Below are 72089 nucleotides of genomic sequence, written 5' to 3'. Positions count from 1 at the left end.
TAACATAAAAATATGACAAATCAATGTTTACTTGAAATGATATAGTTTTATGTACATTTTGTTTCTTTTTTGTTACATAAATGCTCTAAATGCTCTTGATTAATCAACAGAATGATATGATATGACTAGTTAACAGCAGCAAATAGTAATTAAAAAGATTGATTAAGCAAATGATATGTGTGAGAAAAATATAGCAATATTTTTTAATGTTTGTGTCCTCTGATATCATTTATTTTAACTTATTTTTTCTATTGGATATTCAAATTTTGTAGGTTATAGTATTATGTAATAGCCATTTTATAGGCACATATCTAAGGATCCTATCTCCTTCCATTTTAATTCTTTTTTTTTAAATTTTTATTTATTTATGATAGTCAGAGAGAGAGAGAGAGAGAGGCAGAGACACAGGCAGAGGGAGAAGCAGGCTCCATGCACCGGGAGCCCGACGTGGGATTTGATCCCGGATCTCCAGGATTGCGCCCTGGGCCAAAGGCAGGCGCCAAACCGCTGCGCCACCCAGGGATCCCTCCTTCCATTTTAATAAAATAAAAAATCTAATTATAAAAAAGAGTTTTAAGGGAGAATAAAAATTAGTTAAATGTTTTATATGTTTAATAGAAATAACAATGATGTGTTTTTCATCCCGTTTATTTCTCTTATCCCATATTTATACTATTTTTATTTCCTCATCCAATAATACTGCTTTGAACTGCCCAAAGCCTTTAAAAAAATCCTTCTTTTTTGTGTAATGATAAGATTGAATATAAGTCAATTATAAGCTTTATTCTAATATGGAGCTTTGCTTTTATCAAGTCTGCATTATTCTGCTTTCTGGTATGAGTCCAGTATGACAAAATCAAACTAAATATTCTCTTGAAAAAATACTGTAGTATGGGACAGTTAATATTTTACTTACCGTAACAAGTTTTTTTTAGACACTTAGAAATTAGTTTCCAGTTCTCAAGAAAAAAAAAAAATGGCCCACTTACTTTGCATCTACAAGCTTGTCTTGGTAGACACACTGCTTTTCAGTAGCTGTCCATGTCTAAAATGTCTAATATTTTTAAGTACTCTGAAGCACAGTGGATATCATCATAAGGTAAACTTCTCCTCAGGAGAATGTTTTTAAAATACAAGGGTCATCTGAACACGTGGAAGTTGAATTCCAAAAAGTCACAATTTTGGTAAAGGATTGATGAGAAAGTTGTGCTTAAATTAATTGCCTTTATCTGGTTACATATTTGTGAATTCTGAAGTGGTTTTAGTTCCAAAAAAGTTGTCTTTTTCTTTGTGAGTTGTAGCAACCTACTCATAACATCAGATAACAGGTGCAGTAAATTAATCCTTTTCTGGGCCCCCTATCGTCTCCTTATGATCATCAAACAGTTTTGGATAAATACAATACAAATTTTGGTTTAGGTATAATTATTTTCTCAATTTTTATTTCCAGTATTTTTCCAAACTAGAGGGCATTATCCTTGCCCCATACTTTTAAAATGTGATTTAATGACAGAGCACTATTTTAACATGTTTTCACTTTATAGACACATGTCTAAGGAGATGATCCTTTTTATCTCATTAAAGTAAAATAAATCACATTAAGTTCCTCTGTACATTTTGAGAAAACCAAAAAACAAATAAAAACTTTCATGAAAACCTCAAAATTACAAGCAAATTACCCCCCCAACAGTGATGTGTACAAGGTCTGTAGAACACTTAATAGACAAAACTTTTTAAGTTTTCCTTCATAAGAAGTTTACAGAACAGGTTAAATTGGTCAAAATTTCATTTTTTACTGTCTGCCAAATATGTGGATAAACATGCAAAGTCTATATTGCCTTTGGACAAAATATCAAGAATCTTTAGCTTCATGCTTTCTTACATTTCATTTAAATCTTCATAGAAATAAAAAAAAAGTGATTGGAAACTACATTTTCAAACCAAAGTTTCTAAGAGCTGGGAGGGAGATTTTTGTTGTTGCTGTGACTCAACAAATCATCTTATATACTCTAGAACCATGATCATTGTTAAGATGATCAACTCTACATTCTAAGGATCAGCAAGGCTGTTCTTGAAATTTCTTCTTTTGTTCTTCCACTGGACATTTTAGCTGCATCCTCTGAACCAGAAACATGTCTTTACTGTATTTCATAGAACAAAGGAACAGTATGATAATATGTATTTGTTCATGTGCTATGCCCAAACAAATTCAGTGACAACTATCTTCAAGTGAGCATTGGTGTCTTCATGGGATTTTTGCTTTGTTTAGAAATACTTATCTCTCTCATCCTGGACTCATAAGATTAAATTGTCATGTGTGCTCTCTCTTCCCCTTCCCTATCACATGTCCGAATCAAATTTTCTTTTGCAGTATGCTGTTTTGCTTATTTACCTCTCTAACGCAGTTGTATGTTCCTTCCATCTGTTATTCAAGTAACAATTTTTTCCCTCCTTTGGTAAAGTCTGCCTCATGTTGGTTTTGGTATTGCAATTCTTTCATATTCTTCACTCTTTAGAAACATGGTCACGATATCCACAATATCAAAAACTAAAGTAGCATTGTCTTTGTACTAAATATAACAGTTAATCAACAGGTGAAGTCAAAGACAAACTGTTATCACATGTGATTATTAAATTGTACACTTAGGCCACATCAGTCAGAGAGATGTAATAATGGCCCGGTGCAAGAGGCAAAACATAAGGACAGCAGCTACAGAAAGTATGCTATCTTGTACTATTTGATGCTAAAAACAGGATTTGTTTTGGCCACTATTTTAAGGCCTGCAACTATGAGTTTTGTACATTTCCCTCAGCTTTCTGGCCCCATCATCAATAAACCAGGACTTTCTGCATCCTGGGGAAGGGTTCCTATGAATTAGGATTGCCAAAACTGAGATAGTCCTGGACAAGCTGGACCAGTGAGGACTCTGTCACCTGTGCAGGGACTGCTGAAAATTGAGAATGGAGTGGAATACTGAGAAAATATCTAAAGTTAAATTAATAGCATTCTTGGCATACATCATCCTTGTACATGGTATAGGCTTTTTATATACTAATGGATTGCTTTGCTAACATTTTGTTAAAGATCTTGGAATTCATCTTGGTAAGAGATATTGGTCTGTAATTTTATTTTCTGATGATGTTTTTGTCTAGTCTTTATATATCTAGTTAATACTGGCTTTCTAGTATGAGTTGGGAAATGAATGGTTTTCAGGATCCACTCCATCTTCCAGATATCTTCTTTCTTTTCATTTATATGCTGTCATCCCATTCCAGCTTCAATTTCACTACAATGTCCTTTTTCTACTGTTCTAACTCATTACTAAATTTCTAGTCTTCTCACATCATCCAGTTCCTAGTATCTAACACTAACATGTCGATCTTTAAGATGCACAATTTTATAATGTTATTTTTATATTTTATAGATTCCAGATGTCCTATATAATAGAATATAAATTGCTCAAACTCACATATAAAGTCATCCCACAACTCTGTAATTTTCCTTCAGATCTTCAAATTCTGTATTCCAGCAATTCTCAAACCCAATGTGAATGGAAAGCACTTGAGGGATATTTAAAAAAACTGGTTATGTTGAAAAGGAAATTAGGTTGTTGTATGGTGGCTTCCAAGTAGCCTACCAAGCAAGCTGTTTCAGAGGTCACAGAACAGAAGGTCACAGGCAAAATGAAAATACTCAAATGGCATTGTTATTAAATCAGTTTTAAAGTATACAGTGAGAAGTAAGAGGAAAGGTATAGTCGAGTTAATACATTTAGGATAGCATACAAGCAGGAAGGACTCATTTTCTGAATCCTGAAGTATTCAGGGTTTGTATGTGCTTTATCTCTCTCTGCCACATCAACTTGTCCTACTAATGGTGTGGTTATGAGGACTAGAAATAGATTTTGAATGCTTGAATTCACAGATGGAAGGGGCTTTGGTCTTATTCTTTTGTATAGACACAAGGCCAATTATTCCTGGCCACAGCTGTTGCTTGCCAATTAGCCTGCAAACTGCTATGGGTTTGCTTTGTGCTTTTTGGGCAAAGACATACAAGGCAGAATGAGTGCCAGCAATGTGTGGTCACACTGAGACCTCATAACTAACCAATTCCTCTTGTATGTTTAGTCTCATATATATTTCGTACCTATGTGTCTCAAGGATATAAGGTCATTCTTGGTACTTATTATTTGTATTTAAATGCATCTCTCTCTCTCTCTCTCTCTCTCTCTCTCTCTCTCTCTCTCTGTCTTTAAGCAGGCTCCACACGGGATCCCTGGGTGGTGCAGCGGTTTAGCACCTGCCTTTGGCCCAGGGCGTGATCCTGGAGACCCGAGATCGAATCCCACGTCGGGCTTCCGGTGCATGGAGCCTGCTTCTCCCTCTGCCTGTGTCTCTGCCTCTTTCTCTCTCTCTCTCTGTGACTATCATAAATAAATAAAAAAAAATTAAAAAAAAATATTTAAAAGCAGGCTCCACACTCAACATGGAGCCCAACATGGGACTTGAACTCATGACCCTAAAATCAATACTTAAGCTGAAATCAAGAGTCGGATGCTTAACCAACTGACCCACCCAGAGGCTTCTCTGCTTATCCTACTCTTAACACATACCATGAAATCTGGCTATGTCTAGAAAATATTTCTGTTCACTAGCCAGTTATCTATATTGAAACATCTTGAAAAGTTTTCCCTATGCTTTCTAAACTATGTACTTATTTATCCGATAGGTTTGGAAAATACTAAAAGAAATACATGCTATAGATTGGATGCCTGAAATTCACTCTAGCCCTGCAGAATTAGAATCTATGAGAGGATATAGATGCTGCATTTGTAAAGCTCTCTAGATGATTCTACTGTGCAACTGTGGCTAAGATTTCTCTGTTCTATCCTACCTAGGCTGGATAACAAAACATTCCCCATATGCACTGAGTCCCTACCTCTGTTTTGTTGATTTATTTTATTTCATCTCATCCACCTGGGTTCTCCCTTTCTAGCTAAATCTTATATAAGGCCCATTTTACCGTAAAGCTCTATCTAATCATTCAGCTATGTTACAAATTCAGCTTATCAAAGGTTAATTTTCAATCAGTTGAAAACATCGGCCACATCAGTTCAAAATATTTTCTGACTATCTACTACCATTTGCTACTTAATCTCATGCATACTGGACTATTACTTTTACAGTTTTAAAATTGTTTACTGGGATCCCTGGGTGGCGCAGCGGTTTGGCGCCTGCCTTTGGCCCAGGGCGCGATCCTGGAGACCCCGGATCGAATCCCACGTCAGGCTCCCGGTGCATGGAGCCTGCTTCTCCCTCTGCCTGTGTCTCTGCCTCTCTCTCTCTCTCTCTCTCTCACTGTGTGCCTATCATAAATAAATAAAAAATTAAAAAAAAAAAATTAAAAAAAATAAAATTGTTTACTTATTTTATTAGTACTTAACTCTTCATCTGTATATATTGGTGGTGTGCAGTTAGAAGAGTTTGGGCAGCATCTAAGGAAGGCGTAAAAATAAGCTCAGGAAAGTGAAACTCCTGGAAATAATTATGATACAAACAAGGACACTTGTCTGTTTGCCAGGAGAGGGGGAGTGGGAGAGGGAGGATGAAGACTAAGGAAGGTTTCTAACTTAAAAAAAATGAAAATGCTTCTAAGTAAAAAACAGAATTTTCTTTCACCATGTCGGTGGGTCCAGAGAGGTAACCATCTGTAGTGAACTGTCTGCTGTTTGTCATATAGACATTATCATCTAATGAAAAATGTATTATTTGCATTACTCTTCAAATTACCCTACATATGTAGTTCAGAGATCATAGTTTTTGCTAAAAAAATATCTGAAGGCATATTTGTATTAAATTGATTGTGGCATATACAATCTTCGTTCAAATTCTAAGCGGCCCATAGCCCCAAATTCATATAGACAATGTCACACACTAGGGCAGAAAAGGAAAATCTTAATCAATAAAACACTATTTTAGCTACCTCACGGTAACTAGGATAGCATTCAGAAAACCTGTGATTCTGATTTAATTTTTTATTTTGCTTGTTTTGCTTATAATTTGTGAGACTATTTAATAAGTGGTCTATTCTTGATACTAAAGGAACATTTTCTTATATTACACAGTTTTGATTGTTCATTTGACTTAATGATACACCGTTTTAATTAATTAGTAAAAATGTCATCTTAAAACTTGATTTTGAAGATACATTTGACTGAGAGGATCCTATGTACTTAAATAAAGTGAAATAAAACTTCACTTTAATGTCAGGGTTATTATCTGTAAAAAGAAAAAGACAGCCCCAATAGTATTCTTGAGAAATAAAATTTTCTATTAGGTTTATGGAATATTTTATCATAACTACTGCTATTACATTCCACATGACAGGAAGTATTAAGGAATGGCTGCTCATAAAGTGTTACTAAACACTGGCTCCTACTCTATCAATGAGCAACAGGGAAATACCTGAAGTTGTGCCTCACTTCAGTTAGACATTGGGTATTATTAACACTTTGTCAAGATTTGGTGTATATTGTAGCTGGATAGAATAAAAAGTACTTCTTTCATTTTCTAAGCAGTTAACCTCATTAGATTGTTTTAGTGTCCTAGATATCTGCAGGAGGTGGAATACTTCAAATTTCCCTTCTCTGATTGAATTAGTATTATCATTAGGTTATGAAATGTTAATGTATAGATCTGAAACTTCATCAGGATTATAACAAATATATATTTATCTCATTTTGTTTGAGAAAGACTGAATTCCAGTATAAGTGAGAGTTGTTAAGTTTTAATGCCAAAATGAAGCCAAATTATTTGGGCCTTTAGATAAATGAGGTAATTAGGTAAGGGAAAGTACCTGGTTTCTCACTGGTGGAAATCTGAATCCATAGCAAAGACACAACATTCCAAATTTTGTGAATTCTCAAATTAATAGTAATTCATAGTAATACAAATTATATTTATTAATTTATTTTTATGAACCAACATATATTAAAAATTTGTCTTTTATGGAATGTCTAATTTCTTTATCTGAATGCCGTCTCTCGATAAGGGAAACTCCTTTAAATGGTCAGAACCTGCTTAGCTCACATCTTTTGTGGTAAAAAGAAGACTGAGGAGAATAACTAAAGCATTTACCCTTTTCTGCTCAGGCTGGGACCCTTTAATCTAAAATGTTTTCTCAAGTCTTCTTTTATAAAGTAATATTTTACAGTGGATTATTATGAAATCACATAGCAATTTATCATCCACTAGGGGAAATATATTTACCCCAAATTCTCATCATTGCACTTTTTCAGAAGATAAAAAGGCAAAGGCTTTAGTAATTTATTTACCTCTGTAATTTACCAAGTTTAGATGTAGTTTTAGTAGGGATGTAATTTTACCTTTTTGACAACAGATAAAGGAAATTGTCCCCTTCTGAAGAAGCTGTTCAGAATCAGAACTTTTGTGAATCTATTTATCTGACCACATGACCTACTGAATGCTTCAAAGGACACCATCAAGAAAGTGAAAAGACAATTCATACAATGGGAAAAAATATTCGCAAATCATATATCTTGATAGGAAATTTGTATCCAGAATATCCTAAGAACTCTTACAACTCCATAATAAAAAGGTAAGTAGCCTAGTTAAAAAATGGGCATATTAAATAGATATTTCTCTAAAAAAAGATACACAGATTGTCAATAAGCATATGAAAAGATGCTTATTTCATTAGTCATTAGAGAAATGTAATTCAAAACCACAATGGCCTGCTATTTAACACCCACTCAGATAGCAAAAATAAGACAGATAAACACCAGCATTAGCAAGGATGTTACCAAATTGAAACTCATAGACATTACTGGTGGAATTGCAAAATTGGGAAGCTACTTTGGGAAATATTTTGACAGTTCCTCAAAATGCTAAATGTAGAGTTACCATATGACAGTGCAGTTTCCCTCATGGGTATAAGTCCAAGAGAATCGAAAACATGGATCGATGTAAAACCTTATTCATAATAACCAAAAAGTGAAACAACCAGAATGCTCATGAACTAATGATTGAATAAACAAGATGTGGTATATTCATGCAATGGAATATTATTCAGCAATATAAAGGTATTAAATACTGATACATGTTACAACATGGATGAATCTTGAGAACCTCATTCTAAGTGAAAGAAGCCAGACACAAAAAGACGTATACAGTATGATTCCATTTACATTACATTTTCAGAATAGGCAAATCCATAGAGTAGAATTGGAATAGGGAATGGGGAGTGACTGCTAGTCGTATAGAGTTTCTCTTGGGGTGATTACGTGTTCTAAAATTAGAGAGAGGAGATAGTTGCACAACTCTGGGAGTATATTAAAACTTCCTGAATTATCCACTGTAAAGAATGAATTTTATGGTGTGTGAATTACACTTAATGAAGCTATTAATGAAGTTATTAAATTAGGTTATTAAATGAAGTTTTAACAAACCTTTAAAGGTTTAAAAATTTTTTTCAAGTTCACTGAATCTAGGGGTCATGACTTCGGGCCAGGCTTTGTGAGGAATGATTTGCTTTTGTTTTTTGATGTCTGGGGCTTCAGCTAGAAGGACTCAGTGGGCTGAGTATAACTATGTCTGAGGACTAGAATTATCTAGAGCTATCTTCACTTAAAAGTTGGTTAGCAGTTGCTGATTTTTTCCTGAGACTTAAGCTAGCTACGTTAATTGCACTAACCATCACTTCTCGATATTACTTTATGCATGGTGGCCATAAGGTCACCAGAGTTTTTACATGGCAACTCAGGACTTCTCAAGGAAGTGTCCTGAGACATAAGGCAGAATTTGTATTGCCTTCTCTGACATAGCATCACAATTCATGCATCATTCTTCTGCCTCATTCTGGCTTCAAGAGTCAAAAGCCCATCAAGATTCAAGGGGAAGGGATAGAGAGCCTACCCCTCAATGGGTGTCTAGGAATTTGTGGCTGTGTGTTTTTTAAATTATGATAAATACAAAAAAACATAAAATTTACCATTTTGACCATCCTAAGGGTATAGTTCGGTAGTGTTAAGTAAATTCAAATTGTTGCATAGCCAAATTCCAGAACTCTTTTTATCTTGCAAAACTCAAAATACTCTATACTTATTAAACAATAATTCTCTGTTATAGTCCCTGGTAAACACCATTATACCTTTTGTATCCATGAATTTAACTGCTATAAGTAACTCATGCAAATGGAATCAAACAATATTTTTATTTATATGATGGGCTTATTTCACTTAGCATAATGTCCTCAAGGTACATTCATGTTGTAATGTGTGTTTGAATTTCCTTCCCATCAATACTTGGGTTGCTTCCACCTATTTGCTATTGGGAATAATGTTGCTATGAACATCTATGAATGACTATTTCTTCAAATTCCTACTTTCAGGGATCCCTGGGTGGCGCAGCAGTTTGGCGCCTGCCTTTGGCCCAGGGCGCGATCCTGAAGACCCGGGATCGAATCCCATGTTGGGCTCCCGGTGCATGGAGCCTGCTTCTCCCTCTGCCTGTGTCTCTGCCTCTCTCTCTCTGTGTGACTATCATAAATAAATAAAAATTAAAAAAAAATTCCTACTTTCAATTTTTGGGGGTATATACTCAAAAGTGGATTTTTGGATAATTCTGTAGTTCTGTTTAATTTTTTGAGGAACTGTCATGCTGCTTTCCATAGCAGCTGAATCATTTTACATTCCCACCAACAGTATGCAAGAGGTCCAATTTCTTTACATCCTTATCACTACTTGTTATTCTCTGATTTGTTTGTTCATTTTTAATTTATAGTAATCTTCTTAATTGTGTGGCTATTTTTTCAAATATCAATTGGGCTCATAAATGCAAAGGAAAAAGGTTAGCAGTTAAACTGCTTTCTTGTCTAATCAAAATGGTTTATTGTATTGAATTTGAGATGGCCTATGACTTGTTTTTGCTGACTAATACAATGCAAGTAGGGGAAAAATATGGGACTTCATGGCAAAGACTTAATGAGCACTGAAGTTATTCTTCTATCATCTCCTTGAAAATCTGTCCTAGAATCACCAGGTAAAGACCCACACTAGCTCACTGTAGTATGAAAATAATATGGGAGAAGACTCAAGGTATCCAAGCTTAAAGTGAACATCAACTGTTAGACATGGGAGTGAGGCCATCTTAGTCCACCTAGTCCCTGTTGAGATGTCAATTGACTCCAATGGCACAGAGGAACACAACAAAGGAACCACACAGTGATCCCAGATAAATTTGCTGTCCAGAATTGTAAGCGAAGAAGGAGTTTTTGTCTTACACTGTTAAGTTTGGATGGTTTGTTTTGCCATAGTAGATAACTGACACTGTCAAGTCAGTGGTGTATTGGAGACTGTTTTCACCAGATTACAAAGCCAAGTGGGTTCAGCTTTTCTCAGCTCCACATATTCCACATCAGTAGTGTCACATTGCTGGCATGAAATTGGCCATGCTGTGAGTATTTACATATTTACATGTGGAAATCAGCAAACAAACAGGAGCTTTTTTTTTTTTTTTTTTTTTTTTTTTTTTTTTTTTTTGAGAGAGAGATAGTTAAGTATGTTTAACGCATCACTGGATACAGTCATTTAGATGCTGAGAGGATAACAGTTATCTGGTGACAAAGGAACAGACTTGAAAAACTCTGGGAAAGCTGCCGAGAGAAGCAACTATTGGGAACTGCTGGAGCTGCTGGTCCTGGCTGGTGAATGTCTAGAGCTGCTACTGCTGTTTGGAGTTGTACCACTATCAGGTACTGGCGTGGATTCCTAGTACCATAGCTCATTGTGTGCTAGTGGGATTTACTGCAGCTTGAGAGGGCATGACAATATTCATCGGATCTGAAAGTTGCTGAGGGTATCTGCCATGGGACTGATTTCCTGCATAAAGGACAGGTATATCATCTGGAATATAGGTAGTAGAAGGGATTATATAGGGTAAGTTTCTATAACAAAGCAATTCCAATAGTTATGTCTCAAACAGTATTGATATTTATTTCTCTCTCTCATCACAGTGCAAGAGGAAGTAGGCAGTACACCATGGGAAGGTGGCTTTGCTTCATGAAGTCTTCTAGGTATCCAGTTTATTCCAAAAGTGTTGCACCGTCTTCTTCAGGTGTGGTCCTTGTCTACATGCCAAAGTGGCCCAATTGGCACCATGTCTGATACCTAGTCTGTGGATAAGGTAATGAAAATAAGTAGAAAATATGTAATTTCTTTTTAGGAAAAGGCACAGAAGTTGCACACATCACTTATGCATGAATATCATTGGTAAAAACATCACATGAATAATCCACAGGTAAGGGGAAATTTTTTCTCACTGTACAACCATATGCTCAACTAAAACTCAGGGTTTGGTGTCTATTACTAAAGGCAAAAGGCAAGATATTGAGGAATGATTACCAGTCTTTGCTACAATAAAAATGAGTGTTTATAGAATCATCCATTCATCTAACCAACATGAATCCTATCTTGTGGCTAACACTATTTTAGGTATTTGGATCATAGAGAACAAAGACTCAGTAATTACCCTCAAAGTTCTTACAGTATAAGAGACATCTAAATTGATGGAATATAATAACATGTGAAGTTATAAAAGTATTGTGAACAAAATATCATGGGATCACAGAAGAAATATCAAGTAACTGCCTGAGGGGGTTATGAAAGTTTTTATTGAGTTGGAATGTAAATAGAGTCATGAAGAATAACTAGGCATTCAACAGACAGAAAAAGAAAAGCATTATAAGCAGAGCTAGTCCCTTGACATCCATGTCATGTCCAAGATTGGTTGAATTTATGATACAACCTAAGGAAACTGGAGGTTCAGAACCCAGCACTCAGAATTATGAAGGAAAGTGTCACTTGAAGAAAAAGTAAGGGCATCATAACTTTTTAAAAAAATTGCTTAGTGTAAAAGGTATAAATCATGCATGTATTTATGAAGTTAACTTAAAGTGTCATTTAAAATTATAGACACAAAATGTGACTGTTTAAATTTTAAATGTGGGCAGTGCGAAAATCAACAGAGTATTGTCTCCTGAAGCCTTCCACTTACTGTTCCATTAATATTACTCTGTTAAGATTCACTCATAAGACATTTTCTGAAATAACACTCTATAGCTCTAAAGCAAGCCTTTGCTTACGTTTTAACCTTTTCTATAAATTTAAGGGCATTATGCCCTTTAATTTAATGATAAATTTATACCCTGCATGTTTTGGAATAATATCGCTATGGTACTTTATTTCTACACTTACTTCCAGGGTATAGTTACATCATTTTCTTTCTAATCAGATGACTTTAACAAAATAACATTTCTTAGACCTACTGAGACGAAAGAATTCTTTGTGATCAGATATATTAGAGAAAATGAATATTGATGTTGAAATAGAAATTTTTGTATTTTTATTGCAGTACTAAAAGCTCTAACATAAAATGAGGGAGAAGCATATTGGAATTAATTCCCTTTGATAAACTGATTATTTCTGTTTCTAATCAGCTTTTTTATTGAATTCACTACCTTTTCCACCCACTTTTGATGAAATAGTTTTTGTAGAAAAAACTACTGTGCAGCACATTCTTGAATTCTCGACAAAATTTTTTAAAAAGAAATTAAATGTCAATTGTATTGTGAACCATATTTAATAAAGCAGCATTTCCCGCTATTTTACTGAAGACAATGGAATAATAAAACGATTAGGAAATTCTTGCTTTTAATGCCTTAACTAACTTTGTGCCATAATACCCTGGGAGCTAAGACTCGTGGGCAATGCACTTTGTCCACATGGTTGTGGAATAATCATTTCTGTACTTCTGGTACAAAGGAGGAGTAAGGTAATTGACAGACTTCTACTGAGTGGGTATGTGCTTGGAAATGGGGAATAGGATTGGATTAGTCCTCCAATTACACAGTAGAGTAAAGATTCAATGTGCCTAATGAGGTAAAAAAGAACGAGTAAAAAATTGTGTTAATGTTCTAAAATTATTTTCAATAATGATTATTAACGCATTATGCAATTTGTGGGACTTGAAAGTCAGATTCTATATTGCTGCAAGTTTCTGTATTCTTTAAAAATGTTGACAAAAATGTTTACAATTCAGTAATCAGAAAAAATCCTGAAAAGAAATTAGAGTGAAAGTAATTGAAAAATATGAATGAAAATGTAGTTTTTATTTATAGCCTCTTTTTTTATGCCATGAAAACCATGGATTGTTTAATTAGAAAATGTTCAGTGGTTTGGAATATTGATATTTACTTCTTAACCATGCTACATGCCCTCTGTGGGCTGGCAAGGTTGATAGAGGCAACATGTTGATGCGAGGTTCCATGATAACAGAATTACGTGCATGAGAATATGGCATCCATGTTCTGAGATTTAATACTTCTTCCTGGAAGTAACACACAACAATTCCATTCATGTTTTATTGGCCAAAGCAAGCCACAAGGAATATCTGACTTCAAGGGGTAGATAAGTCCAACCTACAACATTACTGGAATAAAAGCACCCAATATCTGTGACTTGCCATAATAAGTAACAGAACTTACTCGGGTTGTAAATATTCAGGTCACCATCCATTCTACATGCAACATATACTTACTTCCCCAAGGAGGAAGAAAACCCAAAAGCTCCATCTTATTTTTAACCAGCTCAAAGTCCAGCGCTTTGAAATAATTTGTATTAAGTCCAATGAGTTTTTTTTTCTTGATTTGTAAATCAGAAAAAAGAAAAATTATCTGTCCCTAATAAACACTATATAAGTGATGAATGAGGGAAAACAATAGTAACAAAACAACTCCATTCTGAGAGAATGGAGAGTTAGCAATTCTGAAATCTCGCTGAGCAAGCATTGGAAAGAATCCCTACCCTTTACCGTGGGTTGGGGAAAGAGGTCCTTCATTAGGCTCCTAGTCTACTCCCTAGGGGTATCATCTTCAGGTGGCTGACAGTCTTATTCCTTGACTCCATGACGACATCTTTGGGTCTGGGCAGATTTCTCAGTTGGCTTTCTGTCTCTAGAAGATTTAGGTCCCAAAGTCCATTTTAAGTACTTAATAGTCAAACTCTTTTTAATTTTTTTTTTTTAGTTCAAACTGATGATATTTATTTTAGTCAGTATATTAAGTCTTTAACACTTTTAAAAACTTAATTATATTCTGGGATGCCTGGGTGGCTCAGTCGTTTAGGCCTCCAACCCTTGATCTCAAGGTATTGATTAGATCAAGCCCCACGTGGGGCTCTGTTCTCAGCATGTGTCTGCTTGAGATTCTCTCTCTCCTCCTTCTGGCCCTCCCCACCCTCAAATAAATAAATAAAGTCTTTAAAGAAAACTTAGTTGTCTTCTTACCTATTTAATAATAGTCAACTCATAACTCTTTTAGATACATGCCTCTCTCTCTAGATTTAGTCATAGGTATCTTGGACCTATACAGTATTCATGACATGAATAAAACGTTTACCTTTTCTCCCTGAGCTGTTAATGAGCATCTAAACTTAAAGAATTTAACAATATTAAGACTTAATACCCTTTTTTTATCCATTCTGTAGAACCCAAGTTTTATTCAGCTGTGTTAAGAAGGTTCCTTTCCAAATTGACAAGTACTAGATTTCTGAACTCTCTGTATCCTTTTTACTCCTGTTAAAAAATTTGCTACTTCTTTCTGAGTATATTTCTTTTGAAATTTCATTCCTATAACTAACATTTACTCCATGCTATTAGTATTTTGTTGTCCAACCTGTTCACTTCAAGTCTCAAACTAGAGACATTGTCTTCCTTTTATCTCCAATAGCATTTTATTAAATATTTTGCAAATATAAAACCTATTAATATTCTTTGCATATAGTAATAACGTAGTATGTATCTACTGATAAAAGATATCCATTCATTTATTTATACATTTATTCAACTAATTTATGCACAAATATGTATTAGGTGCTTATCCAATATTACAAGTATCTCAGAAATACTAACCATATATATGACAAACAGCAAGACACAATATTCTTCACAAGAGTATACAGGGATGCCTGGTGGCTTAGTGTTTGAGCATCTGTCTTTGGCTCAGGGCGTGATCCCCAGGCCCTGGGATAGAGTTCTGCATCAGGCTCCCTACAGGAAGCCTGCTTCTCCCTCTGCCTATGTCTCTGCCTCTCTCTGTGTGTCTCTCATGAATGAATGAATGAATGAATGAATGAATGAAAGAATAAATAAATAAATAATATTTCTAAAAAAGAGTATATAAAAACATGTTCAGTGGAAGTTTGAGTGTTTTCAAGCTCTTAAGTATGAATTATTGTGTACCAGACAGGATTTAAGGAGTTTGATTGAATTGAATCATTTAATCAACACTGAAGACATATCTATCTGAATGCCTAATTAAAAAAAATTTCTTATTGATTCATGGAATTAAAATTTTTTTCTTAAAGTACTCCCATGAAACATACAATGAAATTACATTTAATAGTGTTGCTTTTATCAAAACACAGTCTTGAATTAGTAAAATCAGAATTATGCATACATTTCAGCTTCTTACTCATTTTCCCTTTCTTGTTAATGTTAATATTTTTATGGATTTTTAAAATTTGTTATACCTAATTAATTATACCGTGACAGTGGTTCTCAATCTGGGACAATTCTATTCCCCATTGGACATTTGGAAATATCTAGAGGCATTTTGGTTATCATTATTTGAGAGATTGGTGGAGAAAAATACTGGCATTTTATGGATTGAGGCCAGGGAATACTGTTAAATATCCCATGATGACCCCCAAACAAAGAATTATCCAGCCCAAAATGTCAATAATTCCAAGACTGAAAAATGCTGTACTAGAAGATTCTACTGACTTTGACCTTTATTGTAGCTCTCCAGCTTTTGGAAGTGAAAGCTGGTTCTCGGAAGCCTCACAGGCTGTAGTTTAAGGTACAAGATAGGTACCTCATATGGTGAGCACTGAGAAAGATGGATCTGGCAAAAGGAGTTCTCAGGAATTTATATATTGTTTTATGATTCTAAGTCCTATGCAGATTCTTTCCTAAAAAGCCATTCAGTCTGAAGGTTGGAAGAAATGTAGCTAATGTGACCAATGCAGCAGGATGATCTGCATCACCATCACCCATGCCCCCAAATCAGGTGATCTTCCACCTTGAACATTTCCAGTGATACTGTTGATCAACTCTGAAGAATTTAAATGAATGTTAAGCTTAAACTTTCTTCCTGTTATTCTTGCCCTTCAATTTCAGAGTGTGGACAAGTTTATTCCATATGTTATAGGCATTCACATATTTAAAAATAACTATCACATCAGCACCTTATCCCTACTAGTCTTTTTGCCCTCATTTTCCACATTCATATATTTTCAGGGTAAGTTACCATTTTTTCTAGGGAGCTACACTACAGTATATGCCTCAGGATCTAACACAATATAGGTGCATATAATGGGTGCTTAAATAACCATCTTAGTCTGAATCCAGTTAAGTATATCATTCACTATTTTAGCACAGAATTCCAGTTGTGGTCTTCTACTAACAGGACCCAGCTGAGCTAGTGATTACTGTTATGTGGACACTATGTAAGTAGCCTAAGATTAAAAAGGTACTTTTCAGCACCTATACTATACATTTAGTTCACATTGAACTGGAACCTGAAGCCATTTTTTCTCCAATTTTTCATGCTCTACTGTGGGCTCCAGAGCTAATAAAGACACTTAGAATCTTTTTTTCCCCTTTTCCCTTTTGACTCAGTTTTTAAAAATGTTGTTACTCTTTTATTCATTTCAATTTTTAATTTTTTTTATTTGAGTGTGGTTGAAATGCAATGTTACATTAATTTCAGATATACAACTAATGACTAGACAAGTTTAAACATTATGCTATGCTCACCAGTAAGCATAGCTACCATCTGTCCCATTACATCACTATAACAGTATCATTGACGATATTACTTGTGCTGGGACTTTTATTCCTGTGACTTAGTCATTCTCTAATTGGAAGCCTGTATGTATCTCCTACTTCCTTTCATGTATTTTGCCCATTCCACACCCCTAATCAGCAACCATCAGGTTTTTCTCTGTATGTATCAGTCTGATTACGCTTTTTGTTTATTAATTTGTTTTGTTTTGTTTTAGATTCCCCACATGAGTGAAATCATATGGTGTTTGTCTTTCTCAATCTGACTTATTTCAATTAGCATAATACCCTCTAGGTTATTATCCAAGATACTTCGAATCTTTGAATATCACAATAACTGAAGAAATAAAAGGACAAGGGGATGTAATGTTGTGATAATGAATACATACTGCAGTATGGATCCTTGCAGATTCCATTTGCAGCTCACAGGCTCTCTCAATGAGGGAAGTTCCTCAAGCTCTCAAGGCTTCAGTTTCCCCAAGTATAAAATGGAAGTAATTTTACCTGACTTATAAAACGGCAGTAAGGATTAAGTGAGTGAAGATTTGTTAAAACACATAGAATGGTTCGACCTATAGTAAGTGCTCAGTAAGTACGTGTTAAACAAACAAATATATTTCCAATGAAATCATGAACAGAATCCCACATAAAACCAGTCCTTCACAGGTGCCAGTAAAATACATATTTCCTCTCTATACATAGAGAACGAAACTGAATTTTGACAGAGAAAATATGTTGAGTCCATGATATATTACTCTAATTCTTCATGATTAATACGTATCTTTCTCCAATCTGACAACCACAGTAATCCCCATCAGCCATGAAAGCAGCGTGAATCTTCCAATGCTTTAAGAAATTGAAATGTGTGTGTTTTTAAAAGATGGTGTAATTTTACTACTGGGCTGCATTAGAATGGATTGCTCATGGGTATATTCACTGTTGAAATAGTACATTCATCAGATAAGATGGACCTTGGATTTTTTTCTAGCCCCTTATTCAACCAATATTTTCAGACATATTTGTTGACAAATTTTTCTACACCAACACCTTCTGACTTAATTCAGTGGGATAATAGAATTGAAGGAAATTCATTATATAAATTGTGTAACATTATTAGGACTTAGATGACTCAGCAGTATCTATATAACTCACATGTGTGAAACACTTCCTTCCTCTGCAAATCGGAAGACAACTGCCTAACTCCATTAAGGCTCAAAAAAGAATGGTGCTTAGCATCAGGGCGGAGAACGGATGTTCCCTATGTGCCTTGGCAACAATAGCCATAAGCTGAGATGCAATTTTTAGCCTTTCCCTTGCCAGACTCTCCCTGTTCTCTTGATTCCAGTTTGAAGCTTCGTCCACATCCCCACTTACACATTCTATTGTTACATTTCCTTGTCCCTGACACTGCTGATATATTGGGGTACCACTCATACATCTGCCATCCTAACTCTTTTACATATATGACAAACTTGATACCATGACTAGCAAAAATAAATAACAAAGAAGGGTCTAATGGTTCTTCACTTTGAAAGTAGATGTCTGCGTGTGGATACAAGGTCTACCCACACCCTACTTGCCCCCATTTTAGTAACAGTGGACATTTTTGAGTCTTGGTATAACTTGAAGGAATTCAAACTCTTACTGGCTGGAAGGATTTTAAGAGATTTTATTAGACACATGTGAATCCAAATTATTGACTCAGATTTATAAGCAGGAATATTAGAATTTCTCTACTTCTCCAAAAATTCCTTCCCTTTTCTATCACTATGGTAGTGAGGGTAATCAAAGGGACAATAGCCTAGTTCTCTGATGTTATCTTGTCCAGGGGCCCTGATTCACCCTGTGACTTGCCAAGATTTTTTTTTTTTAAGATTTTTTTATCAAAATGAGTAAGTTATACTTTACGCTTTAGGAAAGCAAATTAAATTTTTTTTTAACCACTAGCATTGGTTTCCTGAGAAAGTTTGAGTAAGAATTTTGGGAATAACAGTGGTATTTGAAGCATTAAATTAATTAATTGAGGGACACCTGAATGACTTAGTCGCTGAGCATCTGCATTTGTTTTTTTTTTTTAATTTTTATTTATTTATGATAGTCACAGAGAGAGAGAGAGAGAGAGGCAGAGACACAGGCAGAGGGAGAAGCAGGCTCCATGCACCAGGAGCCCGATGTGGGATTCGATCCCGGATCTCCAGGATCGTGCCCTGGGCCAAAGGCAGGCGCCAAACCGCTGCGCCACCCAGGGATCCCAGCATCTGCATTTGGCTCAGGTCCTAATCACTGGGTGCTGGGAGCGAGTCCTGCATCAGGCTCCCTGCAGGAAGCTTGCTTCTCCCTCAACCTATGTCTCTGCCTCTCACTCTGTGTCTCTCATGAATAAATAAATAAAATCTTTTTAAAAATACATTAATTGATTCAAATAAAAGTCATAAGACAATTCTATGCAAAGTTATATCTACTTAGTATCATTCTGAAGTGAGGAGTCTTGGTAAATAGAGGAAAGATTATACATTTGGGAGTGTTATATCATTTAGCAGATTATTTAATATCTGTCATCTGTATTCTTTTTAGTCTAGTTCTCAATAGATGTGAGCCAGTTCCTAAATGGGAAAAATTAGGATGAAATTGGGATCTAAGAGATAAATCCTGTAACCAAGAACTGAATGGAAGATTTGGAACAAATTTCAGGCAGGGGTATAAATAAATATGGGAATCCAGACAGGCTGAAGTGGAAAAAGAAAACTTGTGGAAGCATGACAAAAATGAAAGTTTAGGCCACAAGTACAAATTGAGTTGAACCAGGAATTAAATGACACAGAAATAAGGGCAACTTTAAATTCAGGGGCCCAGAAATCAGACTATATATGAAGTTGTAAATAGGTAGAGAAAGAGATACATTAAATTAACTTAAATTGAATTAAATTAAGTTAAATTCAATTGTATTACATTAAATTTAAAAAAGCACGTATAGGGCCTATACAGAGTTCTTCTGGATTCTTATAGCTGCCATGTATTTCTACTATTTCATTTGAAGCACTGTTGCTATCCTTCGTATCTGATAATATCCTCCCACTGCCATACAGGTACACATATATACACGATACAAAACTTACGTGGAGCCACCAAGTAGCTCTTGATACCAATCTGTGCTCATTTGGTCTTTCCTGCTAGAATGCCAGCTGTTTGAAGGTAGGGATTTGTCTGTTTTGCACCCAACTAAATCCTCAACGCCTAGTGCAATGTCTTGCATAAAACCAAATGAATAAGCCTACACAGAAACATTTCTACTTCCTGCCTGTAAAATGTCATGTCTTCAGCTGATGTCTACCAACTACAAATATCATTATATGAACAACCTTCAAGAAGTCACCTTTTTATAAGCTTTCACAATCTTGGCATAGTTGATGGACAACAGTTCAAAGCCCACTTATCACTCATCTGCCACCATGTCTGACAGCACGGTTTACCTCAGTCATCTCCAAAAGTTCATTTCTTACTGGTCAGTGATTACCACTCAGACTTTGTTTTCTGTTTAATGTTGCCTTTTTATGCCTTCTAATTCCATACTTCTGCTCTCTGAAATTCAAGTTATATATTCAGCAAAATGGAAATGTTCTTGCTTTCAATTATTTTCTCTTAAGGACGCTACTTTCCTTGCTGGTCTCTCAAAGATGGGCTGTCTTATTCTATCACACGCCAGGTCTCTTAAGGCCAGGAAGTGGGTATTCTTGCTAAATGTTGCCCCTCATTCTTGCTAAATGAAGTCCCACCTTCTGCCAAACTTTTCTTGGTGGCATGCTGCTTTCAGGAAAATTCTGTCCAGACAGCTTAGTTTTTGGAACACACTTGAGGTGTTTGTGAATCTTTCCCTACTGAGAATATATCTCCTGGTTTGGGACCAGGAGATTTACATTCTATTGGGGCATCCTTTAAATGTTTAATCACCAGCCTTGTTCCAACTTGACATCAATCCTTCTACAACTCTGTGATTTCACTTGTGTTCCTTTGCTTTTGCTTTTCACTTTCTGACCTTTTCCCCAGCAAGACAGCTTCAGTTCTGACAATTAATTACTGCGATTGGTAGCCTTGGTTAATTGTTGCAATTGCTTTTTCCATAGTAACAACCCATTCGTTTGCCATGGTCAGCATGTGTAATGATTGTTTCATTTAGAAGCAATTTCCTAGTTTGGATAAAAGAGTTGACAATTACATTTACTGAAATACATTTCTCATGTGCTATCCAAGCCAATTAAACCACCCAAAGTCTTATTGCTTTTATTGTAACAATGTCCATTTACTTGAGATAGTATTAAGTGGACACTATTGACTCAAAGAATGATGATCCAAACGACAGTTTTCAAAGTAATTTTTTTAAAAGATTTTTAATTTATTTATTCATGAGAGACACAGAGAGAGAGAAGCAGAGACACAGGCAGAGGGAGAAGCAGGCTCCATGCAGGGAGCCCGATGTGGGACGCGATCCTGGGTATCCAGGATCACATCCTGGGCTGAAGGCAGCGCTAAACTGCTGAGCCACCCGGGTTGCCCTTCAAAGTAATTTTTTTTTCCTTCAAAGTAATTTTGATGCAAAACAGTACATTCATTAATCGAACATTATCAGACCTTAAAAAGTGTAGATGTTAGGCTAAATCAATGTTGATTTTTTAAGCTATATAAGAATTCTTTTGCCTTTTGGCTTAAATATTAACCATAAAACACAGTAGTCCTAGAGAAAGATTCAATGCCTTGAAGAAACTAGTTACTCAATAATTACTGTATTTTGAATGTTATAGAGTATAAGCGTACCAAAAAATAATGAATGATAGAGATATCCTCTCTCCATTTATTTCCTGCAACCAATTTTATCTATTCTGTGTTGCTAAGTGTTTCTTGTTATTTACTTTATTTTTTAACAAACTTTTTAAAATTTTTTATTTTGAGATTATTATAGATTGTCATACTGTTGTAAGCAATGATACCCCACCAAAATCCTATGTACATTTAATCCAGTTGCCACAATGGTAACAACTTACAAAACAATAGTAATGTATCACAACCAGGATATTGACTTTAATACAATTATGGATTATATCACCTTATGTATTACTCATTTTTTTTGAGTATGGATTACTTTTTTTTATAGCCACACAGATCTCTCCCTCCTCCTTCCCATCCAACTTACTTAAATATTAGAAACCAATAGTTATCTATTATATAATTTTTCATTTCAAAATGTATAAATCATATAAATAAATATGAATATATAATACGTAATGTTTGGATATTGGCTCTTATTTAATTCAGCATAATTACTTAGAGACTCATCCAAATTGTTGTATGTATCAATACTTTGCTCCTCCTTATTACTGATTAGTAAGTATTCCATGATTTCCATGTTTTATAGTTTGTCTAATTGTTCGCCAACTAAAGATGTTTGGATTGTTTCCAGTTTATCATGAATAAAGCTGCTCTCAACATTTACTTATTTACAGGTTTTTGTGTCATTATAAATTGTTTTTTCTTCATTGTATGTTTAGTTGTTTGTTTGTTTTTTTATAAACTGCCCAGAATTGTATAGAATTTTTACACATTCCACCAGTTTCACATCTTCTTCAGTGAAATATCTTTTCATGTTTTTGCTTAATTTCTAAAGGTTGGTTTTTAAATGTTTTGTTTTGTTTTTCTTTTTTACTGTTCAGTTTTAGTAGTTATGTATATGTTCTAGATACTAGATCATTGTTGGATATATATTTTGTAAATATTTTCTTCTAGTCAGTAGCTTGTTTCTTCATCCTTTTAACAGGGTCTTTCACAGAGCAAAAGTATTTTGATGAAGTCCAATTTATAAAATTTTTATATGGGTTTTGCCTGTAGTGTCAAGGTCTCTTTGCTTAACCATAAATTCTGAAGATTTTCTCCTGCTTAATGTTAAAAGCTTTATAATTTTATATTCCACATTTAAGTCTGTTATCCAGTTGAGTGAATTTTCTATAAAGTGTGAGGTATAAGTCAAGGTTCTTTTTTTTTTTTTTTTTTACCCCTAGTGCAAACCTATTGCTCCAGTACCACTGTTGAAAAGCTATCCATTCTCCAATGATTGCTTTTGTGTGTTTGTCAAAAATTAGCAGGCTATACTTAATATAGAGTGATTACAGGGCTCTCTGTTCTGTTTAATTGATCTGTGCGTCTATCCCTCTGCCAATACAACCAGAATCTTGGTTACTGTAAATATATAAAAAGTCTTGAAATTGGTTAGGCTATTTTTTCCACTTTATTTATTTATTTTTCAGAAATGTTTTAGCTATTTGAATTCCCTTATTCTTCTATTAGATTTTAAAATAATCTTATCTACTATGCACAAAAAATCTTGCTGGGATTTTTACAGGAATTATATTAAACTTATTTATCAATTAAAGGAGAATCAACATCTTTACTATGTTAAGTCTTTCAACTGATGAACATGATATGTCTTTCCACTTATTTACATACTCGTTGATTTTTTCATAGAGTATTATAATTTTCAGTATGCAAAAACTCTACGTATTTTGCTAGGATTATTCTTGAGTATTTCATTCAGTTTTGAGTGACTTTAAATGGTATTGTGTCTTTAATTTCAATGTCAATGTGTTCATATATAGTATATAGAAATTCAATTGATTTTTTTCTGTCTACCGTATGTTCTGTATATCTGCAGTGTTGGGTCTCAGACTACTGGTAATGATGCTATGGGCTAGAAATGCCCGAGGTATTCATTGGGCCCATATCACTCATGGTAAGCTCCTATAGACATTTCTCCAGCAGGAGTCAATGTTGAGGTTGCACCAGTCCTTGGTTTTGTTGTTGTTGTTGTTGTTGCTGCTGCTGCTGCAATATGCATATCAGCAAAAACTACTGGGACATTTGGATGAATAAGATTTATTATTCACAGGTCCTGGAGGATATATGGAAGGACCTCAGAGTGAAATTGTGGGTAGAGAAAGAGGAAACATGAATCCAGGGCTCTGCTTTTAATAGGGTGAAGGGTAGGTGCCTAGGGTTTAATGAGTTTACTCTTTATTGGCAAATTTAAAACTAAAGAGTGAGAATGAGCACAAAAAGGGAAAAAGCAGGGTCACTCAAGTGGTCAGTTATCTAGGTTACCCAGGGCTTTCTAAAAGAAATTCCGGGTGGAGATAGCCTGGCTTTTTATTTAATTGTTTTGCTAGTAGCTCTGTCTTATAGCAAGCAATATGTGTATCTTTGAAATGGGTGCCTTGGTAATCAAAAGCTTAATATCAAAAGCTTAATTACCATAAAAAAATCTTAATATCAGGTACTTACATTATACAATAGTACCTTAATAATTTTAGTGAATGTACTTATTAGGCCTAGGTGTTTTTTGGTTTGTTTTAAAGTTTATTTATTTATTTATTTATTTATTTGAGAGAGAGAGAGAGATAGCATGGTGAGAGAGAGCATGGAGAGGGGGTAGTCAGGGAGAGGGGAGCAGAGGAAGAAAGAGAAACAGGCTATTTGCTGAGCAGGGGGCTCAATGCAGTGAACAGGATCCCAGGACCCTGGGATCATGACTGGAGCCCAGGGCAGACCCTTAACTGACTGAACTGTCCAGGTCCCCCTTGGTCTAGTGTTTTTTACAGCATTCTTGCAATCTATAAAATATATGCCTTCATTGACAAACATGCTATCTAAAAATAGAAGCAGTTAATTGCTTTTTGGCCTTTTGACTAAGTTAAGTGTAAAAATAAAATCTTTTTTCTATTCAGCCTTGGTATGGTTTTGTTTCTTCCTTTTTTAAAAGAAAAATCTGATTATATTGGCTACTCTTTCAATAAAATATTAAGTATGAGTATATATTGTTGCCTTGTTTTCAATCTTAGGAAAGGCAAGTTATCCATTTTTTTTCTTTTGTTGCTTGAACTTTTGGTCTTGTATCTTAAAAACGATTATGAAGCTAAGGTTGCAAAGATTTACTCCAGTGTGTTTTCTAAGAGTTTTATGTTCTTAGCAATTTACATGTGAGTCTTTAATCTATGTTGGTTCATTTTTGTATGTGGTATGAGATAGTGGTCAAACTTTTTTCTTTTCAATATGTGTATCCATTTGACATGCCATCATAATTTTTTGAAAAAAAATATTTCTCCAATTGTGTTGTCTTGACATCTTTGCTGAAAATCACTTGACTGTAACTCTAAAGGTTTAGTCTTGATTTCTCAATACTATAGCTTCATAGAGCTTTATGCTAGTACATACTCTTGATTACTGCAGATTTGTAGTAAGCTTTGAAATCAGAAAATGTGAAGTCTCTAACTTATTCTGGCTATTCTGAGTCCCTTGGATTTCCATATAAATTTTAGGAAAGCTTACCAATTTCTTTAAAAAAAATTAAACAAACAAACAAACCAAAAAAAAAAAAAACACTTGGAATTTTGACAGGATTTCCACTGAAGTGTAGGTCAATTCGGTGAGTTTTTCATTCTGAGCGACGTAAGTCTTTCAATTCATGGGCTTGATGTTTTTCAATTTATTTAGATATCCTTTCATTTCTTTCAGTGATGTTCTGTGGTTTTTACATGTGCAAGTCTTGTACTCCTTTTGTCAAATTTTTTCCTAAGCATATCATTTTGATGGCTTGTAAATGGAATTATTTTCTTAGTTTAATTTTCTAATTGTTTATGGCTAGTATGTAAAAGTAAAATTGACTTGTTTATATTGATCTTGGACCTGCGGACTTGCTAAATTATTTATTAATTCTAATAGTTCTTTTATGGATTCTTTAGGATTTTCCACTGTCATATATAGATTAAAAACATACTTCTTCCCTTTCAATCTGAATGCCTGGGTTGTTTTGTTTTTGTTTTTGTTTTTCCTTGACTAATTGGCCTAGCAAGAACTCCCAGTACAATGTTGAATAGAAGTGGTGAGAATATATAAATTTGTCTTGTTCCTTATCCAAAGGGGGAAGTATTCTGTTCTTATCATTAAGTATGATGTTAGATGTGACTTTTCCATAGATACACACAACAGGATAAGGATATGTTCTTCTATTTTTCAGTTTGTTGAGTATTTTTATCATGAAAGGGTAATGGATTTCATCAAATGATTTTTTTTTCAATCTATTCAGATGATTGTCTGCTTTTGCCCTTTATTCTGTTAATATGCTATATTGCATTGATTTGTTTTCATTTTTAAACCAACTTTAGATTCCTTTTTTAAATCCAACCAGGTCATATATATAGTCTGTTTCTATTTATATGTTTTCACTCTTTTTCTGTTTTTTTTCAGAGTGGATAGTCTCAATTGACCTCACTTCTAGTACACTGTGTGTTTCTTTTTTTAGTTCAAATCCATTGTTGAGCCCCTCTGGTGATTTTTAGATTTTAGTTATTGTACTTTTCAGCTCCTCAATTTCTATTTGGTTCTTTTAAAAATAACTTATATCTTATTGATATTTGGTAGTACATCATTCTCACACTTCTGTTTAATTACTTAGATATGGTTTCCATTATGGTTTTCAATATATTTACAATGGCTTACTTAAAGTCCATTTTGAGCAAATCCAACATCTGGGTTACTTCAGGCCCAAATTCTATTGACCTTTTTTTTATTTTCGTGTAAAGGCTATACCAATTTTTTGTTTCTTTGCATGCCTCATAATTCTGTGTTGGAAACTAAACAATAATGTGTCAACTCTGGAACTCAGAATCCTTCTCCCCCAAACCAAGATTTGTTACTGCTGTTCATTGTTATTGGTGCTGTTTATTTGTGCAGCAAATTTCTCGACTAATTTTGTAAAGTCTGTATTCTTTTAGGTATGTAGGCATTGATGCTTTGTTGGTTACTATAGTAGTCAGCTAATGGTTGAACAGGTTTCCTTAAAATACCTTGAATCAATGTCTCCTGGCCTTTGTGTACTGGAGCAGCCTTTCAATGCTCCAGCAAGCAGTTTACAAGTCTATTTCTGCCTTTGCTTTTCACTTGCACCAAGCCTGAAGGTCAGCTAGACATGAGAGACTGGGGCCTTCTCAGGTCTTTCCTTGGCATGTTCATAGCTTGATTATATATGTAATGTTCTAGGTTCCTGATAAAATTTCAGAGTTTTTCAAATATCTTTGTGACATATATTTTTTAAAGATTTTATTTATTTATTCACAAGAGATACAGAAAGAGAGAGAAGCAGGCTCCATGAAGGGAGCCCAATGTGGGACTCGATCCCGGAATTCCAGTATCACGCCCTGGGCCAAAGGCAGGCTCTAAACCTCTGAGCCACCCAGGGATCCCTCTTTGTGACATATCTTAACCAAATTTTCATCTTTAAGGTTTTTTTTTTTTTAAGCATCTTGTTAGTCCACCTGGAATCTTCATTTTTAAAAAAGATTTTATTTATCTATTCATGAGAGACAGACAGAGAGAGAGAGAGAGAGGCAGAGATGCAAGCAGAGGGAGAAGCAGGCTCCATTCAGGGAGCCCAATGTGGGACTGGATCCCAGGTCTCCAGGATCACACCCTGGGCTGAAGGCGGTGCTAAACCGCTGAGCCCCAAGTTGGGCTGCCCCAACTGGAATCTTCATTGAAGGCAGTTGTAAAATTAAGTGATTATCACTGATCATTTTTTATAAAAGCCATAGAGTTTTACAATGTGTACAAAGCAATCTCTGAATTAGCTTAGATAAAGAAAAACCTTGAGATTGGACCTTTTTATGGGGCTTCCAAACAGATTAAATAATAACAATATTCTGAACCTGAGGCTTTAGGGGATCTACAAATTCATTCTGCTACGGCTGCTAGACTGCTGCTTTTCACAACTACTGTATTTTCAAAGGTATTGGTCTTCAAAGCTATCTGGAGTTGGGAAAAAGGGGCTAGGACTAGGGCAAGTTAAAATACCATAATATTTACTATTCTTACCAAGATACAACCATTGTTTCTTTTTTTTTTAGGGTTTTATTTATTTATTCATGAGAGACACAAAAAGAGGGGCAGAAGCATAGGCAGAGGGAGAGCCTGATGTGGGACTCCATCCCAGGACCCCGGGAATACAACCTGAGCCAAAGGTAGATGCTCAACCACTGAGCCACCCAGGTGCCCCACAAACATTGTTTCTTGAAAAAAATGTTCCTCAGATTTTTGTAACCCTTGGGTTAATTTCCAGAATTCTTAATTTTGGAATTGAATTCTAAAAGGTTGTGACAATTTTTAATAGCTTTCTTACTGCTTTTATGGAGAGGTAAACTTTTAGGGTTTCCTATTCTGGTATTTCAGATATGTTTCTCATCCAGATTACTTTTAATAATAGCCTCAAATGTATTGTCAAAATTGTCTTAATGAAATCCACTTGGATTAAGTCAATGAACCATTGTTGTTTGCCTATAGAATAAAAGAAAATGCTCTATGTAGTTCAGTGTTCAAAATTCTCAATATCTTCAAAGCTTATTTTAAAATATCCTTTTTCTATATCTTTCATATATATGTATATATGTATCCTATTTATATATCCTTTTTATATCCTATTTCATATGTATATAAATAGAATTCATGCCTGAAATAGTCCAGATGTTGGATTTACACAAAATGAATTTTCACCCTCTCAATCAATTGATAATTCACTTGCTCACTTCAGACTTCTCACATCAATTTCTTTGCAAAATGAAAGGTACATATATCTGGAGTGCCCTTTGATTCTTTCATCTCTGCATGGCCAAGCAAAAATGCCACCTACTCCCCATGAAATTACTGATAATATAAACTTGGAATTTATTGGAATGTACTTGTAACTAGAGTTTAAACTAAAGCAATATAGCTCCTTCTTTGTCAGATAATCTTTCTTCTAAAATTTTCCCTTTCACTAACAATCTGTAAGGTGGTTACACTGTAGCTTTTCTATATTTATCCTAACAATTGACATTTCCTTGAAAGCATTTTATGAAAAGCAGCCTCATACTAGTATTCATTTTGATACCCAGCCTTTACAATGAGAATACATGCATTAAGTTCTCACCTTCCTCCCTCATTTGAAGATTTTAGAAATGAATATATGCTCCCAAGAGGAGGTACTGGAGATTTGTTTTTGTGGTCACTCTGTCTGTATTTCTTATTTCCAATTTCATCATAGAAATGGTTGTCTTTTAAGAAAGACAAGAAATAGAAAATATTGCTCAGGGAGAAGATCCAGTTCCATGAGGTATCCAAAGAAAGATGGGAACTTCCATCTGATGAGCCACAATTAAAACTGTGAGCCACAGCACAAAGACAATAAAGCACCCTCTATCTTTAAATAACATTATGACTGTGTTTCCTAATAAATTACTTCATGCTCAAACTCTCACCAATAAAGGGTTAATTAAAGTGTATTTGAGAAAGAATATACACAGCAATAATAAAAACAAGAATTTGGTCTGAGCATCTGAGCCTCACAAGGTTCCAGGAACACCACACAGTTGGGCTCATAAAACCAGAAATGGCGTTTGGGAAGTGACCTGGGTATTGAGTTTCCAGCTCAGCAGAGGGTCTGGAGCCCTCTCTTTTTGCATCTATTAGGTTGGCTTTGGTAAAGCGTGCCTCTGCTTCTATTGCTCTTGCCTCTGACAAACACCTTCTCTTGATTCGCCTTTTCTTTGCTTCTCTGCTTCCATTTCCTCAGTCTCTGCTTCCTCCTAGTTGCTGCTTATTAATTACTCTTCCTCAGGTCTTCTGCTTATTGCCTCTTTTCTCTGCATTTTGGCTTTTACTTCTTGCCACCAGCTAGTCACTCTGTATGTCTTCAATTCAGATTCTCAGAATCCAAATGCAGGTCTACAGGATCAAGGTCACAGGAGGAGCCTTGAGATTTGAATTGCATGAGGAAAAACCTCATCCTTTGAGACTGAAGGGGGAAAAGGTGAGATAGATGCTACTGTTAGTTTGGTGACAGGACATGGAGAGCAATAATGCCTAATGGTTTTTGTCTCCTTAACAGAGTAGGAGACAATACTGTTTACTAAGAGTGAGGCACAGGGTTCAGGTAAGGAGCATGTAGAGCTGTAGAGGTTTGGACTAGTTTTAGAGAGGAATAGGAGAGGAACTGGCCAGGAACAAGTGACAGCATTGACCGGTGGAGTTGAGAGCTGAGGTCTGGGACCAGGTGGAACCAATCTGCCAGTCCATTGAATAATGTTATTTCTTTCTGTGTGATTTCAGGACTGCCAATGCCACCCCAACCCCCTTCAACTCCCTGGATAGGAACGATGTGAGCAGATGAAAGGATGCTCAGGACATCAACCATCCGCACTGAGAGAGAAGAAAAGTTAGGAAGAGGCTGGGAAGATGAAAAGGCCAGGGACTGGAAATCTCAAAGAGGTGGATGCCAATCCAGAAGGATGGGTGATTGACTTAAAAAGTAGGACATTGGAATGAGATGAGCCAGATTTCAGAGGTGATTCTGTGATGTGGCATGTGTGATAGATTAAATCTGACCACAACTCCTGTGCAGCTCTTTTTTCCACTCTGCATCTGAGCTGGGCTTTGGACTTACTCTGATCAGTAGAATGCAGATGAAGTCATGTTGGACAAGTTCTGGAGTCTGGGCCTCAGGAGGCCTTATGGCTCCTGCCTTCCCCCTCTTGGGACACTGCCGTGGGACTGCCATAGCACAAATAAGCCTAAGATGAAAGATTATGGAAAGTGAGGCCCAGCCACCCCAGCTCTCAGCTGGGCCCATCCTCCACCTGTTGCCAGCCAAATGCAGCCACAGGAGTAGGCCTGGTGGACACCAGCAGAAGGACTGTACAATCAACCCAATAATTGATGAAAAACAATAAATATTTGTAAACTATGCTGTATTTTAAAAAAAAATTAAAAACCTGGTATGTTTGAGACCCAGCTGGTAATCCAGAGCAAGAGATGCAGTCAGAGAAGATACAGGGTGAAGAAGGTGATGATCATGTTGAAGATTACTGTAAAACTTGGACTTCTGCTCAGTGGTGCAAAGCCACTCAACAGATTCATGGAGGGGAGGAATGTCATGATTTGACTCAAGTTTTAGAAGGATCACTTTTATAAATAGCTACAATAAGACGTTACATGTAAATATGATGTGACATTGTTCTATTTATTAGTTCACTGAAGACTAGTTAGCATATGAATACAAAAAAGTATGGATTTGGCAGTCACATTAATTGGCTACTGTTGACAGCTAAATTGGATAATATTAGTCAGGATATAAAAATTTTGGCTTCAGTTTTTGTAGGTGAGATTTACATCATCAACTTAATTTTGTTTCTACAAGCTCCTGTTACTTTTCCCAGTTATCATTTGAGTTCACAGTTTCCCAAATTCTCCAAAATAGAGACTAAGTCAAGAAAGAAACTAAAATAATGCAAATTCCTATGTAATAGTAAATCTTTTCTAGATTTCAGAGATGTACTCTATAAACATAATCAAATGAAATCAGTTTTTACAAATCAGAAATATTTAAGTAACTCTCATAAAATCTTTTTTTTCTAAATTCTGTCAAACTGCAATTTAAAAAACCCTCAGTAATATAGCGTTTAGAATAATAAAGCTAAATGAAAAATAATGTATAAAAGAATTAGAAAATGCTGCACCATTTTAATTTACATTTACAACCTCCTACAATGACCTCTCCTTGAATATGGCAATATATTTTAACAAACAACTAAATTCTACTAAAATCAGTACAAAAATCTACTTCTAACTTTTGAAGCAGCAAGATATATGGCACACACTTATTTTTATATTCAATTATCTATGACTAAAAATATTTAAAAAGTGCTGAGTTTTAATTTGGCCAGTATGACCTCAGTAATGATTTTGCACAACTCCATCTTAAGGCATTATCTCAAATTTCTTGCTTGAAAACTCAAGTGTTGTCAGAAAGAGGCTTAGATAATTACAAGGATGAGAGGAAAAGAGATAATAAAAGATAAATCAAGATAACATATGAAAGTGCAAAACTCAGTCTGGAAGGAAGTAGATGCTCAAAAAAACACTTCAGCATGATTTTTTTTAAAAGATTTTATTTATTTATTCATGAGAGACACAGAGAGAGAGAGAGAGAGGCAGAGACACAGGCAGAGGGAGAAGCAGGCTCCATGCAGGGTGCCTGACTCAATCCCAGGTCTCCAGGATCAGGCCCTGGGCTGAAGGTGGTGCTAAACCACTGAGCCACCCGGGCTGCCCCACTTCAGCATGATTTTAAGTCATTTCTTCAAGATTTAGACAAATGTTTATAGCAGGGCAGTATATTCAAATATTTTTAGTGTGTGTGCTTTCAAAAAAATTCAAGGTAGCCAACATATAGTATAATATTGATTTCTAGAGTAAAATTTAGTGATTTACCACTTACATTTAACATCCTGTGCTCATCACAAGTGTCCTTCTTAATGCCCATCACCCATCACCCGTCTACCCAATCCCCACCAACTGCACCTCCAGCAACCCTCAGTTTGTTCTCTATCGTTAAGAATCTCTTATGGTTTGTTTCCTTCTCTGTTTTTATCTTATTTTTCCTTCCCTTCTTCTATATTCATCTGTTTTTTTTTAAATTTATTTACTTATTTAGAGAGAGAGAGAGAGAGAGCATAAGCAGGAAGGACAGAAGGAGAGAGAGAGAGAATCTCAAGTGACTTTTCACTGACTGTGGAGCCTGACACAGGGCTCAATCTGACTCCTGAGATTGGGACCTGAGCTGAAACCAAGAGTCAGCAACTTAACGGACTGTGCCACCCAGACAGCCCTCATCTATTTTGTTTCTTAATTTATGTATGAGTGAATCATATGATATATTTCTTTCTCTGACTGATTTATTTCGCTTAGCATAATACACTCTCATTCCATCCACATCATTGTAAATGGCAAGATTTCATTCTTTCTGATGGCTCAGTAATATTCCATTGCATTTATATGCCACCTCTTCTTTGTCCATTCATTAGTCAATGGACATTCGGGGTCTTTCCATAATTCAGCTATTGTTGATGGTGCTACTATAAACATTGGGGTACATGTGCCCCCTTTGAATCAGCATTTTTGTATCTTTTGGATAAATACATAGTAGTGTAATTACTGGATTATAGGGTAGTTCTATTTTTAACTTTTAGGGAACCTCCATGCTGTTTTCCAGAGTGGCTGCACCAGTTTTCATTTCCACAACGATGCAAAAGTGTTTCCCTTTCTTTGCATCCTCACCAACATCTGTTGTTTCCTGAGTTGTTAATTTTAGCCATTCTGACAGGTGTGAGGTGGTATTTTATCATGGTTTTGATTTGTATTTCCCTGATGATGAGTGATGTCAAGCATTTTTTCATGTGTCTGTGCCATTTGTATGTCTTCTTAGGAGAAATGTCTGTTCATGTCTTCTGCTCATTTCTTAACTGGATTATTTATCTTTTGGGTGTTGACTTTGATGAGTTCTTTATAGATTCTGGATACTAGTCCTTTATCCAATATGTCATTTGCAAATGTCTTCTCCTATTCCATTGGTTGACTTTTAGTTTTGTTGATTGTTTCCTTTGCTGTGAAGGTTTTTGCCTTGATGAGGTCCCAATAGGTCATTTTTGCTTTGGTTTCCTTTGCTACTAGACATGTCCAGTAAGAAGCTGCTGTGGCCAAGGTCAAAGAGGTTGCTGCCTGTGTTCTCCTCTAAAATTCTGATAGTTTCCTGTCTTACAATTAGGTCTTTCATCCATTATGAATTTATTTTGTTTATGGTGTAACAAAGTGCTCCAGTTTCATTCTTATAGATATCACTGTCCAGTTTTCCCAGTGTATTAAAATATTAATTTTTGCGTTGTATATTTCCCCATTCCCATATTCTAAGACCTTTTATAATTCCTCACCTTAGAGAAATCTGCTGTTAGCAAAACAATAGTTGATTCAAACTTCTATTTTGCATAAACCTTTACTTTCAAGTTTTCAGTAACTTTCAATTCTTGGTGTTGTTTTTCTAGAACATGAGCTGTTGCACTAATTATAGGAAGCCACAAAGGAAGACCAAAGGTAGAGTTGGGTGGAGAAGCAGATAGGTAGATTGGTGAGATTTATCCAGTCTGAATAGCATAGGTCTGTCTGGCCTTTCCTGGGATCAGCACCTATAAGGTGATTTGACCTCAAGGACAGGCAGTACAGTACATCAGGAAATTTAGACATTGGTTTGGGTGCCCAAGGTCACCAAAGATTGAAGTACATCTAGTACTGTCTCCAGAGAAAGCATTACAGTGACCATTCTGGGCAATTGAACCTCACTTGAGGAGTTTTCTTTATACCTTGATGAGTTTTACACAACTTTACGGTAGTAGAAATCCCAATATTGATTGGAATCAAATAGCCACCAATTTACATAAAATGTTAACTACATAAACTGGCTTGGGCTATCTTACTCAAAATCAACTCGGAAAACTTGGGAAGAAGAGTCCGGTGCATAACTCAGTAACTACCCCTGACAATTAGGTAACACAGCTAGAAAACTTTTGGGAGACCAGGGCTTCCTTGAACTACTTTATGTTGGGTAATGAGGTGTGGGATATTGCAGCCTGGAGCAGAAGGAGGCCAAAGGTAGCAGCCAGAGGAAAGACTAGGAAAACCTTTTAGCATATTTATAGAGATCAGCCTGTAAAGTGAGATGCAATATTTCCCATGTAGATTATTTGCTTTTTAACTACTCTTAAGCCATGTAAAGGTTTTGAAGGTCAGTGTGTATGTTTTCAAAGCTCTCTTTTTTCTTTTATGGCATCTTCATTTTGGTCTTATTTATAAAGACTTTTCCTCATTCCAAAGCAATGAAGACTTTTCCCATATTTAATTCTTGCACTCTTATAGTGTTAATTTCTACATTTAAATTTTGATCCATTTGGATTTTATTCAAGTGCATGGTAAGAAATATAGATCCAAATTTATCCTTTTCCAGATATTTATCAAGCAGTTCCAGAACTATTTTTTATTTTTATTTTTAATTTTTTTAATTTTTATTTATTTATGATAGTCACAGAGAGAGAGAGAGAGGGGGAGAGAGAGAGAGAGAGAGAGAGAGAGGCAGAGACATAGGCAGAGGGAGAAGCAGGCTCCATGCACCGGGAGCCCGACGTGGGATTCGATCCCGGGTCTCCAGGATAGCGCCCTGGGCCAAAGGTAGGCGCCAAACCACTGCGCCACCCAGGGATCCCCAGAACTATTTTTTAATTATTATTTTTAACTATGTTAAAATACACATAACAGAAAATTTACCTTCTTAACCATATTTAGGTGTACAGTTCAGTGGCATTAAGCACATTCATATTGTTGTGCAACCATCATCACTATCCATCTCCAGAACTCTTTTTATCTTGGGAGACGGAAACTCTATACCCATTAAATAATAATTCTCCCTTCCTCCCTCAATCTCTGGTAACTGCCATTCTACTTTCTGACATTTCACTTAGCATGTCCTCAGGTTCATCCGTATTGTAGCATGTATCAGAATTTCTTTCCTTTTTTAGGCTAAATAACACTCCATTGTATGTATATACCACATTGTCTTTATCCATGCATCACTTGATGGACTCTTAGAACATGTCCACATGACCTACAAACAAAAATAAAAGCAAAAATAAAACTGTTATCTCTTTTCCTTTCATTACCCAAATTTATTCTATCTATAGTATTATCATTATTTACTTGTATATTCTTTAAATGTCTACTAATGTATTTATCAATTTTAATTGATATTTTTTGATTCTCGATAATTAAAGATTTGGAAATTAATTATATCATTTCATTTAACCTCTCTTTGTTTCCCATTTTTTTTGATAGTTGTATCATTTCCTCCTTGTCAGAATAGATGGCATGTATATTTCATTTGTCACTCATTCCACCTTTAATTTTCTTTAGATTTCAGCTTATTTTATTCAAAGTTCTGTAGCTGTCTTTTGCTATAGTTTCCTGAAAATAAGTTTGGCTAAATGTTGCTCTCAACTTTCCCAGAAATGCATCTTTGAGTATGAATATAGTTTCATGAGTTCCTCCCTCCTACCCCCAACTGACTTTTTTACTTGAAAGACATTAAATATGATACACACTAGCTAGTCTCAGTGGAACAAGGGAGAAGGACTCCCTTGGAATAAGAATGTGAATAAGGAGACCTATAATAATATAACATAAACTGTGGTTAAAATGCTAAATACCATACCTGGTGAACACCTAAATTTGAGACCTGAAATTTATACCACTCAATATCATCATTCCAGGCAATAAATCTTTACATGTCCAGAGATGAAGTAAAACTGTGTGTATTAATTTAAAATAATACTAAGGTACAACTTGTAATTATAAGAAATAAACAGTCATTAGACAACATATCGTGCAGCAACATGTGCCTAGCATGGTTCTGTGTGCTGAGGTACAGAAGGGAAAAAGACTCCAATCCTTGCCTTTCTTGGAGCTTACTAGGTTCTTTTTTATTTTGTTTTTTTTTTGTTTGTTTGCTTGTTTTTGAGAGAGTGAGCACAAGAGTAGAGGGGAGAGGCAGAGGAAGAGAGGGATTTCCTTTTTTAAAGATTTATTTATTTGAGAGAAAGAGAGAGAGCGTGGAGGTAGAAGCAGAGAGAGAGGGGGAGAGAGAATCCTGAAGCAGACTCCCCAGAGTGGAGAGCCAACACAGAGCTTGATCCCAGGATCCTGAGATCATGACCTGAGCTGAAATTGAGAGTCTAACGGTAAGCCAACTGAGCCACCTGGCATGCCTGAGAGAGAGAATCTTAAGCAAGTTACACACCCAGCATGGAGCCTGACGTGGGCTCAATCCCACAACCCTGAGACTGACTGAGCCATTCAGGTACCCCATTTTGGAGCTTACATTTTCACCAGTTAGAAGTATTTGTACTTCAGAGGCTTTCTTTACATAATCTTTGGACATTCTGTTCTTCTGAGTCTGAGACAGGTGCAGAATTTTAACAAAATGTACTTATATTTGTGAGACATCTTTAGTTGTAGAAAACTGTATACAAGTCATTTATTTCACTCACAAAGTGCCGTGTTTGAGAAGAATAATAGGGACAGCTGTGTATGTAATAAAATATATCAATCTGTAAATAAAACATCATATTTTACAAGTAATGATTAAGATCTACTAGAACCATATAAGTTGATGCTAGCTTAGCCAAACATGCAGGTGACTCTAATTACTTACACTTCTTAGGTATTTCATTTAGTAACAGTTTTTTTTTTTTTTGGTATCTTAAAATAGGGAAAGGAATATCCATTTTAAATGAAATTGGAGGAATTACCAGAGACTATTCAAATTCTACTTACATACCCTTCATCAACACTGTATATACACCTATATTTTAGATTTCACCCTATGATGCTGAAATTCTCTATTTCTGGACCCAACTCTCCAACCTAAATATAAGCTCATCCATCAAGGTGGACGCAGCTTCCCTTCTTCTTTGTACCTGCTGAGCTCATCCAGGGTCTGGCACATCCTAGGCCCCTCAGTAAGTCTTCTGCCTTGCACTGCACCTTCCCTTGCATGATGGGACCTGCAACGACACTAGATTTGCTGTGAAGATGCTCATATAAAGAATAGAATCCCTCCCACCTACATCTGCTTCTGTGTTTTTCTCCAAGCACAGCTGAGCACTTTGCTTTTATTTCCAGATGCAGGTGGCCAGGCCTGCATGGCAGAGAGGAAACTAGGTCACAGGGACGCCGTAGGTCACCTACAGGGAGACCCGAGTCTCAGTTCCTTGACAAGTCATCCCCAGGTGAGACCCCGTCCAGTGCCACACACAGCGTGTGTGCATAGGAAGTGGGTGATCCAGTCCAGATCAGTGGCCAGCCTTCTTTGATTTCCAGTCCCCTAGTTTTACCACGATGTCAACCTCATGCTGAATGCTTTCCTTAAATTCTCTCCCTTGAGCTTCATACAATTTAGTCGTGTCCTAAATAACTAACAAGTGGAAAATGGATGCACAAGGGACTGGCATTTTCTGCCAAGCAGCTGAAAATAGTGTGCCATCAAGATGTGAAACCAAACTAAGAGTCAGTGTCAATAATGTGAAGTAACAGAGAGCAGAAGGTCAATGAGAGAACGAGCCCTCATGTGCTCCCTGCTGCAAGCTAGAAGCCTATAAACCTACAGAATCCTAGGACCCAAGAGATGGAATGAATTTCCAAAGTCAGCTGGAACCTTCCATTTCCCATTCAAACACCCTCTCTGCGTGGCCCAAGTAGAAGACCCTCAGAGCCATTCTGGAACAAGTAGTATCTCTGCTCCTTAGAATATGACTCCCCAGAACTGCATGTGATAGTTGAGACCAAGGAACAAATGCACACTAAATTATTACATTTTGAGGGGTAGAGAACTGCATTTGCAATACATAGAGGTAAATCTTAATTATTGACTCAATGACCTAATTGAATTTAAAAATACAGCTTTGCCTGAAATGCACAGACTATTTTATACCTTGTATTATGTGAATTAATCCCACTCTGCCTTCTAAAGTAGCACTATAAATAGAAACAATTCCTCCTGACTTCTAAAACCCCATTTTGTTTTTCAATTTTTTTTCACTAATGCACAGTAAGAAATACATTTTCCATCACATCTTGATACAAATACATACACACACATAAAACGGAAATTAAAAAAAAAACTTCATAAGACAATCCTCACCTTTAGTATTGTACAGCCTGATTTTCTTTTATCTATATTCTATGTTTTTTGTTTTATGAAATCACCATCACTTTAATTTTTACTCATACCAAGTGTACATTCTAAGCAAGCTATAGCCCGGCTACACTTTGTCTTCACACCAGAAGCAGCTTGTATCTAGAACATTGTGCTTCCTTGTGTCACATGGAGAAACCAGATGCCGGTTCTTAAACTAAGCTATGTGGCTAAGCATGGTGTTATTAGGTTAGGGAAGCATAATCCTCCTTCAGAGAAAATTCACAGATATTTGTAAAAAAAATTTTTTTAAATAAATAATGCAGCCTACTTTAGAGCTTTACATACATACATAATTTCCTTTAGGACATAGAAGTCTTGGGGATCCCTGGGTGGCTCAGTGGTTTGGTGCCTGCCTTCTGCCTAGGGCGTGATCCTGGAGACCTGGGATCGAGTCCCACCTCAGGCTCCTTGCATGGAGCCTGCTTCTCCCTCTGCTTGTGTCTCTGCCTCTCTCTCTCTCTCTCTCTCTCTCTCTCTGTGTCTCTCATGAATAAATAAATAAAATCTTTAAAAAAAATAAGACATAGAAGTCTTAAATGACAAAGCCTGGATTCAGAGCAGACCTGTGACATGTAAACCCACTTTCATAACCTGGATTTTTTTTTTATCACATCCTAATAGACTGACTTTTCTTTTACAAAGATCTCCTAAAACTTAAGAATTATGATAATGAAGCACAAACTTTATAATGATCTTATTTTATTATTTAAAAATAATTATTGTCTTATTACTAGAAAAGCTACAAATCTTAAGTTTGGAAAACGCTATGCTGTTGAAGTTCAGAGAGGTTCAGAATGTGGATAAATGTTTTCCACAAAGACCGATTCAAAAAAATAATGTTACATTAAGAAATTAATATTACAAAGTCATGAGATACCAGGAGCGACAGAATAAAAACTACATTCAATTCTACACACAGGTGATGGTTAGACCTTTTCTCAGGAGAAAAAAAAATGTCTAAAGTTGATTTATGTGTGAGGTAGCTGTCTTAAGACAATTACCATAGGAATGTAGAATAAAAAAATCCCTACTAAAAATATTTAAACTTTTAGCAATTGTCTTTTTTTTCTGCAGTTTTATTGACTTTTACCTCTGAAAAACAACAATTCCCTGCTCTTTTTAAGCACTTACAATGGATGAGGCTGTTCTCAGTGCCTTACATATTTAATCTTAATCAACCCACACAATAACTCATAAGGCAGGGAATATTGTTACTTCCACTTGACAAATATGAGAACAGGTGGCAGAAGTAACATGTTATGGTCATTTGGTGAATGGCAGGGCCAGGGTTGCACCTAGACTCTGAGGCTCTACAGAATATGTCCTACTTTTCTAATTGTGATAACATATAAAATGGCATATGGTTTGCCATTTTAATCATGTTTAAGTGTATAATTCAGTGACATTAGATACATTGACAGGTCTTTTCTGAGCCTAAAACTTTCCCTGGACATGCGTAATTACTTTCTAAACTCTCCTTTATGTGTGGTTGCTTTTTTTAAAAAAAAAAAGTTTATTTATTCATGAGAGATGCAGAGAGAATGGCAGACGGAGAAGCAGGCTCCATGCAGGGAGCCCAATGCGAGACTTGATCCCAGGACCCCGGATCACGACCTGAGCCAAAGGCAGATGCTCAACCACTGAGCCACCCAGGTACCCCATGTGATTGCTTTTGGATGTGCTAATCTTTAATTGTCTGATACCAAAGAAGAAGAAAAGAAAAATGAAGAGGTGAAAAAAACCAACCTGGCGCTCAATCTTCAAATCCTGTGAAAGTTACCATCAAGAAGAGACGTTTGCCACCACGGAGGTGAAGGTTGCAATAATACCTGCCCATCTCTGTGCTGACATCTCCACAACCGGAAGCATCAATCAGCAAGGCAAAAACAGACCCCCAATATTTGGAGGACAGGATCTCTACTGCTTACCCTGATACCTGCAAGCTACATGTAAACTTGTGAACACTCCCACGGCTGCCTGGGATGGGCTGTGGTGTGGGGGATAGGGAGCTGCTGCTGCCCAAAGAACTGAATTGACCAAAATTCAGTGCAGTTTACCATCCAAGACTTCCCTTAGAGATTGCAAGCTTTCAAGAGACTCCAGAGCTGCAAAGTAGTCACACCAGACAGATGCTGCCACTGTAATAGTTATCCAGTCAGAGAGTCAGATTCCTGGCACCTCCCACTCTGCCACTTTGAACTCCTCGAGAATATGTTCTTCACTACTACGCCCCTGTAGTTTTCTTTTACTTCTTCTGGGAAAATTTTACGAATTGGCCTCTTGACACATGGGATATGTGAGGTAAAGCAATAATTGGACTTTCAAAAGAAATCAAACTCTAGACTTGACCCAGGGCTCGAGCTTCGCTGTGAGTCCCAGAAGCACTGTGAATTGCCAGCCCACTCTCCCGCATGCTCCTGCTTTGCCATAGTCATTCTTTTCCCCTAGAGTTAAAATAAGCCTTGCTATGTGAATGACTAAGGAATTTAATTTTATTTCTTCATTTTTCGTAAACATTTCATTTACCATACTTGTTTCCTTTCAACACCACATAGGAGTCTGGGAGGTAAGGGAAAGGGAAGAGAGTTTCTCCCAAATGCTGAGGACCTTTAAGTATAGTTGTGTTGACTGTGTCTCCATAATGTCCCTCAGTGCCCCCTCATCACTGTGACAGCTACTGGAGCTATCCTAGGCCAGCCCTTCCCCATCTCTCCTTAATTATGTTGTCTCCTAACTACTTTCCTGCCTCCACTCTCTCCTCTTGTGACTGGTCTTTTATACTGGTGCAAGTGTGACCTTCCAGAAACACGTCTGATCATGTTACTCCTGTTCCTAAAAACCATGTCCTGGGGGCGAGAACACAGATATTCACCCACTGTCTTCTTTGATCACCATGAGCTGGGTGCAGCCTGACTCTCCATCACTGCAGACACAGACAGGTGATATGTTGAGACAGAAAGCCCACTGAAAAGCACTTTACTCCTCTTAGAAGCAGAGAAACTGAGCTATATGTAGCAGTATGGGCAGACTTTTAAAACTATTTTAAAGGAGAAGAGTAAAAAGAAAAATGAGACAAACATAAAAATGCCATAAATGTATATTATCTATGTAGCTTTCCTGAGAAGTGTTTAGCTCCAATCTAATCAAAAAGGAAACAATCATAAAAATGAAATATCTGGGGTTTCTAGAAGATAACTGGCCTGTGCCCTTCAAAGATTCAATATTATGAAAAAAAGAAAACAAAGGTTGAAGATAGTTCTCAATTATATGCAACTAGAAAAAGAGGGCAAGAGCTTTCAGCTGTGGTGTATGAGCTTTGAAGAGATTTTGAATCAGAACACAGGCACACATCCACACAGCTATAAAAGTATAATTCAGAAATTTAAAATGCGGCTATTTACTGCTTACTAATAATGTGTTAACATTCACATCTTTAGATGGGATAACTGAGGATGAAAGGAAAAAATCAGAGTCTCCTTAAACCAGCAAGCATGGTTATCCAAACACTTTGTACTTAAATTTAGCTAGAAAACATATGAACAGATAATAAAAAAACTTCTGGGATCACCAGCATGGAATCTAAATTGCTTGGCATTGTCCATGAACTTTTCATGATCTAGCACCTAGCTACTGCCTCTGCTAAGCTCTCCTATTCTCTCCTTTCTGTCTCTCCCACATGGGGAGTCAGAGGAAGTAATTCTTACAGGCTGCTATGCTCATTTATGGGTCTGATTCTTTGTTCATGCTGCTTTATCTGATGAAAATACAATTCTCCTTTTGTTATACAGCATCATCCTATTCATTCTTCCACACTCAAGGGCTTATTAAAATGTTTCTCCTCCTTCTGTCATTTTTTTGAACTCTAATATAAACACACAGACATACACACGCACTCACACACACACACACACACACACACACACACACCTTGCCCTTAATTATATCTTAGACTATAACTGTCACTTGTACTGAAGAGTTTATGTCTTTGTCCCTCTTCTAGATTGAAATTTCCTTAATGTGGGCGCTATGTTTTATTCTAGCCTGTTTTCCCCAAACTGAACACAATGACCAGGAGGCAGATGTCCAATAAATATTTGTTAAACAAATAAATGGAGGGAAGGAGAACATCATGGTTTCTTTCTACACTCAGGCTGCTGACCAGAAAGGTGAATTGTTCCACAAGGTCACCAAGCTAACAAATGAGTCAGCACTAGCTAAATCCTAGAACAGATCTCCCTGATATAGTGCATTATGTAACCATGCTGTCTTCACTCTTTTTCAAACATTTATGGACTGTCCACAAAGTGCTTGAAATTATTCACAAATCTGGGAAAATAAAGAGATGAGCAAGACATAATTCCTATGCTCCAATGTCTTAAAATCTAGAGGATCAATAAAACATAGCACATATTTATAATATTGCAGGTAATATGAAAGAAAGACAACAAAATGTTTGAGAGGTTTAGAAGTGAGGTTAGTCCAAATTTAGGGTAGAGAATAGAAAAGTTTGAAAGAAAACATTTGCATGGACCTTAAAAAATGCTGGAAAGAGGAAGGAAAAAAATAGTGAAGGGGATACCACAGAGGCAAGACAAACTGTGGTATAAGATAGGTGAAGAAGCGGGAGTGACTGCCTTTCATCTTTTCCCTCCTACTTCATCACTGTAGCCATCATTGCCTTGTCCATTCTGGCTTACTGGTTGCTGTACCTCCTTATTGGCTCTATCCCCCTCCCCACCGCCATCCAACACTCTTCATTTTCCACTCTACCATGTGAATTATCATTCAAGTACAAAAATCATATTAGCTAATATTCTGCTTCAGATCTGTCAAAGTCAATTTTCACTTCAGTTTAAAAATTACACACCTTTACTTATTATAGATTTTTTTCTTATGATTTCCCCACTGCTTGTTTTGTAACCTCAGTTCTTGCATATTTCCTACATGGACCTTATATGCCAACCATAACAAGCTCTCAAATTTACCTGAACATCCTAAACATATCCTTCCATATCAGAGTATATACTGCTCCCATACACTGGCATACCCCCTGTTTCCTCCCTTTTTCTTTGTCTTCCAAACTCATTCTTTTTAAAAACAAATATTTAATGAACATTAACTCTGTGTCAGATATAGCACTAAATGTAGAGGTACAACTGCAAGTGAAATACTTGTAATTCCTTTACGTTCTTGTCCCTCCAACTAAAAATTCATGCACTCTCATTTGAATCTCCAATAACACCTCATGTTTAAAAATTCTTCCCTGTTTTCTCCATTATATCTGTTGCATTATAATTATCTGTTTACTTTGTCTAGTATTGATGGTACTCTGTGATATCCTTGCAGACAAAGATTGTGTCTTTAAAAAAAAAACAACTTTGTTTTCCAAGTAACTTAAACATAAAAAATAAGTTTTTCAAGTGAATGAATGAAAAAACTATTTCCAGATTCATTTCTAGATTAATTTATTCATTTAATAGTTATTTATATGGCATTCATTTTTCAATGTGATGGGGATATAAAAGAGAATAAAACAGAGAATGTACCACATTCATGAAATTTACATTTTATTGGGAATACCTTGAATTATCTTTGCTAATATTAAGTTAGGCCTGTCACCTACTCAATATATGTTCCTCCGTTCTCCTTACTGACAGAAAGCTATGTGTTGAGAGTGGCAATTTACCCACATGAAAACTCCTTTGCTGCTTCCCTTGAAGACCAGGGTGATCAATGTTATGTAAAGGAAAGTTTTTGAGTAAAGTCTCCAAGAAAGTATTGTAAAGGCTCACTTTGTTACCCTATATTGCCATTTACATCCCCCCCTCTCCTTTCTTTATTATTGGGAATCAACTATAATGGCTGGAGCTATAGCCACCATCTTGTTAGCACAAGGACGAAAATCATGCTCTAAGAATGATGGAGAAGGGAGATAGGAAGAAGCTGAGGTGTTGATGACATTCTAGAGCTGCTGTGCTTATTCTGGACTGTCTGCCTCAGATTCAAGTGAGAGAGAAATACCTGGCCATCTTGTTTAAGACACTGTTCTTCAGGTAGTAGTACTAGTAACTGAATTCAACTTCTAAAAAATACAGTAGACAATATAAAGCTATTAATATGACAGAGGAACCAGGTGGAAGACTAGAATGATACTTTGAGTGAAAGACAACTTGATCATTTTAAAGTGGTATGATGGAAGGTAGAGAAGAAAGCAGGTACAAAGGATATTCCAGTTTTTTATCTGAGGGACCAGCCAAGGGAGAAATAAAACACAGGATGATGAAGGGAGCTATGGAGGTTAAGTACATTCTGGAAACATTGTCAGACATGCAAATGTTGAGGGCAATTTTTTTTGGTAAGACAGAACCAAAGCCATTTTGGGTAAACTGGTATTGGGAAGCCAATAAGGTATCCATGAGGTGACGTCTATGAGGTTTAAAGACATTTGGGAATGAAGTTCACGGAGAGGTCTGGATTCAAGATTAACATTTAATATGCACACAGATTCATCTGTACAAATGTTCAATGTTACCACGGGAGAGTGAAAAAGACAGAAAGGGGACCAAGCACTGGTCCTTAAGGAGAAACAAGCACAAAGAGGCACCAGGAAGAGAAACCAGAGATACCTTTTTTGACAGAAGAACCTGAAGAATTCAGCGTCATTTAACCAAACAAAACAAAGTGTGCCTGTGTCCGCTTTAATAGACTTGATCATGTTTGGATTGTAGGCTCTTTGAAGGTATAAGATAAATGTTGTGCCCAAGATTGTGAATCCCAGAAACTACCAAGGAGCCAACACCATGCAAGCGCAGGAGGGTTTATTAGCAAGCTTGAGCTTGGGTCCAAGCATACCGGGCACAGCAGAGCAGGGACTTGGACCCCGAGGTTAAGAGGCATAGCAGTTTTATAGGGGCCAGTGGCCAATGAGATTGTAACACACACAGAAAGTTGCATAGTCATGTCTGTCCCCATGCAGGTGGCCAATTGATTTACAATTTACCCTATAGTGACTGTTTGAACTAGCCTATCATTCTGGTCAGAATTGGCGGGCAGGTTTGGCAGGCAAAAGGCAGGGTTTACACTGTGGCAGCTAATGGTTCCACATTCCTATATGAGCCGGTTTCCCGTAAGGGTATGCTCAGCAGGGTGGGGTGCTGACTAGCAATAGGGTGGCAGCGCCTTAAGCAATAAGCAGGTCATGTGGGGGTCATACAGGAGGTGGCGGGTGTAGAACAAAATGGAGTTAGTCCTGCTCTGCTTGTCCAGGGGGAGGGGATTTTTGTTAAATTCCTTGGGTCCCACAATAAAGACTCTAGCTTAAGGAATGTGTTTTCATCAGATTTCCTAGTAAAAGCTAGTACATGGTTGGCATTGAAAGTTTTGCTATTTTAGTTTCTGTTGATTCACTCAGGACAGGGGAAGTCTCCATGCTCTGCAGACAACCAGGCGCTTTGGGGCATTTTCAGACTGCTGATGCTGAACTTTGCATGTAACTTGCTTTACTCTTTGGGATACTTTAGAAGTGAACTATAAATATTTAAAAAGGAAAGGGTTATTACTGTGTTTTCTTTGATTGATATAGGTGAGGAAGGAAAACCTGAACATTTAAAGATACTCTACATATTTAGCCTTTATATCATCTGAAATTACTTCAACTCCAATCACCTCCTGGTTGTTCTAGTAATCAGTCTTTTTTTAAAGGTGATATCTGAAGTAACATGGATTCTATATTATTAACACATGGCAAGATTCTGAGAAAAATAGCTTCTCCCTGCATACCCACAAGAAAATCGGTAAATGTTAAAATGAACAGCCTGCTATAAACATGGGCTACGATAAGCCACAGCAAGTTCTCTCAACTTTTAAGTAGGAGAGATCTTTCTCTAAAATGATATCAACTGGAAGTGAAATTTTTCCAGCCTTGAACCATAAAGGATAATTTTGGCAGAGCCCAAAGTATATTTGTACTTATTAGCCGTACAAAGCCTGAAAACCTGCAAAAATTGCACTAAACAGAGGTTCACATGACTTCCATATCATAATCTATTCTCCTTTACAACTCCAGTCTGGTTTTGCCCAAGGCTGCTATCCCAAACCCCTTGGTGCTTCCATTAGGTTATTTCTGTCATTTTGTATGCCTGTGTCCTCCACTATTCCTGACCATTAGTGCTATTTTAATCTCTGTTAAAAAGAATACTTGAATATATGAAGATTTCATATATACTATGGAGAGGCCACTGCATTTTGCTTACCTTTTTTTTTTTTTTTCTGCTAACCTCTTGAATAACAGTAACATAATTACTGGGAAATTCCTTTTCATCTTTAACTTCAAATTTCCTGTAAGTATCTAGTAGAGTTACTTGGCATTGATTCACCCCTCTCAAGCAGAAATTAAGAAATTAAGAACTGACTACTGTCTGTGTGACCTTAGGCAAGTCACTTTATCACCTTGTACTTGAATTTTTTTTTAATTTAAATTCAGTTAGCCAACATATCATTAGTTTCAGATGTTGAGTTCAGTAATTCATTAGTAGTATATAACAGCCAGTGCTCTTCACATCACGTGTCTTCAGTCTTCTTATTCATACCATGGAGACAAAGAAATACCTGGACTACGAGCTTTGCAAGAATCAATATACGTAAAGCCCTTTGCAAAGGCAGTTCCTATATTGCAGTAAACCCTCACAAAATTTTAGCAATTGTTTTTTAAATTTATTAGGCAATTTCTACTCATAGAGCACATATATATTTTGCCGTGGGGAATAGAAAGAAAATGGTTGGTCAGTTCCCAGTCATGATGACTGTGTTATGATAGTGATGTCTCTTCTGAAATGCGCCATATCCAAAATTCTAAACCAAATGCCACATATAATTTAAAATCCCAAACAAATACCTGCATGGAAAACAGATTGTGAGACTATCATGTTAATCTCAAGCCTTAATATTTATTTCACTTGCATGTGTATTTAAAGATGTTTCTGCTGTTTTTTTTCCCCCTTTGCTTTTGATAGTTCCAAAAGAAGGTACTATTGCCGGTAGGTGAGGCCACACATTGATGGTTTGCAGGGTATCATTTTTATAGTAGTTAAGAAAGGCAAAACTTGGTTTGTCTTTATACAAATATTTAAGTGTAAATTGCCAATTATTCACAGCTCCTTCTCAGCCCCTCAGTGTCACATTCTTTCAGGGGAAGAAGCCTCCAGATTTCTTGATAGCTCCAATGCACTTATTTGAAAGAAAATGGTTTCCACTGGAATTTCATGAAGTCAAACTGGGACAAGCTGAATACAAGTAGGAAATGCTAGAAAATGGGATGAAAAATAAAGCCTGAACATGCTCAGTCAGTATATTTTAAAAATCATATCTACTTTAAGTCCACAATTTCCTGTATTTCAGGAAGATTTCAAAGAGAATATTTAAATGCATGTTCTTTTCAATCTGAAAATTAGCATGCCATGCAGTAGATGAAAAATCATTTTCTTTCTTCACATGTGGTATATTCATACTGCTTTTATTTGCAATAAAATTAGGATGAATACTTACCTTCCATGTTTCAACCTAAATAATTTTCAATATATGATGATGAGTTCAGTATCCATGAGCTGTGGCCAGAGATTTGCCTTTATATTGCAAATGTGTAGACATAATGTTTCAAAGTCAGGAAATCCTTGAACTTTTATGTTTTTTGTTCACAGCAGTTAGATACTCTCTGAGAAATAAGTCTGTAAAAGAATATCAGGACTGCAAAAGCAGAAGTAAAATGGCCCTATATGCCATTTGTAATACATAAACTTGTAAATAAACCAAACAAGTGAATTTTGGGAAAAAAAGATGATTTAAAGCATTAATGGAAAATGATGTATTTATTCATTCTTTTGACAGCATACAGTATGCTAGTAGGCTTGAGGTGCCAAAAATAAAATGGCAAGGAAGACAGAGAACTTGTCTTTGTGGAAATTAGAGTTATAATGACAGTCATGTCTAAAAATCTTCTAGGTGTGTACACTTAGATGAGTTAAGATGCCTAAGGATATCTCCATGCTGGAGGGCAGAATTATCTGAGAGTTCTTTATTTATTTATTTAATTAGTTAGTTTTTGGTGCTTTGAATAAGCTGTGGGTCTTTCTATATAAAGAAAAATATCAACTAATAACACTATCTTTCTGCCTTTAGAATTATAATATGGAAAGTATACACAACGAAATGTTATAGTCATAACATTTTCAGACATTATTGATGCCTGTATGTGTAACCATGATTTTAATCTAATTAAAAGGGGTAAGTTCTGGGGTGCCTGGCTGGCTCAGTTGGTAGAGCATGAGACTCTTGATCTCAGGGTCCTGAGTTCAAGCCCCATGGTGGTACAGAGCCTACTTAATTTAAAATACAATGGTAAGTTCTGGCATAATGACAGTAACTTCAGTTAATGTCTGTTCACAACTAAAAGTAAAGAAGTAAAAGGTTATTATAATTACAGAGGGTAATTATATAAGGGCTAATGATTTAAATCCAGATTTGATGGCTGGAACTGTAGCAGCTTTTTGTGACTAGGAAGCAATAGTCCTGATGAAGAAGAGCAAATACGGTAAAAGCAGTAGAAGTAAATAAACTCATATTTGTTTAACCCATTGTCAGATGGGCATTTTCTTATTTGCAGCAGAAGGCATTTTTCAGTGTTACAGCTAATGTGAGTGAAACACAGGATTTGGATTAAGAATTTTTCATACCAAAAAAAGAAAAAAAAGAATTTTTCATACCTTGATATGGTGACTGTTTAACATGATGGTAACATGCCTACACTGGGGCCATGGTTTGGCTGAAAGAGAGTAACCAGATTACTCATCCTATGGGAGAACCAGACTGGGATTTGGGGATTTGTAAGAGGCACAGAAAATAATGAGGGGGTTTTGCGTACACAGTGAAAGAGCCAATTTGCTGAAGCAAAGGAACTTCAGAGAAGGCTTCACCTGTGATAAAGTTTTAAACATAAGGCGAAGGGGCAAATCCCATGGTAGGGGTAATTCTTAAATCCCCATTTCATCTCCATGCTCTGTTTACCCAGCTGTATAACTAATCAAGCTTTCTTTTCCCTTACATGCATTCATTTCTTCCTGGTATTAATTCATATGCAGCATTGATTTCATTAAGCAATGAACCTTCAAGCAGTAAGCATGATTTTCTACCTTGGAAAGAGGAAAATTAATTAACACCTTTGGCATTTGAAGACTATAAAAGCTTGCCTAAGGTCAAAAATGAGCACTCGTGGGTCTTTATTAGCAACTTTTTGCTCAGTCCACTGGGTACCTGTAGGTCTATTTTTGTCATAATTCTCAAAGAAATAAATTATTTATATCCTAATTATGGAAAGTTATTATTTCAGCTCGTTAGAAATAGCCACAAGAAATATATCAACCTGTGAAGTAAAACAATATTCATTGGCCATAAAAAGATAGAAGCTTTTTTTTCTTTTTTAAGACAAAAGAGATGGTGGAGTTTAGGAAAAATACATGTACAAGATATAATTTTTTAAAAAGCAGGAAAAAAAGAAAGATCCTAAAAATAGTATAATGCATTCTAGAGAGAACTTTAGAAAAAAAATATTAGCAACCTTTGAAGACCTTAACAAACATCTCTCCAGTTCATCCTTACAAAGCAAACACTGAAGCTTAAAGGTTTTGTAAATTGTTTCCAGCCACTAGACTTACTGAGTTTGATTCTGTAAGAATAAGAATGTTGCAAATATGATACAATCCTTAATAAGATATATATTGTAATGCAAAATCCCTTTTCCCTAGAGATGTAGCAAGGTAAAATCAATTCCAAGTATCCAGTTTATTATTGATTTTTCTCTTTTCGACATATAAACTTTCCTGTTAAGAGCTCTCCATAGTGGCCAGGAATTCAGTGAAGGCGACAACAATGTAATGTATCTATTCAAAAAAGCTTTCCATTAGAATTCGAGACACAATGTCATTTGAGAACAATACTATACTGCTAGGTACCACACTTTCTTCTATCAGTACATTTAGCCAAAAGAAGTAATGGTGGTATTAAATAAAAGGTAGAGTAGGATCCTAAACAACCTGTAACTCATTGCCAATTACTCTAAAAGTCAAGAAAACAGAGCTTCCTTTTACAGCATCAGCCAATCTGAAATGTTTTGCAAGCTGGTACTAGTTAACCTCATCTCTATGCCTTAGTCATTTTTTTTTAAATTATCTTATATAAGTGCTAAATTATAAAATTATATTTTATGATTTCAGAAAAATGAATTGAACCCTTTGCAATTTATAAAGGATGTGCTAATGACTTTCTACAAAAAAAAAAATAGTTGATTGTATTGTTACTTGTAAATAGCAGGAAAATGCAGATTAAAACCAAAATTCAAAAAACAGCAACTGGCTAAGTAAAATGCACAGAACAGAGTGAAATAATTTAAATGCAGTATTTCAAAAGTTTAATATAGAACCTGTTTATTGGTTAGGAAAGATGTGTTCTATATTTTAAGTAAAAAATTCAGGTTTAATGTTAGTGAAATCCCATTTTTTATAAAAAAGTTTGTATATGTGGAGTTTCTGCATACTTAAAATACACAAAGAAAAAGGTATAGAAGGATATACCATTATAACAATACTAATATTGAATTGTGAGATCTTCTAGTAGATTTTTATTTTCTTTTTTCTGTTTTGTTTTTGTCTTTGATAAAGAGAAGTAAAATGCAATTTAAAACAAAAACACTGGGGTACCTGGGTAGCTCAGTGATTGCACGTCTGCCTTCAGCACAGGGTGTGATCCCGGGGTCCTGGGGTCCAGTCCCACATTAGGCTCCCCACAGGGAGCCTGCTTCTCCCTCTGCCTATGTCTCTGGCCTCCTCTCTTTCTCTCATGACTAAATAAATAAAATATTTAAAAATAAGTAAATAAAACAAAAACACTGACATTGTCAAACTTAAATTCAGAGAGAAATTAAAAGCTTACCCAGTCCCATCTTCTACCTAGTATGCCTTCTGAAATATGCCTATCGTAGGATAACTCAGCTGTTAGTCCAATGCCTCTAAGGCAAATGTAGCTCACTTCATTTCCAGGCAGCCTGAATGGAAAGCTTCAATCATGAGAAATGTCTTTTATTTTATTTTTTAAATTCAATTCTCCCTACTTCCGACTTCTCTTTGGTTCTCCTTGTTCTTTGTAAGTGGCAAGTGGGTTGAATAGGCTTATTCTTTCTTCTAAAAAGCAGGCTTCCCAATACTTAAGGACTGCTTTGTACTCTAAGTCTTTTTTAACCCGTGTCCCTTTAATCTCTTGGCATAGGCAGATGGTGAAGGGTGTGGAAGAGCAGAAAGGTCAAGCAGTCAAGAATGCTGCTTGAGTGGACCTCTATTCTAAACAAGGAGCCTATGGCTCCTCTTGCAAAAAGCCCATTTTCTACAAGTAGTTCTCCTAGGACTCACAGAGAAATGGAGGTCAGGTGGGACATATTTTATGAGAGGGAAGGTAAATATGTGTGCATTCCATCCTAGTCTAGAACATGGAATTTTGACTCACCTTCTTCCTGTAAGACCTTTTTTATATCCAAAAGCATCCAAATGATTTTTGATGAACTCACAGTGAAAGTAAAAGAATGGAAAGGGGAATTAAACATAGCAGAGATGAGGACGGTACCTGAAGAAAAATTTTAATAATGATTCTTTTTGTAATCCACAACTGATCTCAAGTATTTTAAAATTTTCACTATTAAATTGTCAGCTACTAGTATTTGAAGGCTGAGATGTTCTTTGAGTCACTTATAGTACCTGCTTCAGACTTTGCCTGTAATAACACTCAATGCCTGTGCTTCATACATGTTATATTATGTTGTGTTGTGTTAGTCAACATACACATCCATAGTCATGTACACATTGACCTTCACAATTAGAATCACATGCCCATGGGTTTCTTCAGACAAGCGTTTCAGAAAATTGACTAACTGAAAAATACTCACATTGAAAAACAAATATAATTACCCTGGTAGATTGAAATATACATAGAATATGAATGAATGAATAAATTTTCAAATTATTCTATCCTCTGTGGATGTGGACTTTGTTATAGCATTATCAGTAAATTAGCCTAATTAGAAATTAATTGAAGAAACTTCCCCATACTATTTGCAAGGGATTAAATGAGTATTTGTTGGTTAAAGTTGGGTTTTTTAAATACTCGGTGGTTTTAATTTGGACTCTGGATGCAAGCACTGTTTCAAATTGTCGTCGGAATCTTTTTGGCCAAAGAAAATATAGCAATACAGGAACAGATTCCAATTTAGCAGAAAATATGGAGTGAGAAAAATTAGATCCTTTGGGAAATATTAGCTCCTGTACATTATAAAGGTAGGTAATAATCCATAATGCTGTTTTCCAGGATCCTAAAATCTCCCACACAGGCCCTATTTATTTGGGCTTTCAAAATAGTCTAGCATAGAATGAAGCATGAAATGCATTTGGGCCATGACATGGGAGCGTTACAGCAAGTCAGCAGTGAGTCACAGTTCTCTGTCCCATGGGTCATAGATCAGTCTGTTCCAAATCCTTAGTGGGAAAATTCCTGTCAGGTTATCTAGGGTGAAAATTCTTGTCTCACTTAAGCAGAAGGAGGGCAACTCTCCACAGGACTGTTCAGTCCTGTTACTCACTGCTCACCTGGGGATATCCCCAGCTCAGATTCTAGATGGTAACCAGAGAAAGCTGGCATCACCCACCCGTGCATTTCAGAATAGGGCAGAGATGCAGAACCAAACCCTGATTTGGCAACTCCGCCTCATACCTGAATGTAAAAGGCAGCTTTCTCAGCCCTAGGAAAACCTGAGTCCAAAGGGGAATAGAGCCATGCAAGGCTAGAACAAGAGCAAGAGAAAATGACATGCAGAGATGGAGAGATAGAGACAATCTTGCATACGGACTCTGGCGTGAATTTATGTCTTCCTCCTCTTCGTCCCTCACCCCATTTTTTAAAATTTCAACTACCATACGTATTGTTTCTAGAAGTGCTATGCTATTCTTATCTCAAAAATGAATTTTGGGTTTTTTTTTTAGTAGTCACTCTTTCTCTGGTCACATTTCATTTCTCTAAACACATTAAACATAATGATTTTCTACTTTGTGTCTTATAATTCTATATACAGTCTTTGTGAGTCTTTTCAACTCTGTGCTGTTTCTGTGGATTTTCACTTTTGGGTCTTGATTTGTAACTGTTTACTCTAAGTGAGGCACTTCTCCTTCAACCTTATTTATGGAAATTTGTGAAGATGTGAGTTAAAGTTGGTTTCCTCAGAGAGACCGAGCTCTCGTCAGCCAGTCTGTGGGAGCACTTCTGATCCAGAGCCACTTGCAATTAAATTATTAGCTTGATCACGTGAATCAGAGTACCACAACCCATGAGGGAGCAGTAAGTGAAGGATGACCTTCTTTTTTTTTTTTTTTAAAGATTTTATTTATTTATTCACAAGAGATATAGACAGAGGCAGAGATACAGGCAGACAGAGAAGCAGGGCCCTATGCAGGAAGCCGGATGTGGGACTCAATCCTGGGACTCCAGGATCATGACCTGAGCCAAAGGCAGACACTCAACTGCTGAGCCACCCAGGCATCCTTAGTTGCATGGATTTTTAAATGAAGAGTTGAAAGGCATTATACAGATATAGCAAAAAGAGAGAAATTGCACAGTAACCTTTTTGTTACCTTTTCCTTTAAGTGTATAACAAATGTGGGAGTTAATGGTCATGTAGATGATCAATGGTGTGCAATCAACTCTCCCTTCTAATGAGGCCGGCAGACGGGCTACTGTCAGGAGGGCTGCTGGGAAGTTGTTCATATATTCAGGACCAGGAAGTTGCATTACTTACAATCTCAGGGTTTAAAGTGGAGAACAGCACTTATTTAAACCATTTAAATGATTTGAACTTTTTATCATCTCAACTTCATTTGAATTAAGACATTGCATACTTAATATATCTAATTACTTACAATTAATCTTAAAATATTCCCTATGGCAATTTATAAAGTAAAAATAATATAAAAGATAACTGCTGTATGTATAAACAAGGGAATACACCAAAACACTAGCATCAGTAATCAAACACATATTTTCCCCTTCACTGAGTTGTATCATTTTGGGTGTCAAAGAAACCTTATGACAGTCTCATTTGATAGATTCCCATTTCATTCAAGCATGAAGCAAAACTTTAAGTAAAGAAAACTCGATAAAATAAAATAATGCTGTCAAGAAATATTGTATTTATTCTGGATTCCTTTAATAACATTCTTTATGATATGACAACAATAAGAAACTCCTCTTAAGGATATTGGAAGTAAATTTATGCTAAGCCCCTAAAGCACTAGCCGGATATCCCACAATAAAATGCATATTCATTTCAATTAGAATATTCCATAATTATAATTATCTCCATATATCTGCATGACAAAAGAACTTTTTGTTTCCTCTTTTTCTTGTGAGAAATAAAAATAAAAGCAAAGACAAAGCAAACTGCCCAAACCAAGCATATACAAGTATACATTAAAAAGAGAATTTAGAAGAGAATTTTAATACAGAAGTGAACCTGTAATCTTTTGTGGTATTTTTGTGCTAAGGAAATGTTAAAATTTTCTTTGTAAACAAAACTGAAAATAAATTAGACCACTTATTGTGAACAAGGAGTAGATCACTTTCTGTAACCAAAGTATCCAGAAGACCCAAAATTATGTATGATGATAGATTGTGATTTCAAATAACCATAGGCAAAAATTCACTTCACAGGGTCAGTAAATTACTTGTTATTTTTACTTGCTAAAGGACAGATGAAGGAGCTAGAGGGAAAAAAAAAGAAAAGAAAAGAAGAAGAAAGGAAGAAGAAAGAAGAAAGAAAGAAAGAAAGAAAGAAAGAAAGAAAGAAAGAAAGAAAGAAAAGAAAGAAAGAAAGAAAAAGAAAGAAAAAAATGAAAGAAATACCACTTAGAGTAGTAACAGTCTAATATAGGAGTTTTAAGCAAAACGGTAATATTTGTGACCTGTCTTATGATTTATAAACTACTTACATAACGTGTTATCATCTGATTCATACAAAAATCACATATGATGACTCAGGAAAGGCATGAGTCCACCGTTTTAAAAATCAGGCATTTCAGAGATCAAATCCTTCTTTCTCAAGATCAGAAAGCTCATATCAGGGACGCCTGGGTGGCTCAGTGGTTGGGTGCCTGCCTTCGACTCAGGTCGTGAATCCGGGGTCCCACATCGGGCTCCCAGCGGGGAACCTGCTTCTCCCTCTGCCTGTGTCTCTGCCTCTCTCTCTCAGTCTGTGTCTCTCATGAATAAAAAAATAAATCTTTTTTTTTTTAAAGCTCATATCAATAGAATCAAAACTGGAGGCAAGGTCTTCCTTCCTACTACAAATACATATTTTTCCCATTACTCTGGGCTACTGAATTATTGCCGAAAAAAAGAACTGTTCCAACTGAGCATGCTAAGATACGGTTTTGCAACAAAAATGTAAAAAGTGTGACACGGTATCAAAGCACAATGTTAATTACATAGTAGGCTAGATTAATAGAAACATAGACCAGTGTGAAGGAGATAATTGGCTAGCCTTAGTCTGTGTTGTTAGACCACAACAGAAATATTATGTCAAGTTTGGAAACCTCTGCTTTAGGAAAATTATAGATCAAGGGTCATTATCAAATAGCAGGCCCGGTCAAACCTGGAGGTGTTATTTGCACAGCCAGAAAAAGTTGTGAATAACTTGAAATCTGCATGCTTTGGGGCAGCATGGGCACTGTCCAGTTTTCCATGGGACATGTAACTCTCTAGTGTCTTATCTCCAGCAATTGTGCAGATTTATTCTCTTTCCCAGTCCCTTGTAGGGATTTGATTTTCCATACTACTGGTGTAAATAAACTAAAGAATTTTTCAAAAGGAGTAGCCAGATGGTAAAGGAAAAAAAATTGTACCATCAGAGAAGTGATTAAAGAACCAGGTAAATTTAATCTGAGAAAGATAAGGCTTGACTATGGGACCAAAGTAAATGAACTCTGAAGGCAGTTTTCATCATGTCACTACTCTACTTTTAACCATGTAAAGGCTACTCAGGCTTCCAGGACAAAGACCAAATGTATGACAAGTCAAAATAAACTCCATCCTCTATAATCTGACTTTTCCTTAAATTCATTTCCTCTCAGTAAGGAAAACTGCAACTGACCACTTTGAATCTGGTATTATCATGACTCCATGCTCTCACATGGTCTAGGTCCTCTTGTTGATCATCTTATTTGCCTAAACAAATTATCCTTCTTTTTTTTTTCTGGAATTCAGTGAAAGTACCCCTTCTTCACAGAAGTCCTCCTGACCCTTGCAGAGCTAAGCGCCACTTGCCCAGGCTCTGGTAATCTTAGGCTGTGTTTTTATTGTGACTCGCCCTTCCTCCTGTATTACTCCATGACACCATGCAGAGAAGGGACTTCTTCATTTTTGAGCTTTTAGACTTTAGTGCAATGCTTGGCACACAGAAGCTGCTCAAATGTTCATCAAATGATACCGATACTTCCTTTTCAATATCTGAACACCTGATGATGGAAGAAATGTCAGGAATATCCAAGGTGAGTGGGGACTAGAACAAGGACCTCTGAGGGACACTCATAGGAACACAGATTTCCTATGGCATGGGAGAATATATATCCCATAAATCAGAACACTTGCAAAGATAGAAAACTCCCCCTGAGTGGAGAAGAGAGGGAGATAGCCAAGCATGGGTTGGGGAGAGTCTAGCCCTGAAAAGCAAGTCAATTCAGTTCTCTTTAATCCTGAGTCTGAGTCTTCTCTAAATGTCTTACTACCCATGCCGAGAAGGTGCTGTGCACAGGAACACACACTAAAGGTCTGGGGGATGCAGTCTCCTCCCTGGGGCTGGGAGTAGGAGGGAATTCTACTTTAATAAATTGGATTTTGAGGGAAAAGAAAATAAGAAGGGCCAATCTGGTAATTAGTGTGGTTCTGATGACTCTTGCTGAGGTTTTCAGAGTGTTCCTAAATCACTACAGTATTTCACACAAAAACACTGGCAAGCAATAAAACTTCCTCAGGTTCATGACCAGAAATAGAACCCACATGCCTTGTCTTATTGAGGGAAAGACATTATGCTCTTTAAAGTCTCCAGGAATCTGGACACCTTGAATTAAAATTTATAAATAAAGACCAAAAATAAATATGTTCTGCAATCTGGAGAGAAAATCATTTTAGAATTTACATCTTTTTTTTTTAAACCTTCTCTCTCTCTCTCTCTCTCTTTCTCTCCCCCTCTCTTTCCCTCCCTCTTATAGTCTCTTTCTTTTGCTTAAGTTTTTAGCAAACTTAGGTCTTTCTCCCTCCCTCTATCTCAATATCTACCTACCTGCCTACCTATCTACCTACCTACAATCTATGTATATTTAGTTTATCATTCTATTCTTTAATATTACCTTTCTTTCCTGTGTGTAGACACAGAAAGGTTCTCTGAATTCATTTTGTTTCACTGAATTACAGAGACAGGACACTGCCTAAAACTGTTTTTTTTCCTCAAGCCAGTTACAAAGATTCTACCTAGAGGCCACCTAGATGGATAAATGGACAGATCTTAATTCTCCCTTCACACAGCACCTTGAGCTCTAAAGGTCCAGAGGAATGTTAAATACTTCTGCAATTTCTGAGAGCCGCAGCTTTAAGTGAGTACAGAGTACAGAGGTAAGACCAAGAGATGACCTACCCAATTGCAGTCAAGATCTACAAATATTGACATATGGCACCTTATGAAGGCAACCCTTTTCACAAGTGCTTCCATGGCTTTTCCTCTGAAGTGACAGCCAGTGGAGTGCATTGTGCACAGACACTGGAATAAGTCAGACCACCTGGATTCATGTATGAACTTTACCACAACAGAATTTGTAGGAAGCTTCTTTACTTATATTTGTTGACACATATAAAATATTGATGAAATTAATCACTATGCAATGCCACATATCTTAAATGTTTAAAAAGTGCCTGTGAAAAACTTGTTTTATTTCTAGCGTGCTACTGAAGCCGAATAACCAAAAAACTTGTTTTGGTATTAGCATGCTAGTGAGTCCAAATGGTCCCAAAGTGTCCAGTTAATAGAATTAACTGAAACCCTGCTTATATTTTCATATAAACAATTGGGTAGAAGAATTATATGATAGTGTAAACGAGTCAGTACAAATTATTCCTACTATTATTGAGAAAGAACTCAAATGATATTGAATATTCATTTATTTTTACTCATAATACACATATTTATTGATCTCCATCTGGGTATTAAGGATGTATGAGAAGGCTAGCTCTTTCCCTGAAGAACTGATGCAAAGTTAATGTTTCCTTTGGCAACTGTGAGACTAAATGAGTGAATAAGACTCACTTCTATCTTCATTTTAAACATATATTTGTAGGTATGGTGTTCCCAAAGAGTTGTCCCCATGCATCCCTCAGTATTTTTGTCTCCTTGGGTAGAAGCAAATAGATTTCATGCCATATAAATAAAGTGCCTTTGAATAGTCCTAAGTGATATAAGCAAATGAGACTTAAGCAAAAGCTTCAAGAAGCATTTTCATTATCCATAAATGGCTAAATTTTTATTGTGGTCCAATGTGATGGTGGTGCCCAAAAGACACTGAATTTTTAAACAGCGTGTGCATAGACTATGGGTCATAATGGTCTTGCCAAGATGTTATAGTCTAAGTCCAAACACATCACCCAGCACATACAGAAGTAGGATGTCACAAAGACCCAATATTTCTCTCCATGTCTCTGTTTCTGTGTGTCTCTCTCACACATACACACAAACAAAAGCTATTTGTCATGAGAGAAGAGCAATTGTGTGTTAGCTCTCACCTGCCTGAAGAATTACCAGATTTAGACTAGAAATACTCTGTTGTAAAATTCCATTCTTCCCAATGAGTGTTTCCATTTGGAAGAATTTGCCTTAGATTGTCAGTTAATATTAGAAACTTCTGTTCTATGACTATAATGAGTGATTTCAGTCATTTCCAGTCATGGCAGAGATTCTGTTTTACTTTCCCTTTCTCTTGATTTAAGCAAGGCCTTCAAGTATAGTTGGAACTTAAGAAATTAAAATTTAGTAGATTCCCACCCTCCAAATAAATTTTCATCAAATCTGCCCTTCATTCTGAACTCTGCTTCATTTCCTATAAATTTTCACTTCTCTTTGACTTTGATGATTGGTAAATTATCTTAATGACGCTATCTGTGTTTAAGCTGATGACCTGTGTAAAGGAATTAGAGATTTATTTTACGAAGTGAGGAATGTGACTACCAAATCAGAGGGCAAGAAAAACTGTCAGAGATGACAGAAACTGTCAAGAAATGACTTTAAGGGCTGGAGTAAGAGTGATTTTTTTTTTCAGATTTGCTAACATTATACCATCAGACTAATAGTTACAGTAGATATCAAAGGTGAACTGTAGCATGTTGAATACAATCCTTGGTAGAAATAGTACACAAAGGACGTAGCTTTAAGCGATGAGAAATGAAAGAAATAAGTGTCTCATGTAATTTTACACAAAAGATCAAGTTAAATTTGCTTTAATACAGAGGATACAAGAACTTAAAATAGTTCTTCATGGTTTAAGATGTATTGAACAATGTTTTGTTTAAAAAAATAATTTTATCTGATTGATGCATGAGGATTGTTTCTTATTCAGAGCACTTCTTTATGATTCTTTATATAAATTATTTCACAACTTGGTCACATAATTCTGTGCCCTCGCTGAATCCAATCCTAGTCTTTCAGGTGAAGGCTCAAAATTTAACTTAAAGGATCAAACTTAAAAAAAAAATCCCCTTCTCTGGCTGACACCATCCCCCAACAGGGTACAAGACTACATAATTTTTAAAAATCCCACCATTCAAACATTTAGGACTCCATTACAGGGTACCTACCAAATGCTACTTGGTTCTTGCCTTTCCTCAGACCTTTAATGGCCATTTTTTGCTGTTATTTTTGGGTCTTGCCTTTTTAATATCCTAATGAAGTGTGTGTCTTCCAGGTTCCAGCAATTTCAAGTCAAGCTAATGAAGACATAAGGATTCCAACCTCTACCACTGGATCCTAGTCCCCATAAGTCATTAGAACAGTCAGTGAGGGATTTTTACACCTCCAGAAGAAGAAAGGGACAATGGCTCTGCTCAGCAGGAAGCAGTTACAGATGAAGAAACTCCTGTCCTTCATCATCCTTTAATAATGAGTTTGAAAATCTCAAGGGGGAAATGAGACAGCATAGGAAAAACAAGAGGGACTCAGCTCCTGTAAAGCCACTGGTTTGAGGCAAGGGCTAAAAGTTCCCACAGGCTCAGAGATAAATACCTCCTTCTGGGAACGCAAACAAACAAGAAATAAAGGCCATTAGGGATTAATGGTTGTCTGGGCAAAATTAGAAGTAACAATTTAAAGCCTGCTTGCACAAGTATTTCTATTTTCCGGGAACCCTAAAAGAATGTCAACCATGGAAACAAGCATCCTGTGATTGTCTTCTGTGTGCTGAAAAGCAACGGCCACAAGATAATGACCATGGGACTGAAAACTGCTTCTCCACTCCTAGGCCCTCACCCTTTGGAAAAATGCCTTCATAAACCTTTCGTGCTACCCTTTCTGAGAGCAACATTCTGCTCTCTTGTCAGGTCCCTTGTCTACAAACCATCTCTAATAAACTCCACTTGCTTTCTTAAAAAAAAAAAAAAAAAAGTCTTCTCTCTTCAGTCTCATAATTTGGTTTGGGACAAGCATATTAATTTTGGTGTTCACAGATAAAATTATGGAATTATCTAAAGATTTTGTAAATGTGGGATTTGTTTATAATAGTTTGAGAAAATTTCACCTATAAATAAAAAACCTGGAAAAGATATTAAAGAAAAGCAAAAATCATAAAGTCTACTTTCTAATGAATTCAGTTGAGAAAAAAAAAATATGCTGTAATCCTATAGTCAGCGTTTAAAGAATGAGATAGGGGCCGCCCTGATGGCTCAGCGGTTTAGCGCTGCCTTCAGCCCAGGGCCTGATCCTGGAGACCTGGGATCAAGTCCCACATCAGGCTCCTTGCATGGCGCTTGCTTCTCTCTCTCTCTCTCTCTCTCTCTCTCATGAATAAATAAATAAAATATTAAGGAAAATAAAGAATGAGACAGTAAAAAATACCAGATACATAACCTAATTTATAATAGAAACTTGATAAATGTAAAATAATAGCTTTCGGGTTGCTAAATAAACATTTTCAAAACATAACCTGAAAACTACCAGTCAAGGTCATAAATCCCTCAATTTTTTTTTTTGGAAAAAAAGTGCAGTTTTGATCTGGAAATTCAGCAAGTAACCAGGCATGCCAGTTAGAAATGTATTGCCTCTCAGATCCAAAATTACCCTTCAATACATGTCCTACCTCCTTTCAGCATCTCTTCTTTACTGTGAGTACTCTGCTAAGCCCTTTACGTAGGGGGCGCTGGTGGGATACGAGGAACGAAGGGTCTCTTCTTATTTCTTTGGACTATGTAGTGGGTCGGCCACCTGTGTATGAGAACGTTTGCCCTAGCATGTGGTTCCAGAATGCGTGGTCCCTCAGTAACTTTGCAGTTTGGTTTGGTAATAACCTTTCAGCAGCTCTCGTTCCAGAAACAGTACCTCAAAGGGTTTCTATCCAAACTGTTGCCGAGCCTACTCCACACTATATACTAATACTGAAGTCATCTCAGCCATCCTGGAACCCATAATACCAATGCAAGCCTGACTTCCTTAACTCCGGGGGCCTTCCCATGAAACCTTTACTACCTTGTAAGCCTTGTACACCACGTTTGTTGCCTGGGAAGGTTCCAACTACTCTGCTCCCTTGCTGTGCTCCAGGTTGCCTTCTGGTTACCCAGTCTCTGCAGACCAACTCCAACTTTGGTAAACCAGCAAAACTCTGTTCTCCAGTGAGTAGAGCCACACTTTTCCAGCAAATTCTGAACACCTTATAAGTTTGTCCTTCCTCGGGTACTTTCCCTCATTCCCAGGATACATATTCAATCTTTTTCTATTTTATGATTACTCTTTTATCATATTTAATTAATTCTTTATTTTAAACTTACCCTGTTCAACCTATTGTGGGGGTTCTCACTCTTGAATGAACCTAGACTGATACATCTCAATGTAGCTCTAATCTGTACATCCATGTTAGGAATAAAAATAAAATTATATGTCAAATTCAGGGCCTTCCAATCCGGCTTTATGGAATCTCTTCTCACTTTTCAAGATCCTAATACTGAAAGGTGGGTCTATTTCTCTTGCCATGAAAAACATGATCTTGTCTACAGCTTTACACTAACGAGATAAGAAGCAAGGAGGTTGCCAATGTTTTAATAATCACTAATTTTATTTTAATGAGAAATAATGACCTTAGTAAATTTGCATATGGCCATGATAGTAGATTTGGTATTAGATTTGTTCTTCCGCCATAAACAACTATGAAGCTGGACAAAGGATATGGAAAACCTTTTCAGGCTTTGGACAGCATACAACACCAGAATTTCATGCATAAGAGAAGGGAAACAAACAATATATGCCTTATAATAACTTGATTTTATGCTTTGGCACACGTTCAGATCTCAGCATAGATTGAAGTGATAAGTTAATTCAATGTCCTTAATAGTCGTGGAACTATTCAAATTATGTATTTCATATTGGTTGGATTGTGACAATTCATATTTTTCAAGAAATTAGCCAATTTTATCTAAGTTGTCAAATTGGTGTGTGCAGAGATTTTTTTTAGAATTTCCTTCATAACATTTTGATTTGCAGACTCTATTTAATTTCTGTTTTTTTTCCAGTTGTTTCAAATGTGTCCTTAGTTGCTTAATGAAGCATTTTTATAATGAATTCTTTAAAAATTTTATGAGCTAATTCTAACATCTCAGCCTTTGCTAGTGTATGTCTGGTAAAGAGGCTATGCTTTTTTCAGTGGCATTTGGCTACCGTAAAGCATTTATTCTCTACAAGCTTTGGTCTTCATCTAGAGGGAGAAATTTTCTGTTTTAGCTTTTTTTTTTTTTTTTTTTTTTTTTTTAATCTGTACCCTCTGAACTTTTCAGGTTCTGACTCTCCTAGCACTTGATGTGGGATATATGAGTCAAAAATAAAACCCAGAGAACTTACCATCATATTATTCTTTGGGTCCAGAGATCCCAAGCCAGTCTCTTCTCTTTATCTTTCAGAGTATTCTTGTGTTTGTTTTGCATATCATTTCCCTGGTTTTTAGCTATACTTAGAAGAATAGAGAAAGTACATATACTCCATCTTCACAAAAGCATGGAATTTTTTAAATAAATAAAAATGCAGAATGACCACAATGGCCAGGGATATGAGTTTGGGATCAGACTGTTTGATTTCTAGCTCCATCACATTTTAGCTTTGTGATCGTGGGATAAATAATGTATCATTACAAGCATCTGTTTTGTCATCTCCAGTAGATGGATTAGTTCTAGTACTTATGTCACAGGATTATTAAGAGGAGTAATTGGGAGTCTGCATATGAAGCACTTATCCCAGTGCCTGTCATTTGAACAATTAATTTAAATAATTATTGTTAATTTAAAGAGTTAGTACAGGACTACAATCTATTCCTGATCCTTATTGGAGAATATCTCATAAAAGAAAGAGAAGTAACCTGAGCCAAATTTCCTTGCAAACCAGTTAGCAGAAGACCTACTGACAAAAACTCTAATGACATTTACTCACAGGACTGTCCCTATTTATTGGAATGGTTTCAGCAGAAATGTGCCATTTTTGTCTAGAAATGTTTATGGAAAAGAAACCTAGAATGTACAGATTTATGGAGTTGGCTCCCCAGAAAATGTCATGTAAATTTTGTAAATAATAGAGCATAAAATGGAGATGTTTTTTATGATAAGACAGTTCCTTTTTTTGTGTGTAAGTGATGGCCACATATGCCTCCCAGAGACCTCATAGGTTAAATCTACATCAGAGCACAAGACAAGACCTGGGAGTTGTGTTGACAGTCCTGGATTTCTCTCTACTTTGTCTGTGTCTCACAATTACCTGAATCCTTGAAAGTAATAGTATAGGTTTATATTAGGTAAAATCTCTGATTTATGTGCATCTGATTTGACAATACAACTCTTTGTATTTTCACAACAGTGCATTAAAACATTATCTATAATTTCATACCATTACCTATACAAAGCCACATTTAACATTTGTCTTTTTTTTCCTGTATCTGTGTATAAATACTTCCAAAAAGGAATTATACTGCATATGAGAATGTTCATTTTTACATTTTCATTTTTTAATTTTTATCATATTGTGAATATTTTCATATTATTATACATTCTTTAAGAACAAGATTTTTATTGACTGTATAAATTATCCATCAAAGAGTTATTACCTTGTATTGAATCATTCATATCTTAATAGCCAAGAAGTTTGTTATATTTTTATAATAAGCACAAATATTATGTCAAGGTTTATGCTTGTATGCTCTTCTAATTACTTTTTAAGAATATATATTTAGGATTTGATCTATTGGACTAATGTTTATGATTATTTTTAAGATTCTTGATAGTTTGGTATGTTTCCCTCCTCAAAACTTTGATTCATCCTATTTCTGTTTGAGTATAACAATTCAGTGCCACCACACAACACTGCAAATTAAATATTAAAATATTTATTATAATTTTTGAAAAATAAAAATATATTATTTTGCTTTAATTAGTATTTTTATTGTAGCTGAGGCTGAAAATATCCCAATTCATAGTTGTCTTTTCTTAAAGTCCTCATTTTTTAACATTTTTTGAATAAGTTATTTTTTATTGATTTGTTCAAATATTTTCATTTATAAGAATATGAGTACCAAACTGGCTGCAATCATTTTTCTGCTTTACATAGATTTTAAAATTGATGTTTTGGTTTTAAGATAACATTTTTTTTTCTGATTATGAAAGTAGAAAACTTACAAAATAAAATATAACCTTACCTGAGATAATCTTTAGTATTTTCTGTAATTATTATGTGTTTTCTGTTTATTCGTATTTTGCTGGAAATTTCCATGGGAATCTGGGAGGAAGAAAATTGGGCAACTGTGCTCACAAAATAATCTTGATATATTATTTTTAGGAGGGAAAATATTTCAAAACGTAAGCACAGGAAAGCACACCAGAGTTAAAAAAAGATGAATCTCCACTCTTTGGGAATTGAGGACCTTTATGCAGAGAAAGTAATTGAGATTAATACGAGAAAGAAATATTCAAGAAGAGTCGTTCCTCTGGGTTGACTAATGTAGTTCCACATGCCATTACTGTAGCTGTTGCAATCAGAAAGCAGGAGGGAGAGAGAATCAGAACATTCCCTGCCATTTTTTCCTGCATCTCCAATGCAGGTTGCAGTCATGTAAGAAACTTGAAAATAAAAAAAACAAAACAAAACTGCATAACTTTAAATGTAACACTTCCAGCTGATTATTTAAGAGAGAACATAGCCCTCTCCATAGTTGGGCAAAGGCAGAAAAGAGAATTAGGATTTGGGCATAGTACGTTTTAATATCAAGTTAAAAAAAGGGCTGAAAGAGAACTCAACATCAGGAAGGGCATCTGCCCTCTTTTAACATAATAAGATCAATTACTGGCAGGGGGATAATGAGTTTTATATGTAAAGTTATATATGTGGGGGTTACTATTGTCAAAATATTAATCAGTTTTGTTAAGATGTATTTAATCGACCTAGATATTCAGGCAAAAAGATTGGAGGAAAAGGAAGCGAAGAATAGGATGCAGTACATAGTGCAGGATTACAACCACTGTCTTTTCTCTCTGTTTCCTTTCCTGGCATTCACTTGGTCATGAGCTCTTCCTTCAGGAGAGGGTGGTGATGGAGGTGATGGAGGAGAGAAAAAACCCTTGCTGACAACAAAGCTGGGGGCTGCCAGTCATAAAATTTGTGGACTACAAGTTGAGGCTTGGATAATGTTAGCTTCTAAGGTATATTGAGCATGAGAAGCAGGGGATTTAGTGTGTTGAGAGGAAGTTAAAAAGTCAGAGGCAAGAAGGGTAGTGAGTGGGCAGATAAACAATCATAAGAAAATCATTCAAGTGGAACATACTCCACTGGGCTAGAAAATACCTGTGTGTAGACATCTCAATAGTGTAGTCAGTGAAGCTATATAATCATTTACAGATTAAGGTTTAGAGTGATTATCCAATACTAAGCTTCTATATCTGAGGTGCCTCACACAAGTACAATTTTAATTTTACCACTGGAAGCCTTACATAAACAGATGCTTGAAAACTTCCTTGAAATATATGTGTGTGAATATTTCCTAGAGGGATCAAGGTAGAAACTGCTGAATGGAGGGTTGTATTCCCTCCAGTCCTTTGCAGCCAGTGTCAGGGATGTAGACCTCTTTAACAGAGCAAAAGAGTGATAAAAAAAGATGAGATACAAAGTCACAGGATTTCCTTCCCAAATCTCAATGCTCCCACAAAGATACCACCAGAGAGGTAAAAGACCATGCCAAAAACAAGTCATGGCCATGGGTACATTTCCAAATGACAGGCCAGAAATTATTATAGATGTCATTTGACTAAATTACTTAAATTAAGAAAATGAGGACAAAACACATTTAAAAATTTTTAAATTCTGGGGCAACAGTCAGATAACATTAAGCTAAGTATTTAACATGCATTTGTTAGGAAGTCAGACTATAGATAAAGCACAAAATGACTTTATGCCCAACCATTTGGATTTTATAAGGCAAACAAAGAGACCTAAATACACAGATGATGCTTTCATTGCAATTATGCGCATCTAGTGATCTAGTGATGTTGAAGTGGATGGCACCAATAAGTACTGACATCAGCCTGGGCATTGCATATCTCTGCAGTGGGGAAACATTCTGACAGTAACTTTTCATCTTGCTAAACATGCAGGGCTGCTAGAGGAATGGCCCTACAGAAAGATGAACCAACCGGGGGGGGGGGGGGGAGGCTGTTCTGCATCAGCTCAAAGGGGGAATAAATAGAAACAGACTGTATTTGTAGTTACTCTCTTGAATTAATAAGTGCATTTCAACAACTCTCAAATTGCAATGAAATGGGAGTTTTGTTAAGGTAAAGGAATTTAATAAATATACTTAAGGTAAATTTTTTTTCAAAATTGATACAATTTTGCTCTACTTTTAAAGTTGGTCAAATCCAGTATGCATCCATTTCTAAATAATTTCTCTTGATTATAGGGCAATCTTTGTTGTGGATACAAAAATAAAAGTTTGAATGTTCCAATCATTGCTATTAATTGTGTCCTCCTGGGGTCATGTAGCTGCTCCTTTAATGGTTTCTTAGACAGATTTCACAATTTTTCCACCTCCTTCAGTATTTAAAAAAAATCATTCCTGTCACTGAGAGTGGGTCTTCTTCATTTAAACATCAGTTTCCTGTCTGACTGCATTCTATTCCTTCCCTGAAGTTCATGTCATAGCATCTTGGGATGGAGTGAGAAAGACATGACCTTCTCTTATACATTTTCTCCTCCTTGTTCTCCAATTTATCCTCTGAAGTTGAGCAGTGCTCAGAGTCAATTCCATGGAAATTAATGTGCTGCAATCAGTTCACCAAAAACTAATTTTCCCAATGGTCAATCTGGCAAATAATTCATTGGATGAATAAACTATTGTTTCTTTTAACTACTTATACATTTTACAGCAATTCATATTAATAGTAAGTTGTTGCAGGTTTGAAGTTTTTTTATGAAGATCGAATGGCTTTAATTTGTCTCTTTTCCCACAGCACTTTAAGCTTACATGTCACAGGGTTTTGGTTTTTTTACTATGCCAGGGCTCTCAGGAGGAGAAAGGTCATGAATTGGTGGGGCTGCTTCCAACTGAAAGGAATGATATTTCAAATAAAATTACACAAAGTTGCGCCATACAGATTACTAGTAGTAGGTGCCACAGCATTAGGATAGAGGAGCAAGAGAGAGGATCCTTTGCTGGGCGCAACATAGAAATGAGCATGGAAATAGACCATATCTTGAGCTGCTGAAATAGGGTATGTAGGGCAAGAGAAGGTCAACTGTAGGGCCAAAGATAATAGGGGATGGAATGTAGATGTTGAGAGTGAAGGCCTAAAAGGAAGTTGAAGTATTAAGAAGTAGATATTTCAGATAAAATAGCATTCCTTTTCTTGTCATTAATGTAGACACCTGATGGTCAACTTTTCCTGTTGGAGAATGTAGTTTCTTTAAGATCTGTGTGTTCTGTTGGCCTCAGACTGGTTGTATCACAACACCTTTCTCTGATGTACCAAGTGTATCTGGCAATCACACAGTGAGTCTGGGCAAGATGGTATCCTCCAATCTCATCCACCCTGGCAGGCAAATATCAGGCTTATGAGAAGGTGAAGGATTCATCCTGTACTACTATCAGCAGTCTATAATTTAAGGGGGAGCAGTCCTGGCCCCCATTCTGTATGCAGTCAGCCTTCCATTTGGTCTTACTCCAGTAGCACCAAGGAAGATCACAGTGCTTCCTGGTTAATGGTCAGATCAATGCTGATCTTCTATTTTTGGAAGCAATCCAGCCCATCTTTATGTTATTCCCTTGTGCTCCACTTGGCTTTGATGGGAAGGAATTACATTCTGCAGACGTGGTAGTTGCTCTATTAGTCCAGACGTAGTAATTGCTTTACTAGTCTTCTGACATTCTCGGAGAATAAAAGTAGAGATAGTAAGACCTTTTATAGCCAAACTGGTTGTTTATAAGTGACATTCATCTGAATTAGTCAGTGCTATGCCAAACGGGTTGATAAATGCTTTGACTATCATCAGTGATGGAATTTATTCTCTGATTCTGTTCCTCTCAACAAGTGCTGTGTGGAGGTGGCTGGCTCTAATTACAAGCCAGTCTTAGAACATACAAATCAAGGTACTTATTTCCTTTGGTCTCCAGCTTTGGATTTTGGTAACAATTCTATGGCCCATGAAAAATCCCACTGGCCACTGTATATTATTCTCTTGAAAGAGTTTAATGATGCTGCTATAACAATAGGTATTTTATTGCCTTTTAAAATATGCATATGCTTACATTATCCAATGCTTATTAAATACATATATATTTAGTTGTACTATGCTTCAGGCACTTTGAAACAAAAAATGAATATAAATAAATAAAATTAGGACCATGAAATCAAGATGCTTGTTTTGAGGGGAGAATAAAAAAGGCCTTATATGGTTAGATAAAACACAGCAAGATTACACACAAATGAGAGAGCAGATAAAACGCATGAGAGATTACACGCAAATGATGGAGCAGATTTATTTGACCCAGGCCTTCCAAGAAGATAAGAAGTAGAATTACAAAAATAGAAAAGATATGGAATAGTATATAGGTATCATCAGGGGATCTGTCTTCACTTTTGAAATATAGTTGAGAATAATTTTTATTCCTTTGAATTATTTTTCCTTAATTCTTATGAAATCTTAAGTCTGTATCTAGGCTGATTTGGGCCTTCTCAATTACTATCTCATAGAATTTTAAGAAAACAATTTCTCTATTCTATATTTTAGTCATAGTTTTGAGTGCCTACTACTAAATGCCTATCAGAAATAAAAGATACTTTGTTTCCCCTCCAAGAACTTACAGTCTAGAAGTAAATATGAATGATTCATACTATTCCATTCTTTCAACTTGTCAGTTTTGGTGGGGAAACAGGCAACTTATAATCAAGATAGTATTGCATGTGTCAGAAGACATGTGTTTTGCCATCCATGAACTAGACTTGTCCCAAATCTGGGTGACTATAAATGCTTTCTTCTCTATAATGGTCATATGACCACTAGGAGTACTGGATTGGCATATCTATGTCTTCACTTCTTAAAACTAATAGAATTTGAGCAGCATGCATTCACTAAATCCTCAGCAATGAATACATAATCCCAACTTGCACCAATTTGATACCAAGAATGATTTAGAAAAAGTTCCTTGCTTAAGCTGTAATTTCATCCAATATGAAATATATATATATATATATAGTGTGAATAAGAAGATTCAACAACAGTTTGTTTTTTTTTAAGATTTTTTTTATTTATTCATAGAGACACACAGAGAGAGAGGCAGAGACACAGGCAGAGGGAGAAGCAGGCTCCACGCAGGGAGCCTGATGTGGGACTCGATCCCGGGTCTCCAGGATCACACTCCAGGCTGCAGGTGGCACTAAACCACTGCGCCACTGGGGCTGCCCTCAACAACAGTTTTTTATTCTTTGAATTAAAAAGAGATTATTTATCAATTTAACAAAAAATAGACCAATTCTAAAATTACATATACACAAGTTTGAAATGCTAAATACAAATAATGAAATAAAAAATATTTTCATCAAATACAACAATGTGATTAGTCTTAATATTAAATGAAGTTTTATAAGCCCATGTGTTTTTTAAATAACTAAAACACAAAAGGAAAATGGAAAGATCAAGGCATCTTTACAGGATTCATCAAGAAGAAATAGTAATTAATTATAAAATTCTATCAACAACATCTAGAAGATAAATATCTCAAACTACTAAAAACAACAACAACAACAAAAATATCTCAAACTACTAGGAGAAATTATTTCTGATAGTAGACTTATGACTGAATTTTTCATAATTCATGAAATCTCTAAAATTTCTAGAATATATGTATATTATTTTTATCATTGTAGAATATTAACATTCCTATTATGAAAAGCTTCAAACATACTTACAATAGAGAAAAAGGTCCAATAAATCCCCATATACTTAATTCCTTTAATTAACAGTTTTAAAGATTTTGCAAAAATTGCTTCATGTACCTTTTAATTTTTCTTTTCCTTTCCTCCTCTTCTTTTTCTCCCCCTTCCTTCTCTTCCTCCTCCTCCTCTTTCTTCTTAGGCTGTTGTTCTTAAGGTTATTTTAAAGTGAATCCCAGGATTCACATCATTTCACCTCTACACATTTCAGCACATTTCTTCTAAAAGTATGGACAAGTTCTTGCATAATGTCATTTTTACATGTAAAAAAATTAGCAATAATTTCTTTGTATTTCTTTGTATCAACAATATCAAGCATTATTATGATTATTATGATTATTAAGAAATAATCATATTCCTGCAGATTAAAAAAAAAAGAAAACCTCTTTCATATTTGGTTTGTCTGAATCAAGATCCCTAAAAATCCATACATTGGTCACATTTGGTTGTTATGTCTCTGAGTCTCTTTTAATGTGGAGCTGGCCTTGTAAACTTTTTCCAAGCCACTTACTTGTTTCAGAAGCAAAATCTTTTTAGCTTCTGGGTGTTCCTATCTTTAATTTCTTCCCATCTCTTGTGTTAATCCTAATTATAATCATTTCATTCCAACTAATCTATGAAGATTTTCTTTACT

At 36.0% G+C, this 72089-nt stretch overlaps 2 long non-coding RNA genes and 1 other non-coding gene across 3 annotated transcripts; 1 reads left to right on the top strand and 2 right to left on the bottom strand.

Annotated features, from left to right (window-relative positions):
- Positions 1 to 35071: 35071 nt before the first annotated feature.
- Positions 35072 to 37440, bottom strand: LOC125752234 (uncharacterized). The gene is made up of 2 exons (XR_007401231.1): positions 37341 to 37440; positions 35072 to 35473 (listed from the first exon to the last, which is right to left on the bottom strand). It is a non-coding gene; the product is annotated as an uncharacterized LOC125752234 (long non-coding RNA).
- An 11470-nt stretch (positions 37441 to 48910) lies between these two features.
- Positions 48911 to 48986, top strand: TRNAK-CUU (transfer RNA lysine (anticodon CUU)). Its single transcript has one exon. It is a non-coding gene; the product is annotated as a tRNA-Lys (tRNA).
- A 391-nt stretch (positions 48987 to 49377) lies between these two features.
- LOC118350518 (uncharacterized) lies at positions 49378 to 51704 on the bottom strand. Its single transcript, XR_004804463.2, has 3 exons — positions 51599 to 51704; positions 51367 to 51509; positions 49378 to 49436 (listed from the first exon to the last, which is right to left on the bottom strand). It is a non-coding gene; the product is annotated as an uncharacterized LOC118350518 (long non-coding RNA).
- Between the last annotated feature and the right edge of the window lie 20385 nt (positions 51705 to 72089).

This window comes from Canis lupus, chromosome 12 (genome assembly GCF_003254725.2).
Source record: "Canis lupus dingo isolate Sandy chromosome 12, ASM325472v2, whole genome shotgun sequence".
NCBI classification, from domain to species: Eukaryota; Metazoa; Chordata; class Mammalia; order Carnivora; family Canidae; genus Canis; species Canis lupus.
This window is presented reverse-complemented; position numbering and strand designations above follow the sequence as displayed.